Source organism: Talpa europaea, assembly GCF_964194135.1.
Source record: "Talpa europaea genome assembly, chromosome: 16".
Lineage (NCBI taxonomy): Eukaryota > Metazoa > Chordata > Mammalia > Eulipotyphla > Talpidae > Talpa > Talpa europaea.
In genome coordinates, this window is record NC_140084.1 from 44,476,186 (window position 1) to 44,532,170 (window position 55,985).

Sequence of the window (55,985 nt, forward strand, 5' to 3'; positions counted from 1 at the left end):
TTGATGGTTTCATATTCAGTGTATAGATGCCCAACCAAGAGTGGTATTGCTGGGTCATATGGTATTTCTATTTTTAGTATTTCAAAGGTAAAGCCAGGGACCTCCCTGGTGGCACATGGAGTTAAGTCTCAGCACTATAAAGCTATCAGCAGGGCCTCTCTGGTGGTGCAAGTGCTTAAGCACCCCACTGTGAAGCAAACCGAAGCCTCTGCAGTCAGGGAGCAACCCACATGGCGCGGCAGACCTCTCCTGCCTTGCCCCTGCTCCCCTCAGCAGTGTGTTTCAGTCAGTCTGCCTGTTCTGTTCCCCACTCTGTCTCTGGTGAATCCTCTCACCCTCCACCCCTGGCCTGTACCCCAGCTCTTGTATGCATAAATAAATAAATCTTTTTAAAAAAAAAACTTATAAATGAATATATTATAAATCAAAATATATATTAAAAAATAATTAAAAAAAATAAAGCTATTGGCAGCCACTGAACATGAGTTTGATCCCCAGCCAGGGAGCTGATCCCCACATGGCGCGGCAGACCTCTCTTGTCTCACCTACTGCTCCCCTCAGCAGTCAATCTGCCGGTTCTGTTCCCCATTCTGATTCTATCTCTGCTTAATCCTCTCACACACACACACACACACACACACACCCGCACCTCTGGCCTACACCCCAGCTCTTGTATGCATAAAATAAATAAAATAAATCTTTAAAAAAAAAAGTTGCAAAGGTAGAGCTAGGTGCCTTTCCTTAATGGCTGCCCATTTACATTCCCACCAACAGTGTAATAGTGTTTCTTTTTTTCTGCCTCTTCTCCACCATCAGCAATATATAACATTCCTGCCCATATTCCTACTAAAACCCTCTTGTTGGGGGTGGGGGGTCTTCTTAATATGTGACATTCTCATGGGTGTCTCGTGTATTTCTCTTATTACAAGCAACAGTGAACATTTTTTCATGTTTTTTTGGCTTTCTGGATATCCTCTTTAGTGAATTTTCTGTTCATATCTCCTGCCCATTTATTGTTAGTTGGTTTTTTCACCATTGAATCATGAGCTTTTTATATCACGCTTGAATACTAATCCCTTATCAGCCATACCTTGTGTAAATATTTTCTCCCATTCAGTAGTTTGTGTTTTTAATTGTTCTGTATTTTCTTTCACTGCATAGAAATGCTATAACTCAAGGTACTCCCAATTGTTTTTTATTCCCCTTGCCACAAGGCTTGAGTCGCCAAAAATATCTCTCTTGTTAATATCGTAGATAAACCACCAATGTTTTCTTCTATTTAGTTACTGCTGCAGGTCTTATATCTAAATCTTTTTTTAAAGATTTATTTGTTTATTTATACAAGCACTGGGTACAGTCAGAAGCACGGGAGAGTGAGAGAATTCACCAGAGCCAGAGTGGGAAACAGAACAGGCAGAATGACGAAGTACATTGCTGAGGGGAGCAGCGGGCATGGCAGGAGAGGTCTGTCGTGCCATGTGGGACCTCACTGGTGGCAGGGGATCGAACCGGCGCTGCAGAGTCTGCGGGCAGCTTTGCAGCCCAGCATTCAACCGCTGCGCCACCAGCGGAGGCTGTTACATCTAAATCTTTATACCATTTGGAGTTTGTTTTTATGTATGGGGTTAGCAAGTGATCTAACTTCATTCTTTCTTGTGTGGCTTTCCAGTTTTCTCAGCACCACTTATTGAAGAGGCTATCCTAACCCCATTTTATTTTATTTTATTTTTTTTTTTAATAGAGGCATGTTTTATTTATTTATTTATTTATTCATTTGTTTGTTTTGTTTATACATGCACTGGGTACAGTCAGAAGCGCGGGAGTGTGAGAGAATTCACCAGAGCCAGAGTGGGGAGCAGAGCAGGCAGAAGGACCGAAGCACACTGCTGAGGGGAGCAGCGGGCGGCAGGAGAGGTCTGTGCGCCATGTGGGACCCTCCTCCAGTGGCTGGGGAGCAGCCGGGGATCGAACCGGCGCTGCAGGGGCTGCTGGCAGCTTCGCAACCCAGCGCTCAACCGCTGCGCCACCGGGGAGGCCCCTAACCCCATTTTAAAGCACACTCATAGCTGCTTTATCATAGATTGGATGCTGGTGAGTGCATAGACTTATTTCTGGGCTGTTGATTCTGTTCCGTTGATCCATGGGTTTATCTTTGTGCTGTTATTGGACAGGGAGAGGGGCAGCCCAAACCCCGCAAACCTGCCTATTCTAAATGGGTTCTGCCATCCGCCGCATCAACACAAAACATAGGAGACTTTAATGGGAAGGAACTTTAATACAATTAGGAAACAATACAGGTAAGGCAAAGAGTCTAGTTTCTAAGTGAAGCACCCAAAGTTACCCGTCCCCTCGTGGGTAAAAGTCCATCCAAATGGGACTGGCCCAGAGCAAGGCCCCAAAGCCTGCCACAAGTCTAAAGCATCTTCCAGTGGGGACCCACAGAAAAGGGTCAGAAACAACCAGACAAGCCCGGATGGAAAAGAGCCAAAATCAACATCAAGATAAAAGCTGCCATGGTCACCTCCCCACGGGTCTCACCCACATCTGTGTCACCCCGTCCACGACCAAAAGACAAGCACAGTTTCTTCACGTGTCTCTAGGCTCCATGCGCCTCCTCCAGGTCTCCTGGCTCCATCCTGCTTCCTTCCTCAGTCTCCTCTGCAGCTTCTCCTCTTCCTGCTCAGCTCCACCCTCCCTTGGGTGGGGCAGGGAACCTCCCCCTTTCCTGGGGACCACCCTGTTACAGTGCCAATACCTTTGAGCCTCTGTCCACTCACTCATTCAGTGAACATTCATTGATCTTCTAGCCTGTTTTGAGATGCTAAAAACACAAAAAATAAAATAACAAAATGGATGAAATCCCTGCCTCGGGGGAAGCCAAGTTTATTGAGCACCTACTATGCATCAAGTTCCTCTCTAGGTGCAGAGACAGATGTCCTATAACCATGTTTCAGTCAATGGCAGACCACATATACAATAACAGTTCCTATGTCTATTTTTTTTTTGCACTTTAAAGATCTGCAATTTTCACTTGTCAACTGTACTTCAAAAAAGCTGGGGAGGACCTCCCCTGGTGGTGCAGGCGGTTGAGCGCCACGCTGTGAAGCTGTCCGCAGCCTCTGCAGCGCTGGCTTGATCCCGGCTGGCTGGTGAGCGAGGGTCCCACATGGCGCCACAGACCTCTCCTGTCACGCCCACTGATCCCCTCAGCAGTGTATTTTGTCGTCTGCCTGTTCTGTTCCCCTCTCTGCCTCTGGTGAATCCTCTCACCCTCCCGCGCATCTGGCCTGTACCCCAGTTCTTGTATAAATGAATGAATAAATCTTAAAAAAAAAAGCTGGGGAAAATAAGATAAAAACAAGAATACCTGGGTCTCCCCTGGTGGCGCAGCGGTTGAGCGCTGGGCTGCGAAGCTGCCCGCAGCCTCGGCAGCACCACTTGGATCCCCGGCTGTTGGCAGAGGTCCCACGTGGTGCGACAGACGTCTCCTGCCACACCCGCTGCTCCCCTCAGCACTGTATTTCGTGGGTCTGCCTATTCTGTTCCCCTCTCTGGCTCTGGTGAATTCTCTTGCCCTCCCGCGCTTCTGACTGTACCCAGTGTTTGTATGAATAAATGGGTGAATCTTTAAAAAAAAAAAAAAAAAAACCAAGAATACCTGATCTGTGGTTCTCTGTATTGGAGGTCACAGATAAAGTATTATTATTTTCTCTAAACTTAGAGACCCATTATGGCCTTCGGTCTCCATATATAACATTGCTGTTAAAACCATATTCCTATTAAAACTGTTATAGGACAGGGAGAGGGGCAGCCCAAACCCCGCAAACCTGCCTATTCTAAATGGGTTCTGCCATCCGCCGCATCAACACAAAACACATGAGACTTTAATGGGAAGGAACTTTAATAAAACTAGGAAACAATACAGGTAAGGCAAAGAGTCTAGTTTCTAAATGAAGCACCCAAAGTTACCCGTCCCCTCGTGGGTAAAACTCCATCCATATGGGATCAGCCCAGAACAAGGCCCCAAAGCCTGCTACAAGTCTAAAGCATCTTCCAGTGGGGACCCACAGAAAAGGGTCACAAACAACCAGACAAGCCCGGAAGGAAAAGAGCAAAATCAACATCCAGATAAAAGCTGCCATGGTCACCTCCCCACGGGTCTCACCCACATCTGTGTCACCCAGTCCACGACCAAAAAAGACAAGCACAGTTTCTTCACGTGTCTCTAGGCTCCATGCGCCTCTTCCAGGTCTCCTGGCTCTATCCCGCTTCCTTCCTCAGTCTCCTCTGCAGCTTCTCCTCTTCCTGCTCAGCTCCACCCTCCCTTGGGAGGGGCAGGGAACCTCCCCCTTTCCTGGGGACCACCCTGTTACAATACCTCAAGTGCTGTTGTAGAGCAACCCCGATACAAAACGGGGTGCCTGACTGTGGGTCCTTACCCGCGCGCTTAAAAGGATTTATCAATGTTTTACTGCAGGCACACGTGAAAGGTTAATAAAAGGTTTATTTACAAGGGAAGGGGAAATGAAGAAATGTACAGCTCTGGGAGAAAAGTGGGAGACAAAGTTTTAAATGAGTCCTACCCGATCCGCCGATCAGGAATCCCAAAATGGCGCTCTCAGAGTTGGCCGCCAGCCAGGAGCGGTGAAGCCAAGAGGCGAGCAATCGCGAGCCAGAGAGAGACCCCAAGGCCCACGTGTTTGGTTTTTATATCCAACCTGGCTGCCCAACTCCACCCTCAGGTCCCAGCCACCCTCCCTTTGGTGGTGATGGGATTTGTCTTTCCCAGTGTCCTGATGGCTTTAGTCTGTATGAGATTATCTCAGGACATTCTTTCCCCCTAACAGTGCCACATAAATGTGATAACACCTGATGGCTAATTTTTTAAAAATCCTTAACCTCTTAATACATTTCTTAGAATATAAAATCCCTTAGTGCTCTGACCCACCATAAAAACCTATTTGAGGGCCTCCCCTGGTGGCACAGGGGTTGAGCGCTGGGCTGCGAAGCTGCCCGCAGCCTCTGCAGTGCTGGTTCGATCCCCAGCCGCTGGTGAGGATCCCACATAGCGCACAGACCTCTCCTGCCACCCGCTGCTCCCCTCAGCAGTGTATTTCGTCAGTCTGCCTGTTCTGTTCCCCGCTCTGGCTCTGGAGAATTCTCTCAACCTCCCGTGCTTCTGATTGTACCCAGTGCTTGTATAAATAAATAAATCTTAAAAAAAAAAAACCTATTTGAGAAGACAAATTGGGCATGTGTACAACCACACAGATGGAAGGAACAGGTAGACGTTATTAGGCATGTGAAATGCAGCAATAAAACACAAAAATATCAACCAACATTTGCAAGAACTTCCAAATTCCCTACATGTCCAAAACCAGCCGTCTCTATGGCTACAGCTAAATCCAGCGTGAGTTTTCTAAAAGGGCTGACTCGTCACTGAAGGGGCCAAGCAAGGCCAGGCAGGCAAAGGAAACGCAGAAGACCTAGGACAATGGCTAATCTGCAAAAACAAATCCTTCCCCAAAGGACATGCTTACTATAAACTCAAGAGAATGAGGAAGAGTGAAGATTTCATCGTCTAAACAATACCATTTGCTGATTCTCATCTTCCCTGTGTCTTCCCAATTTTGTTCACCCTTCCAAATTTAGTGTATTTCCAGTCCCTACGTCCGGTGAGTTTGTGATGGAGTTTTGTAGAGTTGCGGGGCCCTTGGGTTCACTCTGGGAAAGGTTTCACCAGAGCTCCTGTTTCGGTGACACATGGCAAGTTCCCCAGGAGCATTTCTCCATGAGACAGAGACATTCGCTATTTAAGGGGCAGGTTTATTAGGGAAAGGGACAGGTTGTCTGAGAGAGGCCTGCTTGGTTGCAGGCAGTCAGCCTTGAGGAGAGCCGCCTCCGCTGAGGGAGGTCAGTGCAGAGAAGCCCCGGCATGCACAGGTCACGGGCAGGCAGGGAGGCTGTTGCCCTGCAGATGGAGCGAGTTGGTGAAAGGAAGCACCTGCATAGTCACAGGTGGGCAGACCAAATGCTGCCTGGAGCCTCTGCAGACTGCGCTGATATAGTTCTCTTCTGTTTGGGAGGGGTCACTCCTCTGTGGAGTGGCCCATTTGTTGCTGATTTGGGATAACTGGGCAAAACCAGGAAGGGATCAGAGATTCCAGGGTGGGCCCAATCTCCATATCTTTACCCTCAGGTCTGTGCTCCACTCCCTGTAGCATCTGCTCCTGCTTGGGTCTCATGCCTTGTGATAAGGCACTGGTGCCTGAGGGTCACGACCTCTACAGCTGGGTTAATGGTCATGTTATTCCTCTGACTCCCACCTCCTTGTGAGTCAGGTTCTGGTCTTGGGGAACCTCCATTCCAGTCTTTCTATTCTTGTCCTCCATCATTTGCACAACATTGCGTGGAACAGATCCCTGTCATGAAGACTGCTGTGCACTGACTGTGCACGGAGAAAACTCATTTCATCCTGTCCCAACCCTGTGAGTTAGACCTGTATTATCCCCATTACACAATTGAGGAAACTGAGGCACAGGATGCTGGAATCCCTTTTCCTAAAAGTATGGGACTCCCGAATTCTTTGCCTCTACAATTCAAGGGTTCTGCAAGGTTTAATTCTGAGAGTTGGGGTCAGCTTGCACTCAAGAGGGCAAAGGACAGGGGAAAGGTGCTCAACCTGATTTTTTTTTAAGATTTATTTATTTATTTATACAAGCACTGGGTACAGTCAGAAGCGTGGGAGGGTGAGAGAATTCACCAGAGCCAGTGCGGGGAACAGAACTGGCAGACCCACGAAATACACTGCTGAGGGGAGCAGCGGGAGAGACCGGAGAGGTCTGCCGTGCCATGTGGGACCCTCACCGGTGGCCAGGGATGGAACCGGCACTGCAGAGGCTGCTGGCAGCTTCGCAGCCCAGCGTTCAACCACTGAGCCACCAGGGAGGCCCTCAACCTGATTATTGAGCCAGGAAATGCAAATGAGAACCACGGTGAGATTTGCACAAGCACTAACATGAGTGTGTACGCGCACATGCACGCACATGCTCACATGCTGGGATGATTCAGATTTTTATTTATTTATTTATTTTATAGAGGCATGCTTTATTTATTTGTTTGCTGGTTTGTTTGTTTTGTTTATACAAGCACTGGGTACAGGCAGAAGCACGGGAGGGTGAGAGAATTCACTAGAGCCAGAGCGGGGAGCAGAGCAGGCAGAAGGATGGAAGGACACTGCTGAGGGGAGCAGCGGGCGGCAGGAGAGGTCTGCGCGCCATGTGGGACCCTCCTCCGGTGGCCGGGGAGCAGCCGGGCATCGAGCCGGCGCCGCAGAGGCCGCGGGCAGCTTCGCAACCCAGCGCTCAACCGCTGCGCCACCGGGGAGGCCCTGATTCAGATTTTAAAAGTCAGGTAAGGTCTCCCTGGCAAGGCTGTGGAGCAAGTGGAACTCGCAGTTGCCACTGGAGATAGTGAAAGTGGGTGCAACCATGTGGGGAAACTGGCCTTGTCTCCACAGCCGTGCAGAGCACACTGTGCCCTGCCAATGCAGGCTTGGATAAGGGAGAAAAATGGGTGCCCGGGGCTCCAGGATCAGCACAAGGCAGGAGTCAAAAAATCGACACTGAAAGGAAAACACACACACACCCACGGGAAAAAACAGAGCCAGAAACAAGAAACCCCGGAGCCCTTCCCTCGAGGCTGGCTCCATCAGTTGTGGTATATCCACGTTAGAGAATAGGGGACAGCAACGAACATGAAGGCACCCCAAGAGACAGGAAGATCAAAGAGCCTGCCAGGCATAACTGTAATTGAATGCAGGAAGCCAGATGCAAGAGGTTGCCCTGTAAGGTTTCCTTTCCTGAACGCAGCCCTGGTGCCAGCCGGCGCCTACACAGGTGTGTCCTTTCAAGCCCTCTCCCTGTGCAAAGCAGCGGGGCAGCTCTCTGCCCACCTGTGACGGTGCAGGTGCCTCTTTTTTTCCCCTCCTTTTCCTAATAAGCCTGTCCTTTTAAAAAGTAACCAAAAAAGGGCCTCCCTGGTGGCACAGTGGTTGAGCGCTGGGCTGCAAAGTTTCCCCGCAGCCTCTGCAGCGCTGGTTCGATCCCCGGCCGCCGGCGAGGGTCTCACATGGTGCGCAGACCTCTCCTGCCGCCCGCTGCTCCCCTCAGCAGTGTACTTCGGTCCTTCTGCCTGCTCTGTTCTCTGCTCTGACTCTGGTGAATTCTCTCACCCTCCTGTGCTTCTGACTGTACCCAGTGCTTGTATAAATAAATAAATAAATCTAAAAAAAATTAAAAAAAAACAATGTTTAAAAAAAAAAGTAACAAAAAAAAAGTGGTTTCCCCAAGAGCTGGTTCTTTGAAAAAAATCAATAAAATAGACAAACCCCTAGCCAGGCTCACAAAGGAAAAAAGGGAGAAAGCACAAATAAACAGGATCATCAATGAAAGAGGAGAAATCACAACGGACACAGCAGAAATCAAAAGAATAATCAGTAACTACTATGAACAGTTATATGGAAACAAGTTTAACAATCTAGAGGAGATGGACAAATTCCTACAACTCTACAATCACCCAAAGCTAGATAAAGAAGAAATAGAACACCTAAACAGACCAATTACAATTAGCGAAATTGAAATGGTAATCAAAAACCTCCCCAAAAACAAAAGCCCAGGACCTGATGGATTTACAAATGAATTCTACCAAACATTCAGAGACGAATTAGTGCCTATCCTTCACAAACTCTTCCAAAAAGTTGAGAAGGAAGGGACAATACCAAACACGTTTTATGAAGCCAACATTACACTAATACCAAAACCGAACAAGGACAACACAAAAAAGGAAAACTACAGGCCAATCTCCTTAATGAACACTGATGCAAAAATCCTCAATAAAATTTTAGCCATCAGAATCCAACAATGTATCCATAAGATAATTCACCACGACCAAGTAGGATTCATTCCAGGGACACAAGGATGGTTTAACATCCGAAAATCAATCAACGTTATCCAACACATCAACAAAAAGAAATATAAAAACCATATGATAATATCAATAGATGCTGAGAAAGCTTTCGACAAAGTGCAACACCCATTCATGATAAAAGCCCTTGAAATTCTTGGGATACAAGGAACATACCTCAACATCATAAAGGCCATCTATGACAAGCCAACAGCCAGTATCATTCTCAATGGTGAAAAGCTGAAAGCAATTCCATTAAGATCTGGAACAAGACAAGGATGTCCACTCTCACCACTGCTTTTCAATATAATACTGGAAGTCCTAGCCAGGGCAATAAGACAAGAGAAAGACATCCAAGGAATCCAAATAGGAAAAGAAGAAGTCAAACTATCACTATTTGCAGACGATATGATATTATACATAGAGAACCCCAAAAACTCCACAGAAAAGCTAATTCAACTCATCAATCAGTTCAGTAAAGTGGCAGGATACAAAATCAACACGCAAAAGTCAGTAGCCTTCCTATACACAAACAATAAATCTGAAGAAGAAGAAATCAAAAAAACCATCCCTTTTGTTATTGAAACAAAAAAAATCAAATATTTGGGAATAAATCTAACAAAAGAGGTAAAGGACCTATACAAAGAAAACTATAAAACACTGTTAAAAGAAATAGAAGAAGACACAAAGAAATGGAGAGACATCCCCTGCTCGTGGATTGGAAGAATAAACATTATTAAAATGGCCATCCTTCCAAAAGCAATATACAGATTCAATGCTATTCCAATCAAAATTTCAATGTCATTCTTCAAAGAAATAGAACAATTATTGATGAAATTCATATGGAATCACAAAAAACCCCGAATAGCCAAAGCTCTCCTGAAAAAAAAAGAAGGGAATGGAGGCATCACACTCCCAGACTTCAAACTATACTACAAAGCCATAATCATCAAAACTGCATGGTATTGGAACAAGAACAGACATACAGACCAATGGAATCGAATAGAAAATCCAGAAATAAACCCACAGATTTATGGTCAACTAATCTTTGACAAAGGAGCAAAGAATATGCATTGGAGCAAAGAAAGTTTGTTCAATAAATGGTGCTGGGAAAACTGGGTCGCTACATGCAAAAGAATGAAGCTTGACCACTACCTCACACCATACACAAAAATCAACTCAAAATGGATTAAAGAACTAGACATAAGACCTGAAACCATAAAATACATAGAAGGAAATATAGGCAAAACACTACGTGATTTGCACATCAAAGACATCTTTACAGACACATCACCCAAAGCAGTGATAGTGAAGGCAAAGATAAACAGCTGGGACTACATCAAATTAAAGAGCTTTTGCACAGCAAAAGAGACAATAACAAAAACAAAGAGAAACCCCACCAACTGGGAGAACATTTTTGCACCCAACACTAATGATAAAGGACTGATCACAAAAATCTGCAAAGAGCTGATGAGACTCAACAACAACAAAGAAAATAATCCAGTCAAAAAATGGGCAGAAGAGCTAAAAAGAAACTTCTCTGAAGAGGAAATGCAAATGGCCAACAGGCATATGAAAAAATGTTCAACATCACTTGTCATCAGGGAAATGCAAATCAAAACTACCATGAGATACCATCTTACACCAGTGAGAACGGCACATATTAAAAAAACTAGCAACAACAAATGTTGGCGAGGGTGTGGAGAAAAAGGAACTCTTCTGCACTGTTGGTGGGAGTGCAAACTGGTCCAACCACTGTGGAGAGCTGTGTGGAGATTTCTGGACCTACTAAACATAGAGCTTCCATATGATCCAGCAGTTCCACTCCTAGGTATTTACCCAAAGGACACAGAAACATCAATTCCAAAGAACACCTGCACCCCTATGTTTATAGCAGCACTGTTTACAATAGCTAAGCTTTGGAAACAACCCAAATGCCCAAAAATAGATGACTGGATCAAGAAGATGTGGTCCATATATACCATGGAATATTACTCAGCATTCAAAAAAGATAAACACATGCAATTTGCAGCAACATGGATGGCGCTGGAAGGGATCATGCTCAGCGAAATAAGCCAGAAAGAAAAAGAAAAATACCGGATGGTCTCACTCATAGCAGGAATCTAGAAAACTTAAATAAGGGACCAGGAAAATGAATATAAGAAAGTGAAAATCAAAATCAACAAAAAACTATGAACCAGAGACACTTTTAGGGGGGCGGGGGCGGGAGGGGAGGGACTGGGGTCAGAATGGGGGGGCTGCAATTGTATGGGGAATATAACAATAAAATAAAAAAAAAAGGAAAAAAAAAAGTGGTTTCCTTTCTTCCTGGTACCGCTCTTTTAGAATTGTTCTAACAGGTGTTCTGATTCCCTCTGGGGGCACGTGGAAGAGGGTCATTTATACTGTGCTGGTCAGGTGTGTATTTATAGGTGATAAAAATATTAAGGAAAACAATAAAGCATGTTACTATGGGCTGCCTTGAGGTGGGGTGGTGGGGAGAGGGGTGTGAGTTGAAAAAAAGTATGAGGGGAGTTATGGGAACTGGCAGCATCCCCTCTTAACCTAACTGTTCCCTTTGCAATCACTGGTGGAATGGAACATGATATTCTGTGAAGTTGTCCATGTGATATTGCATCATTGTAAAATATATATTTTTAATCCCACAATTCCACATCCCTCTTGTTCCTCACAGGGCTTGGTTCTCTGGGGGCCAGATTCCCGGGTTCTGGCACGGAGGCAGGAAGGCGCAGCAGGAACCACAAGGGGAGCATTTGGGATCTGAAACACACCAGGAAATTGATTTTCCCAGAAGTGAGCAAATGTGTTGTGACTGTGTGACCACAGGAGGCCAAAGGGACAAGTTCAGAGGTGGGTGATGCCCAAAAGGAGCTGGCACAAGCCAGCCAGCACCCCCACTTCCTGTAGAGCCCGCTGACTTGTAAGAGCTCCCATTCAGCCCCTCCCTGACCAGCCAGCCAAGTCTAGAGCTCCAGGGCATCACCTGGTTGGCTGCTGGGGGTTGCACAGCTTCGAGGCTGGGTGCAGGGATGTGCACCTGACTGAGACCTATCTGCGCGGTGGGATAGTGGGAGGGTGGGGAGACATACCTGCCTCACTCTCCTGGGAAGGTGTTGGAGGGCCTGGTGGCCCTGGGCCAGGATGGTGGTTGAAGGCAGAGGAGATGAGTCTAATGTGGCCTGGCTCGAATGAGGAAGGACCTGATGTGAACTTGGCTTTCCCAGGAGCCCTGGGGACTTTTGCATCTGTATTTTTAGGCCCTGGTGGCTGCAGGAGAGGTTGTGGCCTCAGGCCGGGGAGGTGCCACCTCTGGGGGAGAGGCTGACTTTTTAAGGCTGGTGCTGTCCCTTCCTCCACATGAGCTCTGCTCTGCCCTGGGGAGCGTGCTTGTGTAAGGGGGCTCCTTGCTCACTTGGGGGAGGCTTACCCCACCTCAGGGAGTAACTGGGGAGGCATGCTTCCCCAACTCCAGGCTGGAGAAGCATGCACTAGGTTGGCAGAGGAGGTAGGAGCAGCTTTAACGCTGGAGACAGGTGATCGCACCGTGCGCTGCGCAGGTGCAATGGCCACTTTAAGCTACACAACTCACTAGGCCCGTGCGATGAAGGAGGCAGGACCCACCGCACCCTCAGGAAGAGAGTGGATGCAGGCCGCTCTCTTCAGGAGGCCTAGTCTACTATGATACATGCGAATGTCCCCTGCAGTGGAGGGGGCGGCAAAATCCTACCCCCTCGGTGAGAACCGCTGTCCTAGACAGATAAGGCAAGTGACGGTGATGCTCCAGCCACCCACCCAGGGGAGTTCCAAGTCTGACAGGAGGGGCATCTCCCACTCTCAGAGACACCTCATCAGTGGAGAAATTGCACCCCCATTCTTGGGGAGATCCTGACCTGCTGGAGGAAAAAGAGCACCATTCAAACCCGGAAGGAGCTCTTTCACCAATGGGGAACATGTCCACCCCTCAGAGGTCCCCCAGGTTGATGGCAGAACTCTAGTCCGATGGGGGAGGCCGCACCCACCCCCGGGCCTTTCTTCTTGCACATCTCCCTCCTCTCTTGGGGACCAAATGAATAGGGCAGGGGGCTTCCCCCTTCCCACCTTCACTATGTAGCCTAGAATCAGGGAACTTCTGCAGGAGGACACCATGATTTCCAGCCCTGGGACTTCCCTTAATTTGTCAGCCCAAGACCGGCAGCAGGGAGGAGATAACCCGCCCTGCAGATCCCTGCTCACCTAGTGCCCTGACCTGGCCCTGTGAGGCAGAGGCAGAGGTGACACCCACAGGCTGCTGAGTGGCTCCAGTGTGCCAGCCCAGCCGGGACTTTCCATGCCTGACCCCGCCAGTGTTCTGGGGAAGGGGGGGGTCATCCTCACCTTACATACCAGGCCTCGGGCAAAGCACTTGCCAACGGCCACACCACCGGACCCGGATGCGTCCTCCTTACAGACACGGGCGATGTGCCAGGCTCCGGTGCTGAAGTCTTTCTAGCTGATTCATTGGATCCTGTCAGCCCCCAAGTTCTTGTTCTCATGGCTCAGAGAGGGCAACAGTGATGGAATGCTTCTCCAAAGCCACCAAGCAGAGCCCCTCCTCACACTCAGGGGGTCTAAGCCTGTAGCTGCAGCTCTGATCCTCTAGAACATGGAGTGAGGCAGGGAATGGGTTATGGGGAGCCGAGAGAGGCAGGATTGGTCGGGGGGAACCCTCTGGTCATGATGCCAGCCCCAGGGAGCCCTGAAGCAGAGGCTGTGGCATAGAGGAATCCCAAAGTGGGCAGCACTGGCCCGTGCCTCGTGCCTCCTGCCCCTCCTGCTTCAGTTAATGGCGTGTCCCCAGCTGGCCAACTGAGGTGGCTCTTGAAAGAGCCAACTGTGGGAAGCAATCAGCCATCTGCAGGCCTGGTTGCTGGGTCGCAAGCCCTTTCTTGAAGGGGAGTCCCGTTGGCGTGCCTCTGTGGCAGCCACTCCCACACGCTATATTAATAATAGCGATTATTTTCAGACACTATCTTCCGTCTATGGAGCACTTATTCCATATGCCAGCCGGTGCCAATGTGCATCAACTCATGTGATCCAACAGCCCCGGGAGGGTTTTGGCCCCCATTTTATAAATGAGGAATCGGCGACTCAGAGAGGGGAAGTCAGTTGTCCAGGGTCACACAGCTGGTAAGTGACAGAGCTGGGATTTGAACCCAGACAATGAGGCAGTGAGCCCCCCTCTTGCCGATGAGGACACTGAGGCCCGGTATTACACTGTCTGATTGTCTGTCATCTCCTCCCTGGCACCCCTCACCGGACCTCCCCGGATTCCCCTCCCCCAACCAGGGCAGACACCCAAGAGCCCCTGTGTTGTCAGCCAGGTCTGATGGAGGCAGCGCATGAGGAGCAGGGGAGGGTGTCTGACCCAGCACAGCCCGGAGGGATGTTGCAATCTTCTGACTCAGCGTCCTGCGTGCAGACCCAGCATGAGGGAGAAAAAAGGAAGATTAAGTCTTGGCCTGGGCCCCAGATGGGCTGATCCCACTGAGTGCCAAGGGTTCCAGCAGCTGCCAAGGCCCCAGGGTAGGGAGTAACCAGGAGGTCCAGGCCAGGCTTCAGGAAGCTGGCCTGCATTCACCCCTGGGGGTGGGGGACAGCCTTGGAGAACAGAGCTGATGGCAGACACAGTGGACTTCAGGCCCAGAGCCAAACAGGAGACTATGTGACCTTGGGCAAGTCCCTCCCGGTCTGGCTCACTGTCTGCTTTCTCCTGTCCTTGAAATTCACTTGTTCTCCCTGAGCAGCTCTTGGGCCTAACTGTTCCCTCTGCTGCACTAAGCCCTTCCTCTCTCTGCTCCGCTCTCCAACTTCCCTATGCCTGGAGGCAGCAGGGGGCAGAGCTCTCCTCATCCCGAAGCTGCCTCTCCCAGCTCAGTTTCCCATCTACACAGTCACTAGGGAGTAAGGACCTAGAATTTGAGGCGGGTGGCAGGGGAAGACCTGTTCTGTCTGGAACTCACAACCACCCCTCCCAGGTCAGCGGATTGGAACCAGGGGGCTGGGGTCCCAGAGTCCTGATTTAAAGTCTCAACACCCCCTTCCTGTCCCTCACTATCTGACCCTGGGCAGTGCCTTCACTCCTCTGTCCATTTCCTACTCTGGAAAATTCCAATTCTAGTTGAACTTTCCTCACATGGTGTGGACAGGACTAGGTGGGCCAATTCCTAGTCGGAGTTGAGCCCAGAGTGCCCGGACCCAGCTTGGGTGGTCTCTGGATGGAAGAGGGTGATTAAGGGGTCACCTAGCCTGGCAGGTTAAGGGAGGCAAGTGTAGAGATAAGAATGGACATCACACACACAAAAAAAAAAAAAGAAAGAAAGAAAGAAAGAAAATCTTAATGCAAAAAAGGAATGTACATCATTCATTCTGCATTCCTGGCCTCAATCTGCTCAGCACTCCTGTAAAAGAGAAGCCATTGTCATCCCCAACTGTAAGGTCACAAAGAAGGCACAGAGAGGGAAAGTCACCAACCCAAGGTCACACAGCTAACAAGGTAGAGTGAGGGATCAAACCTATGTTTCTTTTTTTTTTTTTTTAAGATTTTATTTATTTACACAAGCACTGGGTACAGTCAGAAGTGCGGGAGGGTGAGAGAATTCACCAGAGCCAGAGCGGGGAGCAGAGCAGGCAGAAGGACCAAAGTACACCGCTGAGGGGAGCAGCGGGCGGCAGGAGAGGTCTGTGCGCCATGTGGGACCCTCCTCCGGTGGCCGGGGAGCAGCCGGGGATCGAACAGGCGCCGCAGAGGCTGCAGGCAGCTTCGCAACCCAGCACTCAACCGCTGCGCCACTGGGGAGGCCCTCAAACCTATGTTTCTGAGGCCAAAGTGTTGAACCCTAACACCCTAATGAAATGGGTCCTTCTTTGAAATATTCACTGGCAATAATTGTTATTATTCCTGTGGTTATAACAGTAGTAGTAGTAATTGTAGTAATGATGATAATAGCAGCTACATGGCAGTGAGTACTCTTTTTACTTCAGGCCCTCTAAGACGGACGCATATTTCCTTGAGTTAATCTGTTGGATAGATGAGGAAGCTGAGGCTCCATGAGGTGAGTAGTTGCCTGGAGGTCACGAATGAAAACGGAGGCCTGGAGACATAGGCCTCCGGCAGAAGCAAAGCAGAAGGCCCAGGAATGAAGCCCATGGGAACCTAGGGTCCTGCTCTGTCCTCTCAGGAAGGGACTCTGAGGCCACAAAGAACAGGCCCACAGCCTCTAGCTGGGACTTCATTTCCCTCTTAGGACCTTGAACAGACACAGTGTTGGCCCTTCCATCCCTGGGGCTAAGGGGAAGCATGAGGAGGAAGAAGCAGTGAGAGGGAGAAAACCTGACAGGTACAAAGGGCAGCCTGCATGAGGTAAAATGGTTAGACACCAAGCAGGACTTCTGGGCCTTCTCTGGAAAGTTTTTGGGACTCATCCAGGGGCTGCCCTTGCCAATGGGGGGAGCCTCCTGAACTCAGGCCCTGAGAGGGGAGACCCTAGTCCTCCCCCCTGAGGTATGGGGAGCAAGGGGGGAAAGGTGGGGGGTAGCCATCCTGGTTCTGCATCCTCCATTCCCGACACTGGAGGGAGGCGGCTATGGGAGCTGGGACTTTCCTGAGCAGTAGAAGGTTCTGGGAAATTAGAGCCATCTGCAGGGCGGGGCTGACTCCAGGCCTCCCTTCTCCTCCCTCCCTTTAGTCCCTGCTTGTCCCCAGGCACGCCTCTCTTCCTTCCACCTCAAGGAGGGCCTCCTCAAAATGCTCCCCTTTCCTCAGCCCATGTCCTCCACCCTCAGACCCTCAGATCCCCCTCAGATCTCCTCTCTCAGAATTTGCCTCTGTTAGGACCCACAGTCAGGCACCCCGTTTTGTATCGGGGCTGCCCTATAACACCTCTACCCTCAGACCCTCTCCAAGTCTCCTTTTCCCTCAGACCTTTCTTTTCCCTTAATTTTCCTCCTCCCTCCGGGCTGCCCTCCTCATTGGTCTGTGCCCCCTCAGACTGTGCCCCCTCTCTCAAACCTCTCCTATTTCTCAGACTTCACCTCCTCCTCAGACCCTCTCCTCCCTCAGGCCTCACCTCCTTCGGGCCTCACCTCCTCTCTCAGGTGATCTCTCTTCCCTCCACTGATCTTTTCTCTCTCCCTCAGACCCTCCTTGCTCCCCTTAGACATCTCTCTGAGACCTTTCATCTCCCTCAGATCCTCTTCCCTCCTCCCTCCTCAGACTTGGAACCCCGAGCACCCTCTCTCCACCTCTCTGAGCCCCCTCTGGGCCAGGTGCAGATGCCATTCCTGCTGGGGCCTGAGCCATTGCTCCACCTGCCATCGGGAGCCAGGGAGTGGGAGCATCTTGGGGGTCCTTCGAGCTTTACCTCCTGGGGTCCCCACCTCAGCATGCCCCAGCCTTCTGAGGTCCAGCCTCCCTTTGTGTACCTGGGGCAGTGGGCCACGTCCTGCCACTCTCCTGCACTCGGGAGTCCAGAGGTCAGGGCGGGTGGGCGAGACCACAGCCCCCAGACTTTGTCACCCAAACCCCTCACCTCTTCCTTTGCAGCTGGAGGGGTGCGGGTGGGGGGGGGGGCAGCAAGGTCCCAATTTCCAGAAGAACAAACCGAGTCTCAATTCTGTTTTTCACGTTACACCTTAATAAAGGTGGCAATGCAGATTCATGCCTCAACGAACAGATAAAGAGGTGCAGGTCTTATCCCGCTTGCCTGAGGTCCCGCAGGAAGTCAGGGTGGAGGAGGATGTCAGTTTCTCCATCCCGGGAGGCTGAGGGGGAAAGAGAGGCAGAACATAGAGAAGGGGGAAGGGGTGAGGCCTCTCCCTGCCCACAGCCGCTGCTCACATCCCGAGTTAACCATCTACCGGGGTGGGGCCCAAGTCCCGGGCAAAGTCCCTTCCTGCGGACCGGGGCCCCACATCCACTTTCAGGGTCCCAGACAGACGCTGCCGGAGACACAGAGACAAAGAGAGCCGGGGGCGGGGCCGGGCCCGCGAGAGCCGCCCGGGACGGGGACGAGCTGCAGAGACGGGGAGACACAGACACGGGGAGACTCAGCGGCCGCCAGGGCAGATCTGGGGTGCGGAGCAGATCCATTCCCCCGTCTACTAGGTCCCCAAAACCTCCCCTCGGCCTCCGGTAACTCGGTGACCGGGACGCAACCCCAGCGACCGCCCCGCCTCCTGGGAAATCCGGGAAAGCCCCGAATCGCGGGGCTCCTCCCCGGGGCGGGGAGCAGGGCTGCAGGGCGGGGCCCGGGGAAGCCCGCCCCCTGCCCCCTCCCGCCGGCCTCTGAGTCATGCCCCCAGCCCGCCCGGCCTGTTCCCCACCCACGGGCCCCTCCCGGGATGGGGTGGGAGGGGGAAGAGGGGGAGCTCGGGGGGCTTAGCGGCTTCGGGGCTTGGGTTTCTGCGTCTCTCGCTGCCTCTCACGAGGGAGCGCTCTCCTGGGTCTCTCACGATCCCTGTGTCTCTCCCTCCGTGCACCCAGGACCCCCTCCAGCACGCACCCCTCCAGGGCAGCTCGGGCTGGGCGCAGGGACCCCGGGGGGGTGAGGCACATTCAGGGGTGCACGCCCACCCCATCGGCGCCCCCACCCCCACCCGCCCCCTGCAGTGCAGCCCGCGGCCGGGAGGCCCCGGAGGAGGCAGGGCTGGGGGCAGGGCAGGCGGCGGGACGGCGAGTGTCCCGACCCCGGGCGCGTCTTCGCGCTCCCACGGAGGAGGAAACGGCCCGGGAAGGGAAGTGCCCTGAGCGAGGTCACGGCGAGGAAGTGGAAGCTGGGCGCGAACCCACGTCCTCGAGACCCCAGGGCCGCGGTGGAATTGCGTCCCCGGGGGGGGGGGGAGGCCGGGAAGCAGACGGAGATGAGGAAAGAAGCAAAGACTCGGAGCGAGAGGGAGGGCGAGACAGAGCCCGGGGGCCGGGCACGGGGCCGGGCACCGGGGATGCTGCAGGGGCGCGGCCCGGCGCCCCCGTCCCGGCCGGCGCGTCAGCGCTGAGAGTCGCGTGCGGAGAGCGAGTCCCGGCCGGCGAGACAACAACAGAGCCCGGGCCGCGAGGGGCCCGCCGCCGTGGGGGTGGGGACCCCCGGCCCGACCCCGCCTCCCTCCCGGCCCCCCGCCCCCCGCCGAGGCGGCGCGGCCGGGGCTGCTCCCGCGGGGGGGGGGCGGGGCGCGGGCGGGCGGGGCGCGGGCAGCTCCGCGGGGCGGCGGGAGCGGCGGCGGGTCCAGGAAACCCCTGGGGCGGTCGGGTGGCCCCGGGGGGGCCGGGGGCGGGGAGGCGGGCGGCCGGCACCGCCCCGACCGACAAAAGTCCCTTCAGTTCAGCCGGCGGCAGGGGAAGTCCCCGCGCCGGGCGCCACCACCCTCCCGGGCCGCCCGGCACTGCAGCGCTCCGGCCGCGCGCTCGGCCGCCGTCCCCGGCGGCCCGATGCCCCGATGCCCCGCGGGGGCCATGGACGAGGGGCCCGTGGACCTGCGCACCCGACCCAAGGCCGCGGGGCCCCCCGGCGCCGCGCTGCCGCTCCGCAAGCGCCCGCTGCGCGAACCCTCGCTGGAGCCCGCCGCCCCCCGCGGCGCCACGGGCCCGGTGGTCCCCCCGGATCCCCTCCGCGGCGGCTCCGACTTGCCGGCGGTCCCCGCGCCTCCGCACGGCCTGGCCCGGCCGGAGGCGCTTTACTACCAGGGTGAGTGCCTCGCGGGGGTCAGTGGGGGGCGGACTGCGCACAGGGTCACCACAGCCAGGGGCAGAGTTGGGGTGCTAGGACAGGGAGCCCCCGGGAGCCGAGAGACAGGGGAGTAGTCCAAGCTCCCAAGTGCATAGGCGTGGGGTTCTTGGGAAATTAGGGGCCGAGACCGAGCTCCCAGGAACACGGGTATGGGAGCATCGGGGAGCAGTGCCTTGGGACACAGTTACGGGAGTCTCAGGGACTCTGGGGTGCAGAGCCTGAAGTCTCGGGACTGCAGAATTTTAAGTTCTTAAGAAGCCAGCAATCTAGGCCTAGGACCAATCAGTGCTCGGGCTCAAGAAAGTGGGGTTCTTAGCATTCAGATATGTGGAGTCAAAGGAAGAAGACGGACATTAGGGATCCCGGGATGGCACAATCTTGGGAACCAAGGTATAAGGGTGCAATGGGAATTAAGAGGAAAAGAGTTGAGCTCTGTGCACCCCTATATCGGAGATCACAAGAATCTAAAGAAACAAGCCCAAATACTAAGAATCCTGAGGGGCAAGGTGTTAAGCACCCCACTGTGAAGCAATCCACAGCCTCTGCAGCATGAGTTCCAGCCCCGGCTGGCCAGGGAGCAACCCACATGGCCCAGCAGACCTCTCCTGTCTCGCCCGCTGCTCCCCTCAGCAGTGTAGTTCAGTCAGTCTGCCTGTTCTGCTCCCCACTCTGTCTCTGGTGGATCCTCTCAACCCCTGCATCTCTGGCCTGTACCCCAGCTGTTGTGTGCATAAATAAATAAATAAATCTTTAAAAAAAAAAAAATCCTGAGGAGCTAGCAGGACAGAGCGCCAGGCTGCTGGGCACCCAGTTATGTGCCCTGGTGATAGGGATGGGGCCTCATTAGGGGTCACAAGGTCTTGTGACCCTAGCGGACTTGGATCCTAGAAATGGGGGCTAGGACTTGGTGGTTCTGGGACTCCAGTATCTAGGATGAAGAATTAAGGGGTCTCGGGAGAGAAGGCCTCAGGGTGCCTAGGCCTACTACTGGAGATGCAGGGACCTTGCAACTTGGTTCTGGAAAGGAGGCCCCAAAGACCAGTTGATGACAGAGAGTGCCAAACATATACAGCCATCCTGTTTCCATCCGTGAGCTCAAGGCAGGGGCATCCCCTACCACAGCTCACTGTGCCCTGGGGAGCCCCCCCCCAGGCTACAGAATTCATGCCTAGTGCCTCCAGATATTTGCTAGTTTCTGCAGCAGAGAGTACTCAAGCTGGGAGTTGGGAGGCCTGCCTCTGCCCCCCATCTCCCTCCTTCACTGGGATAACCCAGACCTCAGTGTCCCTATCTATGCAATGGGTAGATAAGATTTGACAACAGTCTGATCTCTACCTATCTATAAGGTGAGAGGCTCCACCCCTCTCACCTTATGACCCTCCCCTGTCCCCAGACTCTATGCATTCTCCCACACCCCTCACCCAGGGCTTCCTTCATCCCTGCCTCCCTCAACTGCAAATTTACTCAGCAAATGGGACTGGGGTCCCCCTGCTGGGTGATGATAGGGGTTCAGTCCATATTCAAGGGGTTGCCTAGACAGACATATGAAAAGATAACTGCTAAGGAAACGGACCAGGCTGGGGAGAGAAGGGAAGCTGCGGGGAGTCCAGAGAAGGGGTGTAGAAGGAGGGGTTGTCTGGGGTCATGAGGACCCCAGGTCTGAAGCAAAAGGGGCGGGGGGAGGGCAGATGACACAGGGAGGAAAGGTCTGGAGGTGGGAACTGGCTTGAGGGTCTCTAGGCTTGGCCTCACCCACTTCCTTTCTCTGCATAGGACCTTTACTGCCCCTGTACCCCACCCCAACCATGGGCTCTCCGTTTCCTCTTCTCAACCTGTCTACGCCCCTGTACCCCATGATGTGCTCCATGGAACACCCTCTATCAGCAGACATCGCCATGGCCACCTGTGCAGATGAGGATGGAGACACGTGAGTGACCGCCCCCAGAAAGGAAAGGTGGGAGGTGTGGGGGTAGGGAAGACAGCCCTCCACCCACCTCACCCACCACCACCCAGGGGCACTCAGCCTGGGTGTTCTAAGCCAATTAGAATCCTGCTCCACTGCTAGCTGTGTGACCGCGCAAGACCCTTTCTCTCTCTGAACCTCAGTTTCCTCTTTTGAAAAAGGGGTGTCCTCACAGCACTTACCTTGGCACAGTGGGCGTCACTGTTCTTTGTCAGCACTGTCCAAAAATGAGAAAGACATTTCACTGATTGAGTTATTATATGCAATACGGCTCTGAGCACGGAGCCTGGCATAAGTGCTCAGGGAGTATTTAGGAATAAAAGTACTTTATACTAAACTCACACCCCTCTAAGCTTAAAATAAAAATGACAGAGAACAAAACAATACTCAATACTACCTGGGATCTACTTCGGTGTTTGCTAGTCTAGTCTATTTCACCACTTTGTGGTCAGTGCCCACTAAACTGATGTGATGATCCCTTCCAACGATCTCACCAGTCTCATGGTGTGTGACTTGCCGTGTCAAGAGCCTGCTGCTGAGGCAGCCGAGAAATCCTGCATGGGAGTCGTTAGCTGAGCCTAGCCCAAGTCTTCATTTGACCATCATCGCTACTATTAGTCTATCAACGTTAGTTTGAATCTCAGCTGGCCACTTTCTCGCCTCTCTCTGCCTCAGTTTCCCCCTATTAAAAACTGGAACCATAAGTATGTGAGGGGCTCTGTGAGGAAGAAATGATTTCTATGAAGAGCTTCTCTGGGGATTGCTTTCGGGCCTGGAAACCCCCGGTGAGGACAGGATGAACAGACCTGTCTCTGCAGGGTAGGGGGGAGAGCTCCACCTCTGGCCCCGCCTCAGTTTCCCTAGCTCAAATTCAGGACTCATACTAGCACCTCTCACAATGAGATTCAGTACAGTAATACGCGGGTATATCCGGTGCACACAGTAGGTGCTCAATCTGCATGAGTGGGTGTTGCTGGAACCTAGATCCGCTGGTGGTTGTAGCCCATCTGGGTGAGCCCAGGTAGGAGAACGTGCCTGAGCTATATAAAGGACTCATAAAACTGGTTCCCTCCTCCTTTAGGCAGCTCTGGGGTCACCCCTGAAAGGTTTCATTCCTCATCTGCCCCCAGGGTGAGTTGTTTGGGGCCTGTGAAAATCGGGTGCAGAAGGCTACCTGCCACACCAGTCTCCGGCCCTGGGCCCCACCCGCCGTCCCCCGCTCTCCCCACCTCTCCCCCAAAGCAAACACTTCTGCCTCAGCTGCCTGTTGGGGGAAATCCCTTCCCGCAGAACTTGACCGCAGCCCAGCTGCTCTGCCTCCCCCACGTCAGCGCCCGTCACTCACTCGCAGCCGCCCCCTCCCGGCTCCTTCTAACCTTAACCCCTTCCGCTGGGGCCGGGCCTTTACCGGAATGGGCAGCTGGTGGCGTCGTGGGGGGCAGGGAGAGGAGATCATGCTAAGTCTGGGTCCCGAGAGCTGCAAAGCTCCGGTGAGAGGCTGCACGTCTAGGGACTCAAGGGAACAAGAATCTCAGGGCCTGGGGACCCTCAAGAGGTCAGGCACCCGCCAGCTGGAAATGCAAAAGAGGGTAACGCTTTCGGAGTCTCAGAAAGCAGAGGTTGGGGTACTGTATTCCTTGACCTCTGGGATGGCATGGAACGGAGTGGAGGGCAGTTGGAGGGTCTAACACGCAGAGGCCCTGGAGAAGGCTGTATCCACAGAGTGTCAGGGCAACAACTCTAGGAGATCTTGGGGGTGGATGCCAGGAGATGGGGGATCAGGAGCCAGTTGGGAGTCCTGAAGCATGGAGTTCTTAAGACCCCCCAAACTGGAGGACTTGGGGTCCTGCCCCCCAGGGAAGCTAGGTCTCTTTGGGTTGGACTCCCCCCTTCCGCCCCATGCGAGGATGGAAGTTGGGGTGCCGGGGGTGGCCGGGTAGATCCCCGGCGGGACAGGCTTCCCTCCCCCGGGAGCAGGAAGCGGAGCCCCGCCCAGCAGACCTGTTACTGGAAGTCCGAGGGCTGGGCCGCCCCTCCCGTCCCCACTTCCTCCAGCCCCGCCCCACCCCCTGCGGCCCGCGCGTTTATGGGAACTCAGGCTTGGACGGTTTCTCTGAAATCATTCGCTCCCTCTGCCCTCACTTAACCCCGCCCGCCCGGAGAGGGACCCTAGTGGGGCTTCCTGGGAGATACCGGGAGTGAAGAGAGACCTTACCGGGCCCACCCCTCCCTACCGGCCCCAGGTCCGGCCCTTCACCCAACTTTCTTATTTTATTTGGCGTTAGAATTCATCCCGCCTCACTGACCTGCACTGCCTCCTCCGGAGAGGTTAGGGTTATTGGGGGTTGTTCCTTACGAAGGGGGAAACTGAGGCTCAAAAGGGCCATGTGTCTTTTGCCCTAGCTCACACAGCCAGGGAGGACTGCAGCCTAATGGGAAACCCTGGCCTGCTTATCCCCCCACCCCAAGATAGAAAACACCCCGGGCTGCAGGATTTCTGCGCTCGCTCCCAAGCTTCTAGGGAGCTGGTTTCAAAAGTGGGTTCAGCATGCAGTGGCACAGTTGTTTGTTGGCAGACAGTGGTGGGTGAGCATGTAGCTGCTCTAGTAAATAGACGTTTTTGTGACACCCCTATATTTGCTGTCCCCCACCTGTGCCCTTGTCCAGAGCCATCAGCACTAAATGACTATCCCTGATGGGGTCTTTGGGGAGCATGCCCCAGGAAGCAGGACTGGACAGTGGGCACCGGGCTGTCTGGCCACAAGAGTGGCTCCGCTGTCCCACAGGGTAGGCTGAAACTAGGGTGGCCTTCTCCACCAGCACTGACCACTCTCTGGATGCCATGGAGTGGCAGCTGCCTCTGCTCATGTGGGCCAGCAGATCTTTTCAGCAGGGTAATTCAGAGAGAGTTGGACGCTGACAACCTTCCCAGAAGCTGGGGTATGAGTCCTTCCATGCGGTCCGGGGGAATCTGGGTTTCAAAGCCCAGCATCCAGAGCAATAACCCCATCCCATTCTGGCTCACCTCCCATTTAGGCAAAAATTTCTCTACTTAGCCCTTGCTAAGCGGGTCGGGGGCCGTACAGTCACAATCCGTGGAGTGAGCCTCATTGCACCTGGTTCACCCACACTTATTTCACAGAGGAGAAAATTCACCTAGGCGGGGTGGGGGAGGGGAGAGGCAACTGTCACCCCCTTCCAGGCTGTTGGTCTAGGGGAGCCATTGAGAGGCAGTCATTTATACAGCGTGTGTTTCTGGAGGACCCGTTCAGCACCAGGCACTGTCCAAGGCATGGGGCAGTTACCAAAGCAGTCAAAACGCCCTGCCCTGGGGGAGCTGACATTCCGGTGGGGGAGATTCAGACAGGAAACAAGTAAACTGCACGACGTCAGGTGATGGTGTAGAGGAAAATAAAACAGGGGAAAGAGGAAGGGAGTGAGCCCCGGCTGTACCATTTTAACAGAAACCTGAATGACGAGATACGAGAAACCTGCTGATAGCTGGGGGCAGACTTTCCGAACAGAAGGAATAGCCAGCGCAAAGGCCCTGGGAAGCAAGTGTGTTTGGTGTGTTGGAGGAACCTTGAGGAGGCTTGTGGCCAGAGCAGATTCTAGAGGGAGAACAAAATCACATCAGGGTTTGTGGGTCGTGGTGGAGACCATGGCCTTTACCCTGGAGGTTCTGAGCCGAGGAAGGGCATGACCTGGCATGGGTTCTCACAGGGCCCCTCTGGCTGCCTTGTGGAGGACAGCCAGTAGGGCGGGAGTGGAAGTAGGGAGGCCAGTAGGAGGGCATGGTCCAGGAGAAAGACTATGGGAGGGCTGTGCCAGGATGTGGGGGTGAGGGTTGGGAGAAGTGGTTACATTCTGAAGATAACTTGCAAAGATTCAGCACATAACTGCTTTTAGCACGCTGAGTAATGCGGGTGAGAGGTGACCAGCACCTAATGCCTGTGACCTCCCACCCGCAGGCCACTCCACATTGCCGTGGTGCAAGGCAAACTGTCAGCTGTGCATCGACTTGTCACCCTCTTCCAGCACGGGGGCCGGGACCTGGATATTTACAACAACCTACGGCAGGTGAGGCTGGGGACCTGGACTCCTGGGTCTGATGGAAGAGGGGCTGGGGACTGAGACTTCTAGGTCAGAGGGGAAGAAGGGTTCTTGAATCTGAAGGCAGAGGTGCTCCAGATTTCTGGTTCCTGCTTGAGACTGCACTTGGGGTTCAGAACTCAGAAATTCTGGAACGCAAGGCAGGGTCCGGGTTCCTTACAGTGTCTGTTCCCCAGACACCGTTGCACTTGGCTGTAATTACCACTTTACCGTCTGTGGTCCGGCTACTGGTGTTGGCTGGTGCCAGCCCCATGGCACTGGACCGCCACGGTCAGACAGCAGCCCACCTGGCATGCGAGCACCGCAGCCCGACCTGCCTGCGGGCCCTGCTGGACAGCGCCGCCCCGGGCTCGGTGGACCTGGAGGCCCGCAATTACGACGGTGAGCAGCTCCCCCCCCCCCCCCGGCGCAGGGAGGGGCTGCCTGGGAGGCTGCCAAGCCGCAGGCCTAGGTTTAACCGAGTCTCGCCGTCCCTCAGGACTCACCGCCCTGCACGTGGCCGTGTACACCGAGTGCGACGAGGCCGTGCTGCTCTTGCTGGAGCGCGGCGCGGACATAGACGCGGTGGTGAGCGTGCGCGGGGCCCTGGGCACCGGGGCGCGGGGCCGTGGACACCGGGGCGTGGCCAGGGGAGGGGCCGCGAGGGCGGGCGCGGGAGGGGCTTGGGGCGGGAGCTGAAGGATCTGGAGGCGCCGCCGGACCCAGGGGCTGGGATGCGCGCCGCCCGCTGTCTCGGCAGAGCTGGGAGAGACTCAGAGACCTTCCCTCCCTGTCGCAGGACATTAAGAGCGGCCGCTCCCCGCTCATCCACGCCGTGGAAAACAACAGCCTGAGGATCGTGCAGCTGCTGTTGCAGGTGGGTACTGCCCTCGCCCTCGGCTTCTCGCTGGCCTGTGCTCTGGCACCAGCCCGGCTGTCGCCCGCGTCCCTGGCACTGACCTCGCCTCCCAGCTCTGCTTTCCAGCCCTGACCGATCCTTCCAGGCCTTGCTGTGGCAACCCTGTGGCTCTGCTTCCCGTACCTGTCGCGGGCGCTCCCCCATGGCTCCCCGCCTCCAAAAAGACCCGGGTCCCGCCCAGCGATGGCCTGTGGGGCTCGCCTTCAGCTCTAGTCGGGTCCCCCACGCTCTCCGCCTCCACGCGGCTGACCCCGAGCCCTGCAGGCCGCCCCGGGCAGCCCGAGTCTCCTGGGATGGGGCAGCGCCGTGGCCAGCCCCTCCGGTCGGCCCACCCTTGCTTCTGTCAGCCCCCTCCCCCCAGATCTGCTCGGCCCCGGGGTCTGGCCTGAGTCCAGAGCCCCCCGCCTCGCTCCCCCCGGCCCACCCTGCCTGCCCTGGCCCCGCCCCGGCCTGCCCCCGCCCCCCGCGGGCGGCGCCGGGTCCTGACGGCCGCTCCCGCCCCCAGCATGGCGCCAACGTGAACGCCCAGATGTACTCGGGCAGCTCCGCGCTGCACTCGGCGTCGGGCCGCGGGCTGCTCCCGCTGGTGCGCGTGCTGGTCCGCAGCGGCGCCGACAGCGGCCTCAAGAACTGCCACAACGACACGCCGCTCATGGTGGCGCGCAGCCGCCGGGTGAGTGCCGCGCCGTGCGGGGCGAGGCCGTCGGGGGCCGGTGCGCGCGGGCGCCGCGGGGTGCCCGGAGGCCGGCGCGGGCAGGGGTGCTGGGGCGCGCGCCCGCGTGCAGCGCCTCGAGGGAGCGGGTGAGCCCGTGAGGGCGTGGGGGGAAGCTGGAGACTGAGGAGAGACTGAGGCCCCAGGAAAGGAATTGACGAGCCCCCCCCCCTTCACTTACTGAGGAGGAGCCTGTTCCCCCGGACAGACCCCAGGAGCGAGGAAAGCTGCAGAGGGGGAGGGCTGTGTGGGCAGGACCGGCCTGGTGGTGAACCCCTCTTCCCCCAGGTCATCGACATCCTGAGAGGGAAGGCCACCCGGCCTGCTCCTGCACCTCAGCCTGAACCCTCCCCAGAGCGCAGCGCCACCACTTCCCCCGAAAGCAGCAGCCACCTCAGCTCCAATGGTGAGAAACCAGCCCCCAACCTCCTGCCTCCCAGCCCCCCCCCCCAGGCTGAACCCCACTACCCTCCCTGGGAACCCAGGAGCTGGGCCCACCCTTCCCCCCAACCCCACCACCTCCACTCTGGATCTGGCCTCTCCCTGGCTCACCCTTCCCTCTCTCTTCTTTCCACAGGTCTTCATTCTGCATCCCCACCCTCCTCACCTGCCCAGTCACCCCCCAAGGACTCCCTTGGATTCCCCATGGCTCCCCCCAGTTTCTTCCTTTCTCCTTCATCTCCACCTGCCTTCCTGCCCTTTGCTGGGGTCCTCCGAGCCCCTGGCCGGCCAGTGCCCCCCTCCCCAGCTCCAGGAGGCAGCTGAGAAGCATGGGGGGGCAGATCTCGGACTCATGAGGAGGGACCTCCCAGCCCTTTGGGGTCAACCCTCCTGGAAACTGTGAAGAGCTCACTCTGCCCCCCCCCCCATCTTTGGGAGCAGGATTTGCACAAAGGCACATGCACCTACCCTTAAGACCCTCTTCTGAACACAGTTATCCCCAACCTGTCTCCCCGCGTCCAAGGACTCTTATCTCCCATTATTCTCAGGCACCCGTCCTCAAACCATCCATTCCTTCTCCCAGAGCTGGGGGAACCAGGGGACAGCTGCTCCCCTCTGCCCTGACCCAGGTTCAACGAGGAGGGGAAAGATGGGCTGTGGCTAGGCACTGATAACCATGTAAATTATTAGGCATTTTGGTTGGATTTCTTTTGTAATAAACTATTTTTGTACCATATCCCCAGCTTGTCTGGACCGCTCTCATGAGGAGGTCTAAAGGAAGTGTGTTTGTGTGTGTGTACACACCCATGTGCTTTACCCAAGTCACTCCATGCCTTTCCAGGAGAGTCTCAGACTGGGGATGACTTGGCGTGGGGGGAGACACTGGGACTTCCGGTGTGTCTGGTTGTCGCCATTCTCATTGTGTTACAGTGCTGTTGTTTCTGGGCATGATGTGGGGTGTGCGATCTTTCCAGAGGACCCTGTTGGGTGTGTCTATGTGTTTCTGAGGGATTCTTCAGTTGATGGGTCCCTATGTTACCACATCTGATTGTCGGGTGACCCCGCGGTCTCTGGGTCTCTGTGGGGGGCATCTGTGAGTGTGCCTACATGGAGACCTGGCACTGGGATGATTGCTTCTTGTGACGGCCTCGTCTGGTGGATCTCATTTCACTCAGCAGCTACAGGCTCCCCTGGAGACAGTGTCTGTGTTTTGACTCTGTGAATCAGTCTCTATGTACCAGTCAAGGTTCACATGCAAATCACCATAAAGTCAGTGGCTTAAAACAACACAAATGTTTTCTCTTATGGTTCTAGAGGTCAGAAGTCCATTATCAGTTTCTCTGGGCCACAGTCAAGATGTCAGTGGGGCTGGTGCCTTCTGGAGCCTCTGAGGAGTCTGTGCCTTATTCCTGGTCTCTGCCAGCTTCTGGAGGCCACCTGCATTCCTTGACTTACAGCCCCTTCCTCATATCTCTCCAACCTCTTACTTCTAGCTACACATTTTCTTTCATTTTTTTAAAAAAGGCCCAAAAAGATTTATTTTTGGGCCTCCCCGGTGGCACAAGGGGTTAAGACGCAGCACTATGAAGCAATCCGCAGCCTCTGCAGCCATGTGTTCAATCCCCAGCCAGCCAAGGAGCATCCCACATGGCGCAGCAGACCTCTCCTGACTCGCCCACTGCTCCCCTCAGCTGTGTATTTCAGTCAGTCTGCCTGTTCTGTTCCCTGCTTTGTCTCTGGTGAATCCTCACCCCCTGCATCTCTGACCTGTACCCCAGCTCTTGTATGCATAAATAAATCTTTAAAAAATATATTTATTTTTTTATGCATACAAGAGCTGGGTGCAGGCCAGAGGTGTGGAGTGTGAGTGGATTCACCAGAGACAGAGTGGGGAGCAGAACAGGTGCGTCTACTGAAATACACTGCTGAGGGGAGCAGCGGGCGAGACAGGAGAGGTCTGCTGCGCCATGTGGGTCAGCTCCCTGGCCGGGAATTGAACTCATGCTGCAGTGGCTGCGGGTAGCTTCATTGTGCTGCAAGTTAACACTTTGCACCACCAGAGAGGCCCCTACCTACACATTTTCTCTGTGATCTGCCACCCTCAGAAGGACGCTGTCCTCAAAAGCCTTAGTGTCATCACTTCTGCCAAGTCCTTTTTTCCATATTAAGTAATGTTCCAGGGCCTCCCCTAGTGGCGCAGCAGTTGAGCACTGGGCTGCGAAACTGCCTGCAACCTCTGCAGCGCTGGTTTGATCCCTGGCCACCTGCGAGGGTCCCACATGGCACGCAGACCTCTCCTGCCGCCCGCTGCTCCCCTCAGCAGTGTACTTCGGTCCTTCTGCCTGCTCTGCTCCCCGCTCTGGTTCTGGTGAATTCTCTCGCCCTCCCGCGCTTCTGACTGTACCCAGTGCTTGTATAAATAAATAAGCAAATAAATCTTTCAAAAATAAATAAATAAATAATGTTCCAAAGATTAGGATATAGATATCTTTTGGAGTCTTTATCAGCTGACCCAGGGTTCAACTAGAGAAGCAATATTGCTAGGAGGTATGCACACCAATTAGAGATTTGTTGCAGGGATTTTTGAAAGTCCTGAAAGAAGATGGAGGTACAGGGGAGCAGATCAAGGACAACCTGGGACCCTTGAGAAAGGACTGGAACTTGTGTCAGTCCCCACTGCCTCCGGCCTGATGACAGGGGTGTCCTGCAGAGGAAGCTAGCCACCTGTCCCCTTCCGTTGGTCTATGGAGTAAACATGTGTTCATGTGTTTCTGAATGACACTGAGTATTATTTTTTAAATCTGAATGGAAGGGAGCAATCCCTGGGGCCCTGGTCTTGGTACACCATGGCAGTTGTGATAGTTTCTATCTCCATCTCTTCATTACATCTGTACCTGTGAACCCAACATCTCCTTGGAAGAGACTGTTGGACTCCACAAAAGGCTGTGTATTCACTTGGCCTCCTGATCAGGTGCCCCTGGGTCTGTGTGTGTGTGTGATCCTGCCTCTGGGCTGTATGTCCCTATAACTGACTTGGAGGGTACCTTAGCTTCCTAAGGCTGCTGTAACAAAAGTCACAAACTAGTTGGCTTAGAACAACAAAAATGTGTTCTCTCATACCTCTGGAGGCCAGAGGTCCAAAATCAAGCTACAGACAATGCTGTGCTCCCTCCAAAGATTTGAGGAGGAGCCTTCCTCCCTACTTCCAGCTTCTGGTGGTTTCCAGCGTTCCTTGGCTTGCGGCTGCATCACTCTGACCTCTGCCTGTCTTCACATGGCCTTCTCTGTGTGTCCATGTGTTGTTCTCTTCTCGCTCTCTCTCTTTATTTTAGAGATTTATTTATTTATGTATACAAGAACTGGGGTGTAGGCCAGAGGTGCGGGGGGTGAGAGGATTCACCAGAGACAGAGTGGGGAGCAGAACAGGTGGATCTATGAAGTACACTGCCGAGAGGAGCAGCGGGTGAGTCAGGAGAGGTCTGCTGTTCCATGTGGGTAGCTCCCTGGCTGGGTATTGAACTTGTGCTGTAGTAGCTACGGATTGCTTCATAGTACTGATGCTTAACCCCTTGCGCCACCAGGGAGGCCCCCTCTTCTTTCTCTTTTAAGGACAATGTCATTAGCTTTAGGACCACCAGGATAATTTAGGATGATCTCATCCTCAAATGCTTATCTTCATTACATCTGCAAAGGCCAATTTCTCAAATAAGTTTCTGGGGCCTTAGGATGGGGATGTATCATTGGGGGGGGGCACCTTTCAACCCACTACAGAGGGTGACTGTTGCAAGCAGCTCTGTGTGAGTACTGCCCGTGTGATGATCCCGCCACATGCAAGGTCATGAGCAACATCTGTCTCTCCAACAGTCAACCATGAGCTCGGGGAGGCAGGGCAGGCTCCCTCTCTCTGCTGCTACTGTCCCACCTGCAGCAGCCAGCACACTGCCCAGTGTGATGGTAGGCAGTGGTGGTGGCAGTGATGGTGGTAGGGGACTCACTCACCGCACCTGCATTATAGTGTCTGTGACTCTGGCTGCAGCTGGTCCCATGTCACACCGTGTGACCATTTGGAGGATGTGAACAGAAACGCAAATACTAGCAGCCATTCATGGACTGACCTTGACAGCCCAGCTTCCAGATGAGAAAAACAAAATTCAGAGCAAGTCATCAGACCTGCCGCCTCCAAATTCCATGCTCAGAATCTCTTGGCCCTCTTGCCTGGCTCTCTGAGCTTGGCCCAAGTAACTTCACATCCCTGAACCTTGGTTTCCTCATCTGTAAAATGGGAATAACACAGACCTCTTGGTGGCAGTGGATTGGCAGGATTTGGATGAGCATGTAGGTACCGGGCACTTAGCCCAGGGCCTGGCCCACCATGGGTCTGGGGTGTGTACTGAGGAGTCTCCTAGTCCCGGTAGGCCCAGCCTGTGGAGGACATGCCCCTCTGTGTGTGAGAAATGATCTGCCGGTTCAAGAGCTGAACCCTGCCCTGACCTTGGTAAGTTACTTCTCTAAATCAAAGGATCTGGCTTCTCCACACATGGAAATCCCCTCTCTGTCTCCTGACCTTGGGTCTGGGCGCGTGTCCTTCCCCCTTCCCCTTGAGAAAAACAAGCTTCTGAGGAAGGGGCAGAGGGTTCGCATTTGGCATCTCTAGCCCCAGCCCTCACCGAGGTAAGCACACATGCCCCCCTCCACCACTACCAAGTCAGAAGACATACTCTGAATGCATTTCTCAGGGGCCCCAGCTGCTACTGCAAAGTTTCTATTGTTATCACCACCGGTGGGTGAACCCAGATGCTCACTCAGTCAGACTCCCCAGGTGTGTGCGTGAAATCTGCCTCATCTTAAATGTTATTGCTGTTAAAAAAAAAAATTCAGAGCATAAGAACTAAACAACACATCTGCCAGTTAGGTGTGTTTGCAGAAAATCATGCCTTCTTTTTACAGAAAGGGAAACTGAGGCCCAGAGAAGGAAGAAGCTGCCCTAGGGAGTCTGTGAGTTCAGGATTCCGTGTTCACCTTCCCCAGGTGAGGGAACTTGTCACCCAGAATGGGACCACTGACACGGTGCGTGCCTCCTGTCGCCCCGCGCAGAGAAGACAGTGTCACTCCAATAATTTCTGCCACCAGAGTCTAGTCAAAGGAAATACCAGACAAACCCGAATCTAGGGGGACAACCTGCAAAGACCAGGCTGTAAATGTTCAAAAATGTCAATCAAAACAAAAATGTCAACTTCGGGAAACAAAAAAAGGCTGAACCACTGGATAGGACAGGAGACTAAAGAGACTCAAGAAGCAAATGCAAAAAGACTGGTCTCAGGTTACATGCTGGACTGGGAAAAAAAAAGGTTTTGCTATAAAGAACACTTTGGGTTCAAGGAGTAATTTGAATATATGCTGCATTGTGAGTGTATGGCTGGCTGCTACAGGTTTTGGTTTTTGATAACTATACCAAGGCTGTAAGTTACTGGGCTGTGACCTCAGAGGAGAATGTCCTTCTGCTTGAAAATACTCAACCATGTGTTTAGGGGCTTAATATCTGAAATTTACTCTCAAATGGGGGACAGGGAGGTGGGGACTGGAGGAGGGAACAGCCAATGACAAAGCAAGCTGGCAAATTGTTAATCATTGGTGAATTTGGGTGAGGGGTGTGCAAGAAGTCTTTGTCCTGTTCCTGCAGGCTTTCTGTAAGTTCAAAATGATGTCAAAAAAGAAAACAATGATTTTTAATGAAAACCCCCAATTTAAAAGTCTAGTTTTAAGGTTCTTTGCTTCTAATGCTAGTTTTTAAGTCTGTGCATGCTGATCTGATCCACGTTTAAGGAGTTAGAAGGGTGAATTTGCGGCTTCAGACCCCGCCTTGGGGTGTGGCCAGAGCCTTGGGGGTGTGGCCAACATTGGGGGCGTGGCCTGAGAACCTGCATTCCCCGGGGAAGAGGCGAACCTGTGCTTAGAGCGCCCTCTTGTGACCATCCTGGCCTCCACTTTTTATTAGCAGCTTTTCTGGGCTATAACCATCCAATTCAACTGTTTGAAAGTAACATAGGTACCATCCAATTCAGCTGTTTGAAAGAAACAATTCAATGATTTTAGTAAATTCAGAGACCTCTGAAATCATCACTACAGTCAATTTTGAAACATTTTTTTCACCCCAAAAAGTGGTAGCACCTCCCTAGTACCCCTCCCCGAACTTGGCAAACCCAGCTTTGCCTATTCTAGATGTTTTATATAGATTAAATCACAAAGTGGCCCATTGTGATTGACCTCTTTCATTTTGACATAATGTTCTCAAGGTTTATCCACACTGCAGCATGGATCAGTACAATTGTGTCACTTAAGGTCACTTGTGTCAATGACAGAGAGCATACACAACAGGGGTTTAGATAGGATACACCATCCAGTCCTGGTGTGTCACAGACTGTACCATCTAGGTTTGTGTAATTACACTCTGCGACCTTCACACAGCGATGCTCTCTTGTCAGAATGTATGCCAGCTGTCACTGACACGTGAGTGTACTGCTTTCTTTTTAATGGCTACATAATATTCCATTGTATGGAATTTAATTTACCTCCTTATCAGTTGGTGGACATTTGGGTGGTTTCCCCAAATGTTTGAGTTGATTCATATTTCCAATTCCCTCAGATATATATACATATATATATATATGTATATATATATGATCATAAGATGACCCCATGTTTAACATTTTGAAGATAGCCCAAACTGTTTTCCCTATCTGCACCATTCAGTATTCCCACTAGCAGGGCCTCCCTGCTTGGCACTGGGGTTAAAGACAGTGCTATCAAGATATTGCCAGCAATTGCAACATGAGTTTGATCCCCGGCCAGGGAGCTGACCCATACGGCGTAGCAGACCTCTCCTGTCTCACCTGCTGCTCCCCTGAGCAGTGTATTTCAGTAGATCCACCTGTTCTGCTCCCCACTCTGTCTCTGGTGAATCTTCTCACACACACACCCACCTCTGGCCTATACCGCAGTTCTTGTATGCATAAACAAATCTTTTTAAAAAAAAAAAATTCACGCTAGCAGTGTATGTATGAGGGTTCTCATTTCCCCACAATCTCTCCAATACTTATTATTATCTGTCTTTTGGATTGTCGCTATTCAAGTGGTGTGAAGTGGTAACACATTGTGGTTTTGATTTTCATTCCCCTGCTGGCTAATGATAGAGTATCTTTTCACATCATCTACTTCCTTTGTATCTACTATGCAACTCTGTGAACTCTTAACTATTCTGTCATATTTGACCCAGATTTTTTTTTCTTTTTATCGTTTTTTTTTTTTTAAGATTATTTATTTATACAAGCACTGGGTACAGTCAGAAGCGTGGGAGGGTGAGAGAATTCACCAGAGCCAGAGTTGGGAATAGAAACGGCAGACTGACGAAATACACTGCTGAGGGGAGCAGCGGGCGGCAGGAGAGGTCTGCAAGCCATGTGGGACCCTCGCCAGCAGCCGGGGATCGAACCAGCGCTGCATAGGCTGCGGGCAGCTTCGCAGCCCAGTGCTCAACTGCTGTGCCACCAGGAGAGGCCCTGACCCAGATTTTTAAAAATAAAGCAGGAATCCTTCTCAGTCCAGCCTTTTCCTTCTCCACATTCTGCATTTAATGTTCAATGTGAATGTGCTTGTCTTGGTACCATTATGACATGCAGGCATTCTCCCAATAATAGATAGCTTGCAGGTTTTCTAACTTGATCTAAATGACATGGTGCTCTAACAATCCTTCCGGTCTGGCTCTTTTCACTTGCATTAGTTTTCAAGTGCAGCCATAACAAAAGACCACAAGCTGAGTGGATTAAAACAATAGGAATGGACTCTCACGGTTCTGGAGACCAGGAGCTCCAGGTCAAGGTGAGGGCAGAGCATGCTCCCTCCCGAAGCCCCTGAAGGAGGATCCTTCCTTGCCTCTTCCAGCTTCTGGTGTTTGCCAGCCGCCCTTGACATTCCTTGGTTTATAACCACAGATGGAACACTCCAATGTCTGTATCTGACATCACATGACTGTCCCTGAGTGGGTACCTGTGTCTATGTCCAAATTTCCAGTCCTATGGGATTTAGAGGTCACCCTAAGTAAGTGTGACCTCATCTTAGCTTAGTTATATCTGTAAAGACTATTTCTAAATAAGGTGACATTCACATTCCAGTGGCTACGAGGTGGCCTGCGGGGCAGGGAGGTGGGGGCTGGGCACCATTCAAGCCAGTACACTCATCATTACGTTTTTATGACTCACGCTATTGGCGTGTATATCCAATTCACTTATGTGAGCTGCTGTGTGGGAGTCCATTGTGAGAGTACACCACAATGTAATCGCCCCTCTGCTGGTGGTGAACGCTTACCTTGTTTCCAACCTCCTTTATTCTGGACAAGGATGTAATGAACTTTCCTGCACATGTCTCTTGGTGTTTCTTAGGGCAAGTATTTTTCAAAACACCTGACAAAATCCATTAGTGGGATGTGAAGACTATTTAGTGGGTTGCAAACACAGTTTTTCCTTTAATGAAATGGAATTAAATAGAAGATTTTAGAGCAACTGCACATAGTCAGGGTGAGGATTCTCCTGTGAAAATTTTTGCTTCAGTTGTTTAACTAATGTCCAGAAGTGAGCAAAAAGTATTTACAAACCAGGACTCTGAAGGATGTAACTGGCGATGAACTTGCTCTGTCAGGGGTTCGATGGACTTCCATTAGCTCCTGCTCCACACCTTGACATAGTGGAAAATATGAATTTTTTGCCAGGCCAGTAGTTTCTGGAGGAGGAAACTGAGGTTCAGATAGGGCTGAACTCAAGGAGTTGGAGGGTAGACCCTGGCATCTGACTAAAATGATGCCATCTCTGCATAGTCTGAGATACAATGTCTAAGATTCCGGGATTCTCAGATTCTAAGAGGTGGGGAGGTGGGAGCTCAAGAAGGGATGGGGTGCAGTAGCGGAAACGCCCTCCCTCCACTTCAAGGGGTTTTTTGAGAATTCCATGAAAAAAGGTAAACCCTGAGAAAATTGTCAACAAATGCTAGCTATTACTATTATTTTTTTAAAGATTTATTTATGCATACAAGAATTGGGGTGTAGGCCAGAGGTATGAGGGGTGAGAAAATTCACCAGCGACAGAATGGGGAGCAGAACAGGCAGATTGAAATCCACTGCTGAGGGGAGAACAGGCGAGAGAGGAGAGGTCTGCTGTGCCATGTGGGTAGCTCCCTGGCCGGGGATCGAACTCGTGCTGCAGTGGCTGCGGACAGCTTCATAGGTTGCCTCTTCACCCCTTGCACCACCAGGGGGGCCCAATACTATTATTTTTTTATTCGATTTTCTCTAGGTACGCACATATTTGCAACCAGAACTTGACCGGGATGCCCAGGGACGCGGTCTGGATGCCTGGAGAGAGCGGGGCAGCCCCGCCCACAGCGCCCCTGGTGGCCGCTCAGCGCGCTGCCCGGGGACCCCTGAAGTATAGACGACGCCCCAACGCCCCGCCCCACCAGCCCGGCACGGGCCCCGCCTTCTTAAGCCGCGGCTTCTCGCCTCCTCTTTGGACCTCTTGGAGTCTGCCTCCTTTGGACGTCTGGGTGTCGCCACTCCAATCTGATTTCCCGCAGGCCCCTTTCGTGGGGACCCAGGGATACTGTCACCAAAGTCCTGCTCCCTTTGTACCCTGTTCTGGGGGACCCAGGGATCTGGTTACGCTGTGCCGTCCTTCTCAGATACAAAAGATCTCACCATCCTCCCAGACCTTTCCTCCAGGAGAGTTCAGCTCTCTGACCTTTATGCCACAGCACAATGCGATCCTGACCTTGAGCCAGGAACGCGAGGTCCCAGCGCCTCTCTCCTGCAGGATCAGCTAGCTAAGCTCCCACCCCGAACTCCTACCCCCACACATGTCCCGGATTTTCTATTTTTGTTTTTTAAAGATTTATTTATTTTTGCATCCAGAACTGGGGTACAGGCCAGAAGTGTGGGGGGTGAGAGGATTCGCCAGAGACAGAGTGGGGAGCAGAACAGGCAGACTGACTGTACTACACTGCTGAGGGGAGCAGCGGGCGAGACAGGAGAGGTCTGCCGCGCCATGCGGGTAGCTCCCTGGCTGGGGCTCGAACGCGTGCTGCAGTGGCTGCGGACAGCCTCCTATGTCGCATCTTCACCCCTTGCGCCACCAGGGAGGCCCCGTCCCAGATTTTCTCTACCCGTCCTCCACTGAAACTCCAGTCCTCACCCACTCAGGGGTCCCTTTCAGTCGCCGCCCATCGAAGCCCACCCCATCTGACTTTTTTTTTTTTTAAGAGGCATGTATTATTTATTTATTTGTTTGTTTATTTGTTTGTTTTGTTTTGTTTGTTTATACAAGCACTGACCGAAGCACACTGCTGAGGGGAGCAGCGGGCGGCAGGAGAGGTCTGCGCGCCATGTGGGACCCTCCTCCGGTGGCCGGGGAGCAGCCGGGGATCGAACCGGCGTCGCAGAGGCCGCGGGCAGCTTCGCAACCCAGCGCTCAACCGCTGCGCCACCGGGGAGCCCCCCCCATCTGACTTTTGAACCCCATCTCAGGTGACAGAGTCCCAGCCCCTCTCCCCTTTGAAACGCAGATCCCTGGGGCCCTTTCCGGGGTTCCCAGGGCCCGCCCCTTACCTGTCTCGCCCGGTCCCGCCCCCATCCTGGGCTGGGCCTGGCCGCGCCTTCCTCGCCGCACCCATCAGCCCAGGGCGGCTGAGGAGGGACCCATGGCTGCCGCGGCGGCCCCGCGAGGCCGGCAGTCCGGAGCCGCCCGCATGCTCGGCCGGGCGGTGAGGCTGCTGCAACGCCTGGAAGAGCAATGCGAGGACCCCCGCCTCGCCTCGAGTCCCCCGTCCCTGAGTTACCTGTTGCCCCGCATCTCGCAGCTGCTGCGGGACGTGGCTCACGCCTGGCGGACGGCCGGAGGGGGCGGCCCGGAGGGTTCCGGGGGTGCCTGGGACTTTCTAGTCATCTACCTAGCCAACCTGGAGGCCAAGAGCAGGCAGGTAGCGGCACTGCTGCCGCCCCGGGACCGAAAGATGGCCAACGACGAGCTCTTCCGGCCGGGCTCCATCCTCAGGTGAGCTGTTATCTGCTCCCAGGGCAAAGGTGGGGTCAAGAGTGAGGCCCAGGTCTGGCTCCAGGCCCTGATCCTTACCCAGGAGTCCAGATCCCAGCCCCTCCTCCCTCAAGCCCAGGAACCCAGGCCCAAGCCTTCTTCCCGGAGATAGCCTGGAAGACTGGCCCGCGCACCCACTTTTTTCCTTTCTTGCATACCTGCAAGCCCATTTCTCCACTTTCTTGGCCATTCAGCAACCCCCTTCCTACTCTTCCGGTCTCCGGAGGCCTTAGGCAGTCATCCAAGGAATGTGGGATGCCCAGGGGGCTTCCTGAATGTGAAAGGTTTGATTGACAACTCTGGAGAAATTGCCCAGGCAGGCCCCCCTCCCCCGCTTTCTGCACCTGGGGAGCCCACAGGGACCCCTGGACTTTAGTGTCTGGGGAACCGCTAATCCCAGACGGAGGGCTGTGGAAAGTGTGCAGGCTGCGTGGTGGTTCTGAACTCTGAGGAAGGGGCCACTTGAATGCCCGGGACCTAGGAGGTTTGAGGCCAAGGACTCAGAAGGAGATCCCAGCCCATGTCTCTCTACCCTGCCAGGCCAATAATTTGTTGTGTCTCCTTAAATTTATTTTGAAATGAAAGGCATAGGTTAAAGAACCTCTCTACCCATAATTCTCAAAAAATCACTCCAACCCCCAAACTATTATGAGGGAGTTATGTAAAGAGACGTTGGCTCATAATAAAATTATCTGGGTTTTGAATGAAAACACAAAGCCACAATTGTGGTTATTCTGAAAGGCAAAATTGACTAGTGAGGCGCTTGTACCCATATGTGGAATCGCTATATTGCTGGATCAGGTAGTTCCCCCTTAAGATCTAGGAGAGTTGAATTTCTGTACAATCAGCATACTTTAAAATGTGCCCCGAAAATGCTTTTGGGAGACACAGTTGGATTCTAGGCTTAGATTTTTTATGAGTTTTCACCATCTCTTTTTTTTAAAGATTTATTTATTTATGCTTACAAAAACTGGGGTACAGGCCAGAGGTGTGGGGGGTGAGAGGATCCACCAGAGACAGAGGGGGGAACAGAACAGGCAGGCTGACTGAAATACGCTGCAGAGGGGAGCAACAGGTGAGGCAGGAGAGGTCTGCTGCGCCATGTGGGTTGCTCCCTGGTTGGCTGGGATGGAACTTCGGATTGCTTCATAGTGTAGTGCTTAACCCCTTGGGCCACCAGGGAGGCCCAATTTCCACCACCTTAATATGAGATGAGACTTTTGGCAGTTGAGCGGGATGTGGGCAAATCCAGCTAGAGGGGATTGTCCCCCATAATCTAGCCTCCCCACCCTAATTACGGCCTAATCACTGCGTCAAGTAAATTTCTAGAAGAGCCTTAGAAGGGTCTTATCACTGCATGGGGAACCGCTGTACTGGATGCTCAGGGGCTTAGCATTCCAGAGTCCTGGGGGTTCCAGCAACTCCTGAAAGAAGATTCTAGACCACCACTCTCCACTAAAATCTAATGCAAGCCAATGTAGCTTTTCTATTTCTAGTAGAGAACAAAGAGCTTTTTTTTTTTTAATTAGCCATTTTATTTTTTATTTTTAAAGGTTTTTATTTATTTATTTATACAAGCACTGGGTATAGTCAGAAGCGCGGGAGGGTGAGAGAATCCACCAGAGCCAGAGAGGGAAGCAGAGCAGGCAGAAGGACCGAAGTACACTGCTGAGGGGAGCAGCGGGCGGCAGGAGAGGTCTGCGCGCCATGGGACCCTCCTTCGGTGGCCGGGGAGCAGCCGGGGTTCGAACCCGCGCCGCAGAGGCTGCCGGCAGCCTCTCAACCCAGCGCTCAACCGCTGCGCCACCGGGGAGGCCCGAACAAAGAGCTTTTTAAAAAAAAAAGTGAAATGAGTTTTAAGTAACATTTTCTTTAACTCACTATATCCACAATATTATCATATCAACTTGTAATTAATATAGAGCAACTACTACGATCACACTTTTATTTTCTTTTGCATTAAATGTCTGGCCTCTGGTATTTCCCGTTTAAAGCACCTCCTAGCTCTGACTAGCACCTGGAGATGAGTGATTATAATACTAGACGACCCAGTGCTAGGCTCTGGGAAGGGAGGCTGCTTAGAAACTGTCAGCTTCTAGAAGCATTAGGGCCCTCCAGACCTGGCCCAAGTAGGCTCTTAGCATAAATAATAACAGTAATAACAATTAACGTCACTGGCTCTGTGTGCCGGTCTGTGGGACTTTAAGTGCTCGGAAGGCACGTAAGAACCCTCCTGGCTCACCTGAGGTTGGGTTGGGCCTTATCCTGGAGTTACGATGCCCATTTCACAGTTGAGGAAACTAAGGCTTGCAGGGGACACGGGAACTTACCCACAATCACGCAGCTTGGTTTCAGAGTGACCTTCGCTGCTGCCTCATGTTAGTAGTTAGGTGCTGCCACATGTTGTTAGTAGTAGGTCAGGGAGGCAGGGAGACGGGCGAGTCCAGGGATTCACAATACGGTGAGGTTGAAACCAAGAGGGTGCTCTCAGCTCCTCTGCTCCCCACATCTGACTAGGCTAGGCTTGTTCTCCAGCCCACAGGGCCTTCAGGCAGGGCCTGGGGTTGTTTGCTGGAATATGACTGGCATAGAGGGCGGCACCCCCTTTTCCATCACGACCAGGAAACTGAAGTTGGAGGAGGAGGCAGCAGGCAGTCTAGGCACCAACTCTGACCCTGAACTGGTACCTTGCAGAGGGTCTGGGTGCCTTTTCCCAGTGGGGATTTCCCACCCAGCATGGCGGGGTCAGTGGGAGCTCCAAAGCAAGGACCTCACAGTCCACCCTGCAGGCGACAGTTGGCCAAGCTCGCCCTGATCTTCAGCCACATGCACGCCGAGCTGAGCGCACTCTTCCCTGCTGGCAACTACTGTGGACACATGTACCAGCTCACCAAGGCCCCTGCCCACACCTTCTGGAGGGAACACTGTGGAACGCGGTGAGTAAGCACCCACCCCGGGGGCATCCGCTCCTCTGAGCTTCATCCAGCCTTATCCCTCCTCTGCCCCAGGTCCCCAAACCCTCTCCCTCAGCCCCCCGGGGAGCCCAGGCTCCCAGGTGTCTCCTTCCTAGACTTCCCATGCTAGGCTTCCAGAGGCCTCAGCTGCCTCTCCTTGTCCCCTCCCAGGTGTGTGCTGCCCTGGGCCGAGTTTGAGTCTCTCTTGTGCACCTGCCACCCTGTGGAGTCAGGCCCCACAGCACTGGCCTTACGCTCTACCATGGACCTCACCTGCAGTGGTCACGTGTCCATCTTTGAGTTTGACATCTTCACCAGACTCTTCCAGGTCAGAGAAAGTCCAAGCTGGAGGCCCACACTCAGACCTGGGAGAAGAGCTTGGGGGTCTGGGCTCCTGGGTCTGAGAGAGGAGGGCCTGGGGTTCCAGACTCCCGTGTCCTGGGGATGGAAAGCTCTGGGGTCTGTGTAAAAAGGAGAGGCCTAAAGCCCACCACAAGAGGGCTGGGCCCTCACTTGCTACGAGGACTGTGGGCCACTTCCTTGGTCCCTCCCTCACCCAAGCGCTTCCCTACCCCAGCCATGGCCAACACTCCTCAAGAACTGGCAGCTCCTGGCAGTCAACCACCCAGGCTACATGGCCTTCCTCACATACGATGAGGTGCAAGCACGTCTGCAGGCTTACAGGGACAAGCCAGGCAGGTAAAAGGGTCATCTGAGGAGGCGGAGGCAGAGGCTGGAGGTGCTAATGGGTCTGGGTCAGGGCTGGGGTGTGGTGTGGTGGAAGCCCAAACAGCCTGCAAAGAGTAAGACCTGAAGGTCTGAGGTACATGGGACCCCAGAGAGCCGAGAACTCAAAGGTGGAATGCTGAGTGCCCCGTGCTCCCCACCTCTTGTCCAGGACCTCCTGAACAATATCTGACCTGCCCTAGGATGAGGTCCATTTCTGATAGATCAGAGCCCATGTTCTGGGTCCAGCGGCGCTAGAGGTCTGCACTCCTGGGTCTGAGGGAGGAGAGAAATGGGGCTCTCACTTGCTGGGGTAGGAGACTGGGAAACCAAACACCTGAATCCTCAAATTATTTCAAACTAGGAGTTTTGATCTCTTGGGTCACCCCAGAGGGCTAATAATTGAGGGGCTGAGCAATGTCGAACACCAGGAAGTAAAGAGAATAGAGGGTCTTTGCAGGACTGAAGTGCAGTACCCCCAAGACAGGAGTATATTAAGACTCTTTGAGTTACACTTCAAACTGGTTTGAAGACCAAATGTGGGGTTTCAGGCGTAACTGGATCCAGGTGCTCAGGAACCGGTTCCTATTCATCCATGTCTCTGCTTTCCTCTGTGTTAGCTTCCTTCTCAGATAGGGTATCTCCTCATGGTGACGAGAGGTGTCTAGAAACCCCAACTGTACACCTTACCAGCTTAGCATCCTCTAGAAACAGGGTACCTTGCTTCGGATATTTCCAGCAAATGTTCCAGGACTAACTCCAATCACTATGGTCAGGGGGCCTGAGATGCACTAATGGGCCAGGCCAGAATTAGCCGTCTCTAGACTCGAGGAGGGAGGAGCAGCCAGCAGGTAAAAGCAACAGATAGCCTCTACAGTGGTAGAGAGGCTCTAGCACATCATTACCTGAAGAGTGGGGAAGCTCGGTTATAAGGGAGAAAAGGCTTTGACTCCTGGATCCCTGGCAGAATTGGGGGCCAGGCTGTTCCAGAGGGATACTGGTGACCACTCCCTCTCCCCACCCCACCTGCCTCTTCCTCCAGCTACATCTTCCGGCCCAGCTGCACTCGCCTGGGACAGTGGGCCATTGGGTACGTGAGCTCAGAAGGCAACATCCTGCAGACCATACCTCCCAACAAACCTCTGTTCGAGGTGCTCCTGGAAGGACAGAAGGAAGGATTGTGAGTCCTCATCCTGGCAGCCCAGGGGGTGGGGAGTGGGGGCGGGGCCAGGTGTTAGGGGCACAAAGGAGGGGCACTGTCAGCTGAACTCCCATTCCAGGAGCATGACCCAAGATCAAGTCTGAGGGCTCACAGTCTCAACTGACAAAACTACAGTGTTCCAGCAGGTGGCAGACAAGGGTCTCGAGGAAGGGTTGCCTTTTCTAGTTCTTTGGCGCTGCTCTGAGGGAGCCGAAGAGTGTGGGAATAGGGCACAACCCCAGAGACCCCATTCCTGGGAATTACACTGAAGGGCTTTTGCTTCTCAATGTCTATATCCTGCCCTAGAATCTAGATGGCAAGAGCAGGAAGAGAACTGAACAAATGTCTAGAGCCCATGTTTTCAGCCTATAACTGGGGCTGCCCAAGCCCTCTTTCAGAAGCTGCCTTAACAGGAGTTGTGGGGGGAAGCTAAATGAGGCTCCCTGTTCTCCTCACCTTTAACCAGAACCTTCTTATCAGTCACTTCTATAGGACTGAGGTGATGTGAGATAGATGATAAATTGATATACACAGATGATTGACTAATGACAGGCAATAGATAGACAGGCCGCCGATTCTCGTTCATGGAGTTCTTTCAGTGAAGTTGCTGCACAGATAGAATTAGTAAATACTGAGCATATCCAGGGGATAGTTTCCTGCAAGAATCTGGTCACACAATTTTTGTCAACCAATCACTACATCCAAACCTTTGTGTTTCTGTTTAAAGACACCTAATTTAATACACATATCCATTCACACTGACCTCACAGCCAATGCAGGAGCATGATAACTATGCCTGGACATAGTGCATGCCACACAGATTTTCTCCATAAGGCTCAGCACAGACTCTTGCACTAGGCAGCATCATGGCGGGTGTGGGGGGGAGGGAGGGATTTAAATCAGCAAAGGCACCAAATGCAGCAAAATGAAGTGGCATTAGATAGGCTGTGACACTGGTTTACAGTCTGAGAGCTGAAACAAGGCCAAGTGTGGCCTTGGTCAACCTCAGCTGGGAGCCTGCCTGTCAAGCCACTTGGGTTTTGCGGCTGCGTGAATGTCCAGGAATCACCGTAAACGTGCTGCAGGTATTGATTTGGGGTTACAAATATATTCTAACAATTAGGCAAATTGGCAAATACCAAGTCCACAAATAATGAAGATCTATCATGTGTCTATCGATACGTACTATACACACTATTATACCCCTGTTGACAACTGAGGAAACTGAGGCACAGAGCGACCCAGCCATTTGCCCAAGTTATATAATTACTGAGCTAAAGAGCTGGGACTTGAAGCCAGCAGAGAGGCTCCGCATTCCGGCCCTCTGCCATTGTCCTGTCCAAGTTCCGGGTCAGATTTCACTGGAGAAGAGGATTCCAGAGTTCAAATAAGTGTGAAGAGTCTTGAGGGATTTATAACCCTGCTGTTCTGTCTGAGGGGGGTCACAGCTTGCCCTACACAGTCCCAATTTGAGGAAAAAAGAGGGAGCATGGCCCCAGGCCAGCATGGATCTGGGGCAGAGGCTCACCCAGGAGCTCTGGGTCTCCAAGGTGGGCCAGGGGTATACTTGCTTATCTGGGGTGGGCAGTCTGGATGGCCCCTCAGCACCCTGTCGTCACTCTGCCCAGCTACCTCTACCCAGATGGGAGGCACCACAACCCAGACCTGACTGAACTCTGCCAGATGGAACCCCATCAGCACATCCAGGTGTCAGAGGTGAGGCCCAGGCCTGTGCCCCCCATCCTTGGTGGCTGTGTGACCTTGAGCAAATTACTTGGCCTCTCTGAGCCTCTGTTCCTCTGGAAAACACGGCTCTTACTTCCCACTCCTGGCTGACCATGGGCTTAAGCCAGGAAACGAAGGTGATGAGATCATCAGAACAACTAATGCCCTTAAACATTCATCAACCACAGCCCTGTGCCAGTTCTTAATCATCAGTTTACCCCACGGGTGAGAGAGAAATGACAAATTTTTCAGTGTAAGTACAGTCCTGGCTACATTCAGGTTATACTTACACCTCCAAGGTAGTTGTTTATCTGGCTGTCGTTCATAACAGGGTGTCCTATATATATTTGCTGAATCTGGGAACTCTGAGTATAGAACAAGTCCCATCACAAGTGGTCCGCGGGGGAGGCCCCTGGACACATGGCCTCGAACTTGACAGCGGGTTAGGGGCTGACTTTGAGACTTCCTGTGGCCCGACTTGCACCCCAGTGATTGATACTGTCCCTTCCTGTCCCGTCTTCGCTGCCAGGAGCAGCTGCTGCTGTACTGGGCCATGGACTCCACCTTCGAGCTCTGCAAAATCTGTGCTGAGAGTAACAAGGACGTGAAGATCAAGCCCTGTGGGCACCTGCTCTGTAGCCGCTGCCTGGCTACTTGGCAGGTAGGTCTGACCCCACCCTGCCTGCCCACCTTTCTCCCCCTCCATGTGGATAAAGCCCATTCACCTCATTGATCAGATGGGGAAACTGAGGCCCAGAGAGTTGCAGATTGCTTGGGGATTCTCCATCTCTCTCTTCATGTCACCACCACTTCTCCCTCTCCGGTTACATTAAGCTGGAAAATGCCCCTTTCTGCCCTCACTGAGCGATCTGGGGCTAATGGTTTCCCTCTCTGAACCTGAGCCTTCCTCTCTGGAGGGAGAGGGGCTGATATTAGTCCCCCCACAAGAGAGGATCCATGCCAGGCGGGGTAAGCTCTCCTGGAAGGCTGGGAAGAGGGTGCCCCCTCCCCCCCTAGTGGTGTAGGTCCTGACATTAATTTTATTGTGATGTAAATGTTTGACATTAAGCTGTGATTACAGAGGCATCCATATCAAAGACATCCATCAGGAACAAACTCCGTGCCAGCTGTACCAGCACAACAGCGAGATAAGAAGCCAGGCTGCCCTTACCCCTAAAGTTTCCCTTTAGAAAACCCTGGGTGACCTAGATAACCTTAAGTCACCCCACTTTTTCCACCCCACGCTCTAAATCCACTCTTACCCTTTAACTTCACTAATAGAATGAACCCACAAAACCCTACCCGGCCCCTAAACAAAGACATCGCCACAAGCCCTCCCTCCTTCTGAACTCACCGTGAGTCCTTGCCAGAGCTGCTGCTCATAGATTTGTTCTTCCAAGTTCCCTGAAGGTTGTTGCTGAGCTGTGTCCTGCCATGGTGAGAACCACAAGGTCCAGACTTGTCGTAGCGAACTTAATTCTCAGCGACGAACCTGAACCTTGTATCATTTGGTAATGGAAGGTTACGTCATAAAAAGAAAGGGAACCCCAAGGGCTGCTCAGTCGCAGCAGTGGCCCCAGTGGTAGCAGACAGAATCAGTATTCCTAGCTGAGACTTCCCAGCACCCAGGCGCCCCTTTTGTGTGCCCCACCTGGCCTGGGCTCTAGCCCAGTCCTCTGTCTTCCCATCCTGCATCTCTTCCCATCTTCGGCTTCAGGACGCCTCTCACTCTCTCCATTTCCCTGCCACTGTCTGTCTTCCCCACTCACGCTCTTGGAGTTAAAGGTCCCTGGAGTCCCAAGGGGCCTGGTGGAGACAGGGAGACCCTGACCGCATCTCCCACCTCCCCCAGCACTCCTGCAACCAGACCTGCCCCTTCTGCCGCTGTGAGATCAAAGGCCGGGAGACCGTGAGCATCCACCAATTCCAGGGGAGGTCGGAGGAGGCCAGGGCCACTGCTGAGGACCTGGGGGACAGCAGTGACCAGGAGAATGGAGAGATGGATCTGGGGCAGGTAAGCAGGGCCAAGCATGAGCTGGAACCGGAATTCCTGGGTCTGAGGGAGGAGGGGCTGGGGCCTGAAGCCCTGGGCCTAAGGGTGGAGGGATTGGGGTCTGGACTCTTGGTTCTGAGTGGGGAGGGAAGAAGAGGAGGGTGCTATTGACAGGATTCTGGGATCCTAGGGGTCCCCAAGGGTCTGGGGCTATGGTTTTCTCCAGCCAGAACCCTTCTGAGGGTTAGGACTTTTTCATATTCTCCATTCTATCTCCAGGTCTAGAACAGTCCCTGAATACTGGGACGCACTACCCTATCCCTAACCTCTGTCTCTCCTAGGTGTCCCCCAAGGCACCCCCTCTCCCCCCTCGGCTAGATGTGTCCCCTGGGAAACCCAGAAATAAAGGCCAGCTGAAGGTGGTAAGTCAGCTGAGGTCACTGGCTCTGGTCTCCATCCGATCCAGGGTCCCCGGCCTGGCAGGGGCTCAGGGGTGACAGGCCAGGCACTCGCCTTGACACTTAAGATTTGCAATCAAGCATCCACCACCTCTGTGGCTGCTTCTCTTTTCCCCTCCCTTACTCACTCTCCCTCAGTGGCTTCTTGGCTCTCCTCCCAACATCCCAGAACTGCCCTACCCCAGGACTTTTGCACTACCCCAGGACCTATTCCCTCAGCCTGGCTCTCCTTTCCACAGGCTCAACTTTACATTCTCTCCTTAAGAAGGTCTTGCCTGGCACCTGATTGAAAGTAGTCCCCCCGCCCCCCAGTGCCCTGCCCCCCTGCATCTTCATAGTCCTCACCACCGCCTGGCAGAGGGTATGCTTCGGGTGGTTCCCTGTAACCATCAGCAAGTGGTAGCCCTCCGGAAGGTCAGCACTCTGTCCTCGTCTCTGTTATATCCCTAAAGTCTAGAACAGTGCCCGATATATAGTAGGTGCTCAAGATTAGAATTGAATGAACCAGTTCAACTTAGTCTTACCAGCAGCCATATAACATCGAAAATCGCTCCTCTCTTTTTCCGGAAGGAAATAAGCTCAGAGGGGTGACGACAGCTGCCCAGATTCCAGAACCTGAGAAAGGACCTTAAAGACTCCCCCCCCACCCCATCATCTACTTATTTTCTAAGTGAGCTTCCTTTCCCCCACCTACCCCCCACATATTCTGGGACCCTGGCATCTGGGGAGGGGCTGATCTCTGTTAGCTTCTGGACTGAGCACACACCAGAGTCAATCGATACTGGGCAGTCTTCAAACAAACAGCTCAGGAAGTCCGGGAACATTATTCGACCACAGCAAACAAGAGAGCCGGCAAGAAGGGGGGGGTGGTGGTGACACCAGCCGGGGAAGCTAAAAACAGATCCCGACCTGCAGCCAAAAGCAAATGGGAACATTAGGAGGCACTCAGCCGGTTCCCCGAGGGCCAGGAGGGATACACTGCCAGAGGGCTGGCGGCAGGGCAACTCCAGCCAGATGATGATCGCACCTTGCTTGCCTGTGCCCTCTGCCTGGCAGACCCCTTCCTCTGCTCCCCAAATCCTGCCTGATTCAAATTCCAATCAACGCCTACTCCTCCAGTCCTCAAACCTGCCACAGACCAGACAGCCCTGGGCGTGCGACTTTCCGCCAAGGTGAATATCACTGTGAGGGTCATTATAACCCTGTGTGCCTGGAGCTGTTGAACATATTCTGTTGAACATATTCTGTTAAACATATTCTGTTGAACATATTGAACAAATATGAACATTTGAACATATTCTGTTGATTGCCACCCCCATGGGGCAGGTCTCCCCGTGGTCCCCATTATGCAGAGGGGGACACTGAGGTACAAAGATCTGAAGGTCGCACCGCTTATAGTGACAGAGTCAGGACTAGAACACTGGCCCCTGGGTCTCGATTCCCTTGTCTGTGACATGGGGCTGCAGGCAGTCCCTGCCTCTTGGGGCTGCCGTGTGCACAGGATGAACGGGCTGTGTTCCTGGTGACACTGCGGCTATGACTTGCACAGGGTATTCCCCTGGCCTGGGAATGCTCCACACTGCTGGTCTCCAGTGGAGAAGCTCCTGTAAGAGGTGACATCACCACCCAGAGGGCCCTGGCACCTGGCCTCACCCACCCTCCATGTCTCCATGGAGAGTGGGGACAAGTGTGGCATGTTTTTGTTTTGTTTTAAAGATTTATTTATGCATACAAGAACTGGGGTACAGGCCAGAGGTGTGGGGGGTGAGAGGACTCACCAGAGAGAGTGGGGAGTAGAACAGACAGATCTACTGAAATCCACTGCTGAGGGGAGTAGTAGGCGAGACAGGAGAGGTCTGCTGTGCCATGTGGGTCAGCTCCCTGGCTGGGGATCAAACTCATGCTGCAGAGGGTGCTGATAGGTTCACAATGCTCTGCTTAACCCCCTGTGCCACCAGGGAGGCCCCCCAATCCCGCCCCTGGTTTTGATGATGTCAGCAAGATCAACTTAGTAACCAGAGTCAAATCCCCTCCCTCACCACACAGAAGTCCCCAATTTTCCAGGACTCCAAGAATTAAAGTCCAGTTCCCCTCTACCAGCTGATCCCCTACCAGCCTGCAAGGTCTCGGGGTCTGACCCTGCCCCCTGGCTTTCCAGCATCCTCCCACCTAGCCCTACCCCCCACTCCTCTCAGCAGTAGTGAATCTCTGCTGTTCTTTGAACCAGCCTGTGAGCCCACCTCCCACTACTCACCACCAGGACTCCCAACAAGTCCTTGAGTTCAGGCTTCTCTACCCAGTTGTCTCCTCCTCCAAGAGGCCTGTCCTCGTGTTCAGTCACACACACACATGTCCTGTTTCAGCTCCCAGAAGGATACCCCCACTCTCTGGGGTGTGTCCTTGGCATGCACTGGTAGCTCATGGTAAGCCTGTTGCCCAGTAGGCCCATCAGCTCCACAGCGACAGAGCTGTCTGTCTGGGTCATAGCTCTCTCTTCAGACCCCAGAATAATGCCTGACGTGCTGTAGATGCTCAGGGAATGTTTATGGGATAAATGAGTGAATGAATGAATGGGTGGGTGGCTGGATGGACAGATGGATGCAGGGACAGACGGATGAGTGCATGGATAGGTGGGTTGGCGAATGGACAGATAGGTGGGTGGGTGAATGGATGGATGGACAAATGGATCAACGGGTGGGTGGGAGGATGAGTAGATGGATGAATGGACAGGTGGGCGATTGGATGGACAGTTGGGTGGTGGGTAGATAGGTGAGTGGATGAATGAATGGCTGAGTGGGTGGGTAGGTGGATGGATGGATGGACAAATACCACTAAATCGAAACTTCTTCCCGCTCAGGTCAGAGATGCTAGGGGTAAAGCACTGGTGGGGACAAGATGTGAAATATGTGGCAACGTTAGAACTCTGTTGTGACATCTCCTCCTCTCTTCCCCTCCAGGCAACACCTCTGGTCCTCCCCAGAAGTCGGGCCCCATTTGCCTTGCCAAAAATTAAGACTGTAGCCACAGCCCCTTGGGTAATCACCTCCGGCTCCCAGGCCCAGGAGCGAGCCACAGAGTAAGTGGAGAAAGCTGGGGCCAAGATCTCCTGGCTCTGAGGGAAGAGGGGATGAAGGTGGAAGAAAAACACAGTGCCTGGGAAATCAACAGGCCCCATCAAACTCTCCCCCTTGCAGAAACTCCTAAAGGGAAAGTCGCCCCTCCAGCTCCCCGGTGGGGACAATGGTGGCTGCCCGGGCCCGCAGGCCAGGTGAGACCCCTGGCCCACCCAACTGCCCTCCATTGGCTTGGTCTTGCCCACCCACCTCACCTGGATCCGCGGTCTCTAAACCACCTCTCTTTCCTCTTCACAGGCACCGAGGGATGTGCTGCCAAAGGGCACCCGAGGGGCTGGAAGGGGTCTGTGACGCAGAAATAAACTGCCAAGCTTGGTCTGTCTCTGGTATGTGGAGAAAGTGCAGGGCCGCCAGGGGGAGCCAGGCATCAGCACGCGGTCCCTGAGGCCTGATCCCCACCTGGTTAACAGGGGCCCCAGATTAGAGAGCCAAGAGTATCAGCTCCCAGACACCTTGTCTCCCAGACTGCACACTCACAAGTCCTCTCCTCGTCACTTTGGAATCCAGAGTCCCAAGTTCTCAGAAAATCTGGCATCTGACCCCTGGGCCCCTTTGTGGCGCAAAAAAAAAAAAAAAAAAAGCCCGGACCCAGATCCAGATCTCCAAATTCTAATCCCTGGTCAGAGGGAGCCCACATTTCCATAAGAGTTAAGCACCCAGTTGTGCCACAACTTGCTCTCATCTTCCTCTCTCTGCTTCTCTTTGGGATCCTTCCCCCAGAGTAACTGACTTCTAGTTCAAATCAAGTCGGGGAAGTATCTCCCCACCTAGTCCTAATCCTAGAAGGACCCAAGCCGCCCTCCACCTACTTTTAAACCAACTGGCATGCCCTGTGCTAGTCGGGTGGTTATGATTACTGTCCTCCTGTCTCCCTCAGTGAGGGACACAGACCTGTCCCCAGACAGTGACAACCCAGAGTGGCAAGAACTGGGATGGGGGAACACGGGGCTGCAGGAACCCAGAACTGCAGCTGACCCTGGGAGGTCAGGGAGGGCTTCCAGGAGGAAGGGGCACCCCAGCTGAGACTGGAAAGATGAGTGAAAGGTGTTCTGGTGTAAAGGGAGCTTGGAGGCCTGCATCAGAGATTGAGTTCCCAGCAACAGAAGCCGCCTCTGGGGCAGAAAGGGAATTGATGGGGAGGGTTTGGGATCACTCACTGAATCCCAGGGGTGATTAGAGAACCAGGATTGTAAAGTGATCAAGAACACTGGCAGCTGGCCTGCCACTGTAGCCCAGCCACAATCACGCCACAGAACCGGTCTGATGAGGATACTCTGGTCCCCCAGTGACCACCGGGCGCTAATCATCTTGCTGCCTCTGCTGCCCCAGAGGCGGGCTGTCTGCTTGCTATTGCTTAGAACAAATCCCACCAAAACATACTGGCAAACAACAGCAATCTTGTCGTTCTCTCTCATGGTTGCTGTGGGCCAAGATTTGGGGAAGGGCTCAGTTGGGGGATTCTGGCTCAGACACAGTCAGCAGCGCAATCTGTTGGTGCTAGGGGCAGGCGAACAGGCATCCCTCTGCCATCCCAGACCGCCACTTACTGGCGGGGCTTCCCCACAGCATGGCGGCCTCCAGGGAGCCAGGCTGCTTAGATGGTGGTTGAAGGCTCCAGTGACCATGCAGAAGAGGCAGGGCCTTTTCTGCCTAATCTTGGAATCATGCGGTGTCACTTCTATGACATTCTGTGGGTTGCAAGTGAGTCACAAAACCCCACAGATTTAAGAGGAGGAGACTTACATCCCACATCTTGGTGGAAGGAGCTTCACGATCAGATTGAATGTAGAATAAGATGCTGTGGCAGACATCTTTGGGAAACAGACTGTCCCAGGGCCACGGGGGGTAGGAAGGAGGGGATAGGTTACCCTGTCTCTGCTTCTCTGGCATTATTAGGTCCTGATTGTCCATTTGCCCACCCACCCACCACCCACCTGTCCATCTTGTCTGTTCACCTATCCATCCATTTACCCACCCACCTGTCCATCCACTTACCCATCTATCAATCTATTTGCCCCCCCCCCACTATAGCAAGATTTGACAAGTCAGGTCACCTTAACACCAACCTCAACCTTGTAGGTTTCAACAGAGGGCTTTCAGAAAGCAGAATTTTTTTCTCAATATGGGTAGGGAGGGTGCCAGTGCTACCCAAAGCTCCCCCCAGAATGTCCACTATAGTCTACCCCATTGAAAACTCAACATCACTATGTAACCCTTGTTCTATACTTATATTCTCATCCCCCCAAATTTTTATCTAAATTCTCCCTGCACAGCTGTCTCCTCACTCAGACCAAAAATTGCTTTCACAGGACTCCCAAAGACTATCTAAACCATCAATAGTTGTATTTTCCCAGGTGCAAGTCTGGAATCATTGGGGAATAGCCAGTTCCCCTCCAAATGTCTCAGGAGCTGTGAATGAGTCTTAAAATTCACCTTCCCATACTGTGTGTAAAGCAATGGGATGAAGGTAGAAGAGAGAAGGTGAGTTCGTTAGAAATGTGTGGACCTCCTTGGTGGCCTATCGGTCAAGTCTCAGAGCTATTACCCCTAAGTCCTGATCTTGATACCCTCCCACCCCCGCCAAGGAGCTACCCACATGGCGCAGCAGACCTCTCCTGTCTCACGCTGCTCTCCTCAGCAGTGAATTTCAGTAGATCCTCTTGCTCTGCTCCCCTCTCTGTCTGGTAAATCCTCTCACCCCCACACACACACCTCTGGCCTACGCCCCAGTTCTTCTACAAAAGAAATTTTAAAAAATTTTTTAAATGTGTGAGTGCGTTCACATGCAATAACAAAGAGGGATTGGAGAAGGAATTCATTTTTACTTGGCTCTTCCTCTAGCCACACACTCTTCTAGGCACTGGAGAGACAATGGTGAAAGAAATAGTTCTGTGCAAAGTGAAAAAAATAAAATAATAGGTGACAGAGATGAGGGCTCTGGGGGGAAATGCAGTAAGAGAAGGCCAGTAGCAGAGATTGGGTAGCAGGAGCCCCATTTTACAAAGATGGTCATGGGAAGCTCTTGGATGAATTTTTTTTTTTAAGATTTATGCATACAAGAACTGGGGTACAGGTTAGAGGTGTGGGGGGTGAGAGGATTCACACAGAGTGGGGAGCAGAACAGGCAGATTGACTGAAATACACTGCTGAGTGAGCAGCGGGCAAGACAGGAGAGCTCTGCTGCGCCATGGGGGTTGCTCCCTGGCAGGCCAGGAATCGAGCTTGTGCTGCAGAGACTGCAGATAGCTTCACAGTGCTGTGCTTAACCCCTTGCACCACCAGGGAGGCCCTCTTGGATGAATTGATGCTGGATGTTGACACTGGGGTGGAGATTTGCAGCAAGCGCCCGGAGGAGTTGTGTGGGGGGAAGACTATCCTAGCAGAGGGAAAGCAAGTGCAAAGTTCCTGAAGCTGGAACAGGCCTGGATTGGAAAACATGGTAGCCCGGAGGCGAGGGTGGCAAAAGCAGAGTCAGGAGGGGAAGAGAAGGGAAGATGAGATGGGGTCAGGGAGGTGACACAGGCCAGATGGGTGACCCTGTGACTCCTGGAGGAGACTTTCGCTTTCCTTCAGGAGTCAGAGGAACCAGGGGAAGATCCTGAGCATGAGGGTGACCTGAGCTGACTCACACTTTAATGGGATCCCTCTGGCTATTTTGTGGGAATGAATTGTAGGGGACAGGGGCAGGTGACGTCACAGCACTACTTTCTGCAAGTCTGTGAGGGACCGAGGCTGGTGTTTGTGACTTCTCCATGCATTCTCCATATAGTCCCCTCACCTAGGACCTCATCTGGTTGGGGTCTTGAGGCAGGTGGAAGAGACCACTTCAGGGGGTCAGCCCAAGCAGTAGGGCCAGAAGAGCTGGGAGCAGTGGGTGCATGGGGTCCCAGTGTGTGAGCTTGCCAGGGAGCTCGGGGCTGCCTGCGTCCATGAGTGAGCGTGTGCCTGTGTATCCCATGACCTGTGCGGAGCCTGTCTGAGAGGGGTTGGCCAACTGAGCCAGGGTGCTCCTAAGTCTGAGCCTCGCAGACCTTCTCCAAGTGTCTGCTCTGTGCCTCCGTCTTGTGCTGGGGACGTAGCAGTGATGGAGACAGCCCTGGGTCTGCCCTTACAGGTCCACAGCCCAGTCGGGGTGACAGACACACCCCCAGACAGGGACCAGCCAGAGCGAACAGGGCTGAGGTGAGGAAGTGAAGGGGTGTACCCCACCCAGCCAGGGGGCAGCGAGGGCATCCTGGTGGAAGGGATGGTGAAGTTAATAGGAAAAGGTCACCTCTCCCTGGATAACAATTGCTGCCCTGTGTCAGCTGTGACTCGGTAGCCTTGACCAGTCTGATGGACACTCGCAGGCTGACCTGGAATCCATTCTCTGTGGCTCCTGGCAAAGCCAGCTTAGCAGTGGCCCCCAGTCTGATCAGGGGGCTGGGGAATCTCTCCCAGCTTGACCAGCCATTCTGACCAGGGCCCAGGCCCAGCTTCCCTGGGGTAACCAGTGACGTCTCCCTCCCTTGCTCCCCACCCCCACCAGCACCCCCAGCCAGCAGCCAATCAAACCAGGCTTGTGGGAGCCTGGGGCAGACAGATCTGTGACACACACCCCCCCCCCACCCCGACCTGTGACCCAGGCTCCTCTTCCCTCCTCTCAAGTGCCCTGGCTTCCTCCCCTCCCCCGCTCACCTGCCCTGCCAGCCCCATCTCTTCCCCCTCCCCCCCCCCAGGTTGGGAGGGAGAGAAGGGGAGAAGGAGGGAAGAAGGGGGGTGGCATTCCTGGGATTCCCTGGATGGGGGGA

At 53.4% G+C, this 55,985-nt stretch overlaps 2 protein-coding genes across 2 annotated transcripts; both read left to right on the top strand.

Annotated features, from left to right (window-relative positions):
- Positions 1–19,447: 19,447 nt before the first annotated feature.
- BCL3 (BCL3 transcription coactivator) lies at positions 19,448–28,196 on the top strand (the record flags this gene model as incomplete). The annotated part of the gene is made up of 9 exons (XM_084257747.1): positions 19,448–19,703; positions 21,519–21,672; positions 25,680–25,788; positions 25,998–26,202; positions 26,300–26,388; positions 26,600–26,677; positions 27,225–27,392; positions 27,720–27,837; positions 28,009–28,196. 9 exons carry the CDS (start codon positions 19,448–19,450, stop codon positions 28,194–28,196), a joined length of 1,365 nt encoding a protein of 454 aa, XP_084113873.1.
- Positions 28,197–38,597: 10,401 nt separating this feature from the next.
- Positions 38,598–51,486, top strand: CBLC (Cbl proto-oncogene C; the record flags this gene model as incomplete). The annotated part of the gene is made up of 10 exons (XM_084256944.1): positions 38,598–38,965; positions 41,794–41,940; positions 42,130–42,286; positions 42,536–42,657; positions 43,727–43,864; positions 45,514–45,601; positions 46,140–46,271; positions 47,463–47,624; positions 47,945–48,025; positions 51,433–51,486. Exons 1-10 carry the CDS (start codon positions 38,613–38,615, stop codon positions 51,484–51,486), a joined length of 1,434 nt encoding a protein of 477 aa, XP_084113070.1. The 5' UTR covers positions 38,598–38,612.
- Between the last annotated feature and the right edge of the window lie 4,499 nt (positions 51,487–55,985).